The sequence below is a fragment of the Hyperolius riggenbachi genome, chromosome 3, assembly GCF_040937935.1.
Source record: "Hyperolius riggenbachi isolate aHypRig1 chromosome 3, aHypRig1.pri, whole genome shotgun sequence".
NCBI classification, from domain to species: domain Eukaryota; kingdom Metazoa; phylum Chordata; class Amphibia; order Anura; family Hyperoliidae; genus Hyperolius; species Hyperolius riggenbachi.
The window spans coordinates 150792779-150864867 of NC_090648.1; the positions used below are offsets into that span (position 1 = coordinate 150792779).

The window sequence follows — 72089 nt, forward strand, 5'->3', positions numbered from 1 at the left end:
CATCGGAAATTTTTTAAAAAATTCTCTCTCATTCTCTTCCTCCTCCTCGAGGGAGGAGGGTGTCATCTTCCAGAGAATTGTAGTTATTCAAAAGCCAGCTTACATACCTTGGCCAGGAATTGAACTCAGGCTTGGCTGGGAATTGAACCCAGGTCACATTGTGTAGTAAGTATCTGACTTACCCCCTAGACCGTCAACTATACTACATGCTAAAGCCAGCCTAGCATGTACCATTATGATTAATCCAATAGAAAAAGTAGCATGCTTAAAGCGGACCCAAACCAAACATTTTTTTTTAATTAAAAATATTTAGTTGCACCACTCTGACACATACAAAGATAAATAAACACTCCTTCAAACCTATGAGCATTTCAGTGCATGCTTTTCACCCTTCTCTTTTCATAACTAGGGTTTTACTGGGGGCAGCCATTAGCAATTCCTCCATTGCCAGAGACCACTTACTCCATCAGTTTGCCGGATTTTGTCCCAGCAATTTGTAGTGTGGTTGGTGGTATAGGGGGTAAGTCAGATACCTACTACACACTGAGACCTGGGTTCAATTCCCGGCCAAGGTATGTAAGCTGGCTTTTAAAAATAGTACAAATCCTTAAGCACGCTACTTTTTCTATTGGATTGATCATAATGGTACAAGCTAGGCTGGCTTTAGCATGTAGTATGGTTGGTGGTCTAGGGGGTAAGTCAGATACCTACTACACACTGTGACCTGGGTTCAATTCCCAGCCCAACCTGAGTTCAATTCCTGGCCAAGGTATGTAAGCTGGCTTTTGAAAAACTACAATTCTCTGGAAGATGACTCCCTCTGGGAGGAGGAGGAGAGAGATTTTTTTGTGTTTTCCGGAAAATTCCGTGGAAATCAAAACATTTCCGCGGAATTCCGTTTGAGAGGTTTAGCAATTCCGTTCCGACTGCCGGAATTGGAATTGACCTAATTCCGGCCGGAATCACGGAATTAACAATTCCGCGGAATCCAGCGAGCATCCCTATACATTACTAATGTTGTGTTGTTTGCACAATGCACACTATGTAGGTTGCGTAAAGCCTGGTAAACTAAACGCTCAGTGCACATTTATGGATCTTTAGTGAATACACCCCAATAACACTTTCAGCTTTTATTGTTACCTATGTCCCTGGTGGGAAAGTTTCCCTTTACTTCCTGTACTTTCACTGCTAACTGGAAGTAGGTGAATGGCAGTAACTGAAAATTACAACTTCTTCCCCACACTATTACACTAAGTGTTTAATTACTATCTGTGAAGTCATCATTTCCCCAAATAATACATATTGGATGTTTTGGCATTGTTGGCTTCACAATAATTATGCCACATGTAAATACTTTCCCCTTAAGCACCTGATATTATCCTGAGAATAAAAACATTAAGTGCTGCATTTAGAGAAGATCATTTGCAAGTTTCCATGCAGCAATTGGAGCACCAGGAGACACAAAATACAAAGGAGCAAATAAAAGGCAAGACATTTTCAGCTGGATGTGGTCAAAGCGATATTTCATTCAGAATAATATTCCTGCAGAATAATTTCCAACATTTTCAAGGAAGTAGGAAGAAGAGGAGAGGTCCGCGCTTGTCAGTAAAATGTAAATCCTTTATTATAGACGTATCCAAGAACAACCATGGCAAGCGTACAGAGCTGACATGTTTCGGACTATCAGTCCTTACTCATAGCTAACATGTTAGCTATGAGTAAGGACTGAAACTCCGAAACATGTCAGCTCTGTATGCTTGCCATGGTTGTTCTTTGATACGTACATAATAAAGGATTTACGTTTTACTGACAAGTGCAGACCTCTCCTCTTCTTCCTAGTACTTTGGATTTGCTGCCCAGGTCGAGCACTGCAGTAAAGTGTGGTGGAGTAGAGCGGTGTGCACCTTGTCCTGTATATTTTCAAGGAAGTAAAGGTTAAAAGCTGCATCTGCTGAGGATGATTCTGTTTTGTGTACGACAGCCCCCCCCCCCCCAACTTTCCTCCAATACGTTGGAGAGAGATTCAGCCTGCTGGACACTGTTGTTGTTCTGTTGGGCTACCTCTCCCTTTATAGTGACAGAAAGCTTTGCTAGCCTATAGGCTAGCTACATGTCTCTACAGCCTAGGCCACAAATTGTCACCTGAGGGATCGTGTCCCTATCCCTGCTGGGCAACAGTAATCTCAAGTGTGTACCCACCTAAAATCACTTACAAAAGTAAAGTATGTTGAATGCATCAACAAGAGTAGCACTAGAGGCACCAATCCACTTTGCTCAATCGTCACCAGCACACACAAAATAGTATAAGTACAAGGGGTTTCACAGCATTTCCGCTTCCTCAGAGACCGTAGTCACTGTGAAACGGCTGTTAGGCCGCCACCCTTATACTTATACTGTTATGTCTTTGCTGATTATGGTTGCTTAATAAACACTCCTGAGCAAAGTGGATTTGGTGCCTCGTCTGCTACTCTTATTGATGCATTGCACTGTTTGAATTATGGTTGCACATCACAGGAGGTGCAACTTTCGCTTGAGGTCCTGCAGCGCATTTAGGGCCGACTTTGGTTCTCTTCATTACCTGTAAGATTTGTTGGGGTTGATTAACAAACAGAAATGGTTAATTGTATGTGAATTGGACCAATCAAATGCAGTATCTGATGTTTCGGATTAATCAAATTCCAATCTGCATACATTTGCTTGTAATTATCATAAAGGTTGCAACAACTCAAAATTATTAGCATCTAATTGACCATTCCAATTACAAAACTTGTAAAACAAACAGACAAGCAGACCTGAAGAGTGCAGATGCCAAAGAGATGCTAATAATTACAGATGGCATGCAAATTGTATGCAGCTTGGGGCTGGGCCATTTAACATTGACAGGAAGTTCATTTGATTGGTCCAGATCCACACTTCATGCAATTTGCATGCAATTCAGAATTATTACCATCACATTGAGCCATCTCTGCTATACAGTATTGTTTGTTTTTTTTAACTTGCTAACCCTCTGCTGGTCCATATAAGAATAAATGGAAGATCACTGAAACATTCCTAAAGGAAATCGAGTAACTTATAGAGCGAGACATGGTCAGCGCAAGTTAATTTGTACATACTGTCCCCTTACTGTTTCTAAAAACTACAGTATTGTTCAAGTGTGCAGATGTGGAGAGATTCATTTCTATTACATTTACTAAGTTAAGGTAAACTGCATTCAAGTCGTGTTTTTTAAAAACCCCAAAGATTTAACAGAAGGCCCTGACACAACCGAGATCGTTTTGTGGATCGCTTTAGTTTTTAAAAAAAAAAAAAAACGTTTCCACTGACTTGCATTAACATAACGGTAAAAACCTGGCAACATTGCCGCGATCATGATTTTTTCAAGTTCGAAATTGCGGCTATTTTGCACTGATTTTTACCTTTATTCTAATGAAATACAATGGAAGTGTTTTTTAAAAAAAACAAAAACAACCTGCAAACTGCTCTCTGGTGTGTCAGGGCTCAAAATGGCCATTCCAACAGTTTATGTTATTTCATACACTGCAAATCAAACGTGCAAAATGGGAACCCTCCATACACTGTCATGTATAAGTGGCGGCGCAAGCACCATTTCGTGGCACCATTATTGTGGCATTGCTTTGTAATCGTTTATACATACACATACCTTTCATTACTTCTACTAACATTTCCACTTTGTTGGTTTAAAACTCCTGTAAACTATTTCAATGTAGTGTTTTTGGATAATTCAAGCACCGCATTGATTTTGAGAAGTAAACTGAAATACACAATTAGAATCACAGTGAAGTCCCTTTCACACTATAAAACGCACAGCCAGTGGCAGGAAGAACGTAATTGTGGATCCTGTGCGTTTGCACTTTGGTTTTTGGTGTGACTGCAATGTGAAATTTAATGGCGTACAACAACATTGCACCAAAAATGCCGTATGTAGCGTGTTTACTGATCGCAGCTAACAGGATCACCTTAATGGGAATGAAGCACTGCGGTCTATATTACTGCGCTGGTGTCTTTGCGATGGGCAAACTGCTTGCGTTTTGATAATCGGATGGAAACACATGTAGTATTAACCGGGGCCTGAGTGGTGGGCCTTATGCACATCTGTAAAGTACTCTCTCAGGTCAAGTATTATTTGGCAGCACTGAAATAAATGCCAAAGATAAAACTGTAAGGCTAAGTTCACTGTGGGTGTTGTATTATTTTCCCTGAAAAAGAGGGAACGTTACGGGAAAGTCACACTGCACATTATCAGATTGTGTTGCATACAGTGAAGCATACAGGCAAGGAAAAGTATTCTTCAGGGCATGCATTTTGCGGCAACGCACTGCATGCAGTGTGTTGGATTGCCGGATGCCATTATACTGCACTGGCCGCTCTGTGAACGTCACATAGGTGGTGTATTGCAGTGCGCTGTTCTGCAGTACAATGCAGCCATTACGTTGCACCACAACACACGACTGTGAACATAGCCTTAAAGTGTACCTGTGATGAAAGGCATCTCAGGTACCATACTTACCTGGGGCTTCCTTAAGCCTGCTTGAGGCCGTTCAGTCCCTCGCTGTGGCCCGGGGTGGCTCCTGTCCCCCGCAATACGACCCAAAAGCCTGGCCGAGTGGTGCTTTGTTGCGCATGTGTAGCCCAGCCAGGCACGCTCCTATGTCGCACTCCCGTCCCTGGGAGCAATTTGCACCCTGTGCAGTAGTACTGCGCAAGCTCAGAATGCTTCCAGCCATCGGAGCATGACGAGGAGCGCACCTGGCTGGGCTGCATAAGAGCGATGAAGCACAACTCTGCCAGGCTTTTGGGCCATATTGCGGGGACAGGAGCCACCCAAGGAGACAACGAGAGGCTCAGCGATCTCAAGGGTGCTTAAGGAAGCCCCAGGTAAGTATGGTACCTGAGATGGCTTTCACCTCAGGTTCACTTTAAGGTGACAACTAACAATACAATTTTCTAAATGATCATTCAGACACCACATTTATATTGCGTTTTTCTCCTGGTGGACTCAAAGCGCCAGAGCTGCAGCCACTAGGACGCATTATAGGCAGTAGCAGTGTAACTTGCCCAATGTCTCCTACTGAATAGGTGCTGGCTTAGTGAACAGGAGGAGCCAAGGTTCCAACCCTGGTCTCTTGTGTCAGAGGCAGAGCCCTTAACCAGTACACTTTATGAATGATTATTCATATAAATGATCGAAAACTAACGTTTGTAACTATTAACAGACAAAAATCCCCTAACCAATCCAACCATATTGATGAGATCGATCTGAAAATCAGATTCATTTCATGAATCTGATTGGGTTGGTTGGGAGATTTTTGTCCTTGTGGTCCCAAACGATCATTTTCAATCATTCATACGAATAATTGTTCATAAACTATAGTTCACCGAATTGTATCGGCAGTGGCCATCTTAAGACCGTCCCAATTATCTACAGGTGAAAAGGAATGATAATCTCCCTTTTAGGCATTATAAATACATTTTAGCTTAGCATGACAATGAATTACAGCTGTATGTCTTTGGACATTCTTGTAGTCACAGTGGCACCAAGAGGTAAAAAGAAAGCATTCCATTAAAATTCCCAAAACACATTTAGAAAAAAAACGATAAGTAGTTAGTAGAAAAAATATAATAGCAACCTGTTTGGATCTGTCTTTTGTGGAGTGCATTTCATTAGAAATCGGTTGCTATTAGTTACATACATGTAAATATTCACAGACAGATACCTCCATCACAGTTATATTTCACAGTTACTGAGACATTAATTAGAACAGCTAATAAGAGTTTATACATTTTCTAGTTTTGCACTGTTTCCCTAAAGCAGACGCTTCATGGTGTGAACATGAAACTATAGCAGAAGTGAAGGAATTAGGGGGAGTAGCAGCAGCTCTAGTATGGGGGATACAGCTTTGGGAACTCCCCTCTGATCCCAGCTCAAGCATACGAGTCTTTTGTCTTTTCACTATGCCAGAGCAAGCATCACTGTGGTTTGTTTATTAGCTTGAAGAAGCTTTCAGTCTCACAGGGTTCTCATGTTTGTGTTAGGAGATTTCATCCTAGAAGCTTTGGTCCACATTTCTGACAAGGACTCAAGAATTTTAGCTTTGCCATGCTTCACAAAGTCTTTGATATGAGGATTCACCATGTTATTGTATTTGGTTACATTCTCATTCTTGTAAGGTGAACAACGGCGTGCCTTCTCTTATGTTGTCGGGATGTGGATCTATCTGCACAGGAACATGAACATAAGACATTGTAGAAATTGTGCAACCTTAATCATAAGAGTCTGAACAAAAAGACCTGAAAATTGCTAATCACTGGTGGGGAGAAGAGACCAACTGTGACTATATTACAAATGGATAGATTGAGGGTAATCACCCAATAATATATTGTATAATATGTGTTTAAGGTTTTTCTAGAAAGTAACAGCTGTTTTCTTGTATTTTCCATGCAAGTTATTCTTACTGGATAATTTAACTTACATCTGTCAGGTTAACCTCTCCCTGCACCACTTGTCACATAACTGCAGATTAGCAGTAACTGTTTGTTCAGCAGCATTAAGATGAGTCAACGGATTGCGCTGCTTGGTAAGTCAAGCCAATCTAACTTACATTTATTTTTATTCTAAAAATGTATCAGAATTTACCACCATGGCTGATAGATAAAAAATGGAAAATGTGGGAAATATGATCGTTTTCACAGATTGAAAAAAAAATATTTTACATTAATTTTTTTTATACACTCAAATGTTACAATCAATCAGAAAAAAATGATTGTAATCCTTCAATTGAAAAGAAATTAAAAAAATGTATGGTGTGTGGCCACCAAGGTTCAAGGACACATTGGAGCTGATAAAAAAAAAAAAAAAGATTTACTTACCTGGGGCTTTCTTCAGTTCCTAGCAGCCGATATGTCACTCGCCGCAGTTCCACTTCCAGCTTCTGGCCCGGGGTTCCCTCTGGTGCAGATGCCAACCGCATCTATTGCGCAGTACACTCTAGACTATGTCAGCGCGTCCCAGAGGGGCTCTCGCGCAGGCGCAGTAGATGCCGACCTGGCGAGGTCGGCATCTGCACCGGAGGGGACCGGGAGCCACCGGAGCTGCGGCCAGGCCACAGGAAGGCTGCCAGGGGCTGGAGGAAGCCCTTGGTAAGTAAATCTCTCTTTTTTTAAAAAAATTAGCTCGGACCTTCCCTTTAAGCAGAAAGTTAAGGTTAGGCACTTGGAGGATACTTTCAGTAAAGTTTAGGTATAGTAACAGTAGAAAGAAGGAAGAGTTAGGGATACGCAATGGTAAGGGCAGAGGTTAGGATTACGGGATGTAGGGTTGTGGATGTTTAAGGTGTGCTGACAGAAACTATATTAAAGCAAATTACACCTAGCCCATATAGCCAGAACCTAATCTGCAAATTCTATATACAATTTACTGGTGTCCATCTGAAACACTTTCAGTTACTGTACATAGCAAGCACACTTCACTGTCAAAAGCCTTATACATTAAAGGTGCTTTTTTTTATTTAGAAATGGAAAGTTTTAGAAATTAACACATTTTGTTTCAGGATTTTTGTTAAATAGAAGAAGGAAAAGATACTGAAGAATGTTCAGTGTGCACAAGTAATTAATCAGTGGCCTACCTCAGAATATAGCGGCGGAGGCTGAAATCGAAACTCCTGGATGACATCAAATGGGGGGAAGTGTAGCCCTTCCGTTAGTTCTGTTTGCTCTGTGACTGAGGGGGCGCTCCATGAGAGATCCTCTTCTGACACAATATCTGCATAATTTGGTGGTGCTGCAGGGAATAGGATATATCATGTAAGAATGGCAATTTTACATGTAACGCAGGGACATCAATTATGAGATTTTTCATCTTTCCTTTTCCTTTTAAATTAGAAGAAACATGTACCTAAAGGGTAAGTAAATTATCATAAGAAAATATTGGCATCAATTAACGATACTACAACTTAAAATAGCCCTACTCTTACACAGAACCCTTCCCACCTCCGCTGCCTAACCCTAAACCCCCCCTTATTGACGCCTAACTCTAACCCCCTCATCTTGGTGCCTAACCCGAAAAAAAAAACCTTCTTGATGTCCAACCCTAAAACTCCCCTTCTTGACGCCTAACCCTAACCCCCCTTTCTTGACGCCTAACCCTAAAACCCCCCCTTCCTGATACCTAACTCTGAAACCCGCCTTTCTGATGCCTAACCCTAACCCGCCTTTCTTGACGCCTAACCCTTAAACCCCCCTTCCCGACGCCTAACTCTAAAACCCGCCTTCCTGTCACCTAACCCTAAAACCTCCCTTTTTGATGCCTAACCCTAAAACCCCCCTTCCTGATGCCTAACCCTAAAAACCCCCTTCCTTACGCCTAACCCTAAAACCCACCTTCCTGGCACCTAACCCTAAAACCTCCCTTTTTAAAGCCTAACCCTAAAACCCCCCTTCCTGATGCCTAACTCTAAAAACCCCCTTCCTTACGCCTAACCCTAAAACCCTCCTTCCTGACACCTAAACCTAAAACTTCCCTTTTTGACGCCTAACCCTAAAACCCCCCTTCCTCATGCCTAACCCTAATCCCCTCCTTCCTAACTTTATGTTCAAAACAATAAATTTTAAATCTATAATTTATATATAAAAAATCTATAATATAGATCTATAATATAAAAAATGTGTAATTTGTTAATGCAAAACATTAAAAATGTCAAAAACAAGAGCATTCTACTTTTTCCAAACGATAAAATATTTCAAAAACTATAACATTTTAATTTTCAAAAAGATAATTATCATGCATCCAAATGTATGCTTTGGGTACCTAATAGCTGATATTTGCATTAGCGCCTATGGGCGCCCAAATCCTCCATTAGCCCCTGGGAGTCCACATTTCCTACTTCCAGGAACGCATGCTAAAGCAGGAATAGTTGTGTGAACCTTTCCTAAAAGTGCAGGCAGGGAACCTTCTGTGAATTCGACTGGTACAGTAGAGAAGGCACCGAAAGTTGAGAAAAGTGAATGCTAGAAAGTGCAGCAAGGGCTAGCACCTGGCAGATATGATGAATCTGGGTTTTCTCCTTCAGAACCCCAGATTATCCCATACACCGCAGGTCAGCACCAAAGCTAGTGGGGAGGGTCATGGTATTGTGGTCCACATCGCGCTTCACATGACCACGATGCTAAGCTCGAAGGAGTAAGCATCGGAGTCGCGTGAAACGCAACGTGGACCACAACCCAGTGACCCTCTCCACTAGCTTTGGTGCTGACCTGCAGTGTACGGGATAATTTGGATTTATGAATGAGGAAACCCAGACTTGAATACCAACACAATGATGTGCATGGATGGTGACACGTGTGCACACATTTACTATGTACCTAATTAGACAAACAATGATTACATTTAGTCTTGGAATATGAAGAGTTGGGTGGAGACCTTCCCTTTCAGTCCCGGTCTGTGGAATATTAAATGTTTTCAGCAAGAGAACGTTGCATACAGTGAATAATAAATTTGTTCTATGTTTAGCTGTATATTCCCTTTTACCTATGAGTCATCTCATTCAGTGATTACTATATCATCTCTATATGACCTTCAGTACAACATGTACAAGGGTGACAGGAAGCAGTGCCTACCTTCTGGCTGTTCTGGCAGTGCCAAGGCAAGCCAGCTCATGTCCACTGTAAACTGGCTGGCCACGCTGGCATTTCTGTATGTAAAGCCATTAAATGGCACGGTGCCTATGACTAGAGGTAGCTCCACCACCAGCTTGTGCGCACCAGGAATGTGAATATACACCTGCAGCAGCAAAAACAGAAACATAATTAACAGCTTTCACTGAATTACTGCAATTAAACTTACAATAAAAAGTTAATATGTTGCCTGTCTTGCTGTTGGCAGTGAAACGATCTATCAAGTATACAGAGGAGAAGAAGAGGAAAAGAGAGGAAGTTACATACAACAGTTTATATCTAGAAATAAGCGGATCACAGACTAGTAAAAAATGTATTTAAGTGGGAGACAAATATTGTAGAATACATGTAGCCTGCTCATTCTGAGTTTCTGCCCGACAGGGTCCTATGCATAGCTCCAACCCCCCCCCCCTTCCCCGGCACGCCCCACACCCAGTGACGTACTCCCTATTGGACAAGAAGTATGTCACTGGGATTCCCGGGGGGCTCGATTTATTCCGTCCTTCCACCCGTGCCATGCCGCCAACCTTTTTAAATGGTATGCGTCGCCCAATGACTTGTACTACTTCTGCCGCTGTTGAAGTCCAGATTAGGCACTTCCAGCACAACATTGCCTTGCATTGCCGTTACCCTACGGTAAAATAGGGTAACACAACACAGGTTTACAATGTACGTGTAAAAGTATGCATAACCTCTGGACACCTAATAAAGTGTAAGTGTTTGGGTGCAACCGTAACTTTAATAGTTTGAATAGACCTCACTAGAGGGGCTAGTGAGATATATCAATACACTAGGCGAGCACTAGCGTACAAGCTCCAGCAGGCTGGAGAGTACAAAGGAAAAGGCTGAATCTCCCGAGGAGATGCAGGCAAGAGACAAATACTACAATGACAGATACCCTACAGAGCAGGTAAATAAGGCTGGATACAGCCTAGCAGAATTATAAGACCAGAGGAGCTGGCGTAGTCATACCTCACCAGTGGCGGGGGCCCACAGGTGAGTAGAATGGTCAGGCAGGCAAGGTTCGGCAACAGAGAGGTAAGTATCGGTACAAGATCGTGAGACAAGAGAGTAATCAGTAAGCAGGTAGAGGTTCAGCAACAGGTAGGCAGATAGGCGAAAGTACAGGATCAGAAGGCAGGATCAGGATCAGAGGTAATAGCTAAGAGTCATACACAGGAGATCAATACAGTAGTAATATCCTAGTCTGGGTGTGAAATCCGTGGCATCAACACCCGGGAACTAGTCTACAACAACATTAGCAAATCAGCAAAATCCTAGACTAGGTGTGAAATCCTTAGCATCAACACCAGGGAACTAGCCTAAGGTCTGCGCGCTAACACGCAAGTATTCACGACAACAGACAATCCTATACTGAAGCCCGGAGGCTTATGAAGCAGAGGAGACCCCACTGACACGCCCCTCCGAATCAACCAATCCTGGGCGCCGTGGGACTCCTCTGACGTCAGCCGACCAACAGGTCAGCTGACGGGCTTCCTCCCCGCATAAAGGTCCCGTCTGTGCGCGCGCCCACGCGCTACGGCGACCCCCTGCCCGGAAGAACGTTCCGTCCTCGGCGTCCTGGACGCCGAGGGTACGGATGGCCGCATGGAGGCAGCTGCGGCGGCAGTGCTGTTCGCCGCAGCTGCCTTGTTTCTCACAGCATGTCTCCCACATAGCAGTTCGGCAGTGTGCAACCCCAATAAACAGAATTCAGCAGTGTGTCCCCCAAAACTAAGTAGGTAGAACCTATAGGCACAGATGTTCTGGCACCTTACACTTCGCCCTCCATGAACCTACAAGCCCCCAACAAACTGCACTGCAAGTGTGCTGGCTGTCCCAGCTGTCACTGCTCCCTTACTTCCCTTTCCCTTCATAGGTAGCTACAGATGTTCCTTAGTATAAGGTAACCAGAAGTACCCTCAATGTTGAGTAGCAGTAGCTAGAGATGCCCCTGACTGAAGGAAGCTCTCGACAGTGGAATACACAGAGCAGGGTGAGTAAGCTCTCATTTACACTTTCATCAGGACTCTGCATAGAGAAGGAGGCGCTCGGGGAGGGAGGTGAGCCGACTTTCCATCATCAGGCGCCTGTAGGCACGTGCCTACAGTGCCTTATGGTAAATCCGGCCCTGAGGTAGAGTTTGGCTCCAGTCAACATAAACAGGCAGCCTTTCCACTCCAAAAACAAAATTATCCCCCCAGAAAAAAACAAACAAAAAGGCAGCATTTTCTCTGCACAAAAAGAACATAAATAGGCAGAAAAAAAGAGAAAAAAAGAGGTGCCCACAGCTGTGACTGCTACATACTTAGGCACTTTGCTATTGACCTGAGGAAGCGGGCCAGTACCCGTGAAATGCGTTGTCTTTTTTTGTGCATCATTAAAAACTTTTACTCATATGGTTTGTCTGTTTATGAAGGTAAGACCGAATTACTCCTATACCTTGATTTTAAGATAATTATATTCTGGGCGCTTCCAACAAGTTTTCTTATAAATAGGCAGAGTGTCTCTAAATCATAATTAAGCAGTGTTCTCCTCTAAAATCCCCACTTTAGTTGCACATATTGGATAAGTATATGAAAGATGAGAGAACTCACTGCTAAGAAATACTCCACGCGGATGATGTGACAGTCCAGGATGGTCGGTGTTACTGATGGAATTTTCAGCATTTTTCCATTCCAGGTTTCCGTGCTTCCAGAGGCAATATGGTTTCCGCGCACACTGGCCAGCATCTGCCTGTGCGTTTTCATTTTCCCATGGACTATGAAGCTTTGGGTTTGGTATATAGCAGCTTTGGGAACTATTAAGCGTGAAGAGCCATTTTCAATTTCTGCATAAATGGGAATAACTTCCCCTGAAAAGAAAACATAAAACCAACACAGTTTTAAACAGTTTTGACTGCTTAGTGCAAACATTTCAGTTTACTCATTTGTGTTGACCTTTCATTTTTAACGACATAACTGATGACAAGAGATGATGATTAAAGTGAAGTTGAAAATAAACTAATATGATAAACAATTATATTTATCCTTCTACTCCTAAAAATGACTTTAAGTAATCCAGAGTTTTCTTTAAATATATAATCATTTAGAAAGTAGGTTGAATGTTTTACAGTCTCTAATCAGTGGCAGCCTATTAAAGAGAATCTGTACTGTCCAATTTGTACAATAAAAAACGTACCAATCAAGTCACTGTGATCTCCTGGGTCCCTCTTTGCCGTTTCCGCCACTCCCCACCGCGATCCTGGCTTTTAAAGTGAATGTTTACCATATTTAAAAAGAAAAAGTCAGATACTCACCTAAGGAGAGGGAAGGCTCGGTCCTAATGAGCCTTCCCCCTCCTCTCCCGGTGCCCGGTCCCGCGCAGGATCCCCCGTGGCAGTATTCGACCAGTTCGGTCAAATACTGCCACTTCCGCATGCCTTCGGGAGCTTTCGGAAGCCTTCGGGAGCACTCGGGCTCCCGATGACGCGGCCGCTCCATACTACGCATGTGCGAGCGCCCTCTATGACGCACTCGCGCATACGTAGTATGGAGCGGCTCGTCTTCGGAAGCCCGAGTGCTCCCGAAGACCTCCGAAGTCCCTGCGGCGGCGGACGCGAACGGGGGAGCCAGCGCAGCACCGAGGGCACCGGGAGAGGAGAGGGAAGGCTCATTAGGACCGAGCCTTCCCTCTCCTTAGGTGAGTATCTGACTTTTTCTTTTTTTTACCGGTACCCATTGGCTTTAAATTGCCAGTTTTAGGCAGTGTTTACAAACAAAAAACATGGTCGCTAACCAGGAAGTGATGTATGTGCAAATATATAGGTATACACACACACAACCTAATATGTATGTATGTGTGTGTATATATACACATATACACACACACATATATATATATATATATATATATATATATATATATATATATATATATATATATATATATATATATATATATATATATATATATATACACATACACATAATTCCTCCCTGGGCCGACAAAGCGTGACAAGGAAAAGGAGATTAGCTATATTACAGAGACAGTGCAATTAGAAAAGGCTGCAGTAATCCAGTCCACATTAGAACAGGTATAGGAACTTATAGGATAGAAGAAATAAAGCTGAAAATGTTGTTACAGAGTCTTTTTAAGTATCCCAGAGTTAGAAAAAGGACAATAGTTCATGTATTTTATCTCTTTCTACTCTCAGAATTCTGCCAGGAAAACGTTTATGGCTGTAAATTTCTTATTAGTGATGTTTACTATATTCCCAACAAAGGCAAGACAGAAGCTGTCAATTCCATACCTAGAAACTCTTCCAGGCAGCAAAATAAAGCAGAAAACAGCCTTGTTATTAATATGTTTTGTACTGTACATACACATTTTTATCTCATCATGTCACAGATCGTCTTGGGTACATTTTAAAACCTAACTCCACCAGAAACTTTTTTTTAGGGGTTTGGATAAAGCAATAAATGGTCAGAAGTGCTGCCAAGTTTTTACAGATCTCTAGGTCAATATCGGGGAGCATTTCTCCCATTTCCTGGATCCTTCTACACTGCATGGTTCGATTTTAAAGTTGTATGCAGTTTGCCGATAGCAAAGCCACTGTGATTAACTTAGTAATCATGGTACCCTGTACAGAATGGTGTAATCCTTTTTTTGCACAATCGCAAATCTAGTTTACCTGGTTTTTCCGAATGGGTTAAATAAATGGGAGTGCATGGAAATTGCATGGCACACACAGTGCTATGTAATTTGCTATCCAATCTCCATTTGAAAAAATGCCAGCAAAGTGCACACTTGAAAATACATCAAAATCGCAATTGCAGCGCACAATGATTGTGATTGCAATTTCAGTATGGAAGGGCCCTAACAGACATTACAATGTACAAGAAGTGAGGTGAAATCTCCATAACAGCAACATGTGAATCCATCCCATGATGAGATAAATATAGGTGCATGTAGAACTAGACTAGTACTAAGAAATTGTCTGAAGACCCCTTCTGTTTTTCAGTACAGCAAGTTTTAAAAAAAACTAGCTTTGCAAATAAGCTTGTCAAATAGGTTGTCAAATTAAGTCTATTTCCTGAAAAGCAAATAGAAGCCAAAACAGCTAAGAAAGAGTGAGAGAAGGCTTCTGATAAAGTTTTAGTGCTGGAAAGTTCATAGTGTCATTGCTTCTATTTGTTTTTCCATACAGCAAAGTAGAGTTGTCATAGCTGCTGTTCAGAATGAAGTCTTAAAATTAGGTACTTCAATTAAACATAAAAATATGAGACTTAGTTTCATGTTTATTTTACTTTTCTTAAGACACATGCCGTTAATCATTTCATTATAGGTTTATTGTCATTTTAGGTATGCTTTAAAAAGCCAGAACTTCCTTCAAAACATTCAAGCAAGCCCCAAAAACGCATTTTCCCCCACCTACCACACTTTAACTCTCTCAATCATGCACCTTTTCCACAGCCCTACCTTATGTATCCCTCCCCATCCCTTCTCATGGTCTGACTCGGACTTGATTTGCTGGGTCTCTGTAAAATCACTTGATCATGCATCTTATACCCTGTTTGCATGTATAACCTTGTGCTATGTTGTATAACCATGTGCTACCTACCTTTGTCTGTCATCCCTTGTTTACATTGTATGTATTCCTATTTATTGTCCAGCGCTGCGTAATATATTGGCGTTTTATAAATACAGTAAATAAATAATAATAATAAGCCAGGACTGGATTAAGATGAAATGGGGCCTTAGGCTGTTTTAGTAAGATTTGGTGGGGGCTAACATCCACCCTGGCCCTAGACTCTTTCTATGCCCTAGTCAACTGCCTAGAATTGAAATGTGGATGATCCGGTTCTGCACTAAACCATGATCACAATGTGGGACTGTACAGTGGCTTGCAAAAGTATTCGGCCCCCCGTGAAGTTTTCCACATTTTGTTATGTTACTACCACAAACATGAATCAATTTTATTGGAATTTCACGTGAAAGACCAATACAAAGTGGTGTACATGTGAGAAGTGGAACGAAAATCATACATGATTCCAAACATTTTTTACAAATCAATAACTGCAAAGTGGGGTGTGCGTAATTCTTCAGCCCCCTGAGTCAATACTTTGTAGAACCACCTTTTTGCTGCAATTACAGCTGCCAGTCATTTAGGGTATGTCTCTACCGGCTTTGCACATCTAGAGACTGAAATCCTTGCCCATTTTTCTTTGTAAAACAGCTCCAACTCAGTCAGAGTAGATGGACAGCATTTGTGAACAGCGGTTTTCAGATCTTGCCACAGATTCTCGATTGGATTTAGATCTGGACTTTGACTGGGCCATTCTAACAAATGGATATGTTTTGTTTTAAACCATTCCATTGTTGCCCTGTCTTTATGTTTAGGGTCGTTGTCCTGCTGGAAGGTGAACCTCCACCCCAGTCTCAAGTCTTTTGCAGACTCCAAGAGGTTTTCTTCCAAGATTGCCCTGTATTTGGCTCCATCCATCTTCCCATCAACTCTGACCAGCTTCCCTGTCCCTGCTGAAGAGATGCACCCCCCGAGCATGATGCTGCCACCACCATATTTGACAGTGGGGATGGTGTGTTCAGAGTGATGTGCAGTGCAGTGTTAGTTTTCCACCACACATAGCGTTTTGCATTTTGGCCAAAAGGTTCCATTTTGGTCTCATCTGACCTGAGCACCTTCTTCCACATGTTTGCTGTGTCCCCCACATGGCTTGTGGCAAACTGCAAACGGGACTTCTTATGCTTGTCTGTTAACAAGGGCTTTCTTCTTGTCACTCTTCCATAAGAGCCAACTTTGCGCAGTGCACGACTAATAGTTGTCCTATGGAAAGATTCCCCCACCTGAGCTGTAGATCTCTGCAGTTCGTCCAGAGTAACCATGGGCCTCTTGACTGCATTTCTGATTAGCGCTCTCCTTGTTCGGCCTGTGAGTTTAGGTGGACGGCCTTGTCTTGGTAGGTGTACAGTTGTGCCATACTCCTTCCATTTCTGAATGATCGCTTGAACAGTGCTCTGTGGGATGTTCAAGGCTTTGGAAATCTTTTTGTAGCCTAAGCCTGCTTTAAATTTCTCAATAACTTTATCCCTGACCTGTCTAGTGTGTTCTTTGGACTTCATGGTGTTGTTGCTCCCAAGATTCTTATAGACAACCTCTGAGGCCGTCACAGAGCAGCTGTATTTGTACTGACATTAGATTTCACACAGGTGCACTCTATTTAGTCATTAGCACTCATCACGCAATGTCTACGGGAAACTGACTGCACTCAGACCAAAGGAGGCTGAATAATTACGCATGCCCCACTTTGCAGTTATTGATTTGTAAAAAATGTTTGGAATCATGTATGATTTTCCTTCCACTTCTCACATGTACACCACTTTCTATTGGTCTTTCACGTGAAATTCCAATAAAATTGATTCCTGTTTGTGGCAGTAATGTGATAAAATGTGGAAAACTTCAAGGGGCCGAATACTTTTGCAAGCCACTGTAATTGCTTAATTGCTAACTACCTGGCTGTGTGAAGCTGAACCCCACAGGATATCATTGTTTTATAAATATTGATCTATCATGAATTGTATTGACATGAAGTGCAATTGTTCTCAAGTGCTGAAGAAGTCATTTGTCAATGACATTTGGAAAGTTTCTAATAGTAACAAATGTATGCCTATTGAGCAGGGGTGCCCAGGGGTGTATACAGTAGAGGGATAGGGCAGATGACTGGAGGTAGATTAGAGCAGTTAAAGGGAGTCAGTGAGAGGAGAGGTGACAAGTGGGATGTCATTAGGGGAGGTGGAAGGATAGATTATTGGGTTAGAACTGACATGGAGGGGAGAATAGTGGAGGTGTGAATTGGCAGCAGGTTTGTGAGGTGTGCATGTTGGGGGAATGAGGGAACATGATTATTTTTATTATCTTATTAGAAATACGAGTATTGAAGAGAAACAGCGTTGGCACTAAATGCACTGTAGGACCTCAGATGACAGTTCCTACTCCTGTGGTGCACGCCTGTAATTCAAACAGTCCAATGCATCAAAAAAGAAAAGCAGATGGGGCACTTTCTCTAAAGACAGGTTTAGGTAATACAGTTTTAAAGTAGATTTACTTTATTAGAAAAAAAGTGAGAATGCAGCACATCATCCAATTTTCAGATAGAATAGTTGGCCGCAGTTTACCTTCCCTGCAGGACCTTTCCACTAAAGATGCAAAAAGAGAGCGGCCAAGAGTATCATAAAATGACATTAAAGCCACCAGCAAGCAAGAAAATACTCAGAACAATTCTGTACTTTATCGCCTACTTTTTGGTACTTTAATTGCAGAGTGCTGATAAATTATTTTAACTACTTTAGCCGTTTGGACGTTGCTCCTACATCCACCTATGCATCTTGGACGTGGGAGCTACATCCATGCAAAAAAAAGTGGCCGCATGCTCGTTCTCGCTAATTAGCCTGGAGATCAATAAATGGGAACACAGTTCCCATTCATTGATCTACGTCTGCGTGTCAATGATTGCGGCATCAATGAGATGCCTGCGGTCATTTGTAAACACTTACATACATTGCTTCCTGTTTTGCGTACTAAAAGAATACACAGGAAGCTAATGACTGAAATAGTAAAATTACACTTACATACATTTTTTTTTAATAAACAGACCTACACAGAATTTAAAATTAACTCCTTATTTCTCACACTCTTCCAAAAATACCCGAATAAAACTTTTGAGTTAAAAAAAAATACAATAAGATAAACCATAAATAGTTATCTTAGGGTCTGAACTTTTTAATATGCATGTCAAGAGGGTATATTACTATTATTGTTAAAATTATGGGCTTGTAAATAGTGATGAACGCAAAACTGAAAAAAATCACCTTCATTTCCAAATACAATATTGGCACCATACACTGTGATAGGGACATCATTTAAATGGTGTAATAACCAGGACAAATGGGCAAATAAAATACATGGGTTTGAATTGTGGTAGCATGTATTATTTTAAAACTATAGTGGCTAAAAACTGAGAAATAATGAATTTTTTCCATTATTTTCTTAATATTCCCGTTAAAATGAATTTCGAAAAAAAAAATTCTTAGCTAAATGTACCATACAAAGAAAGCCTAATTGGTGGTGGAAAAAACTAGAAATAGATCAATTTGTTGTGATAAGCAGTGATAAAGTTATTGGTGAGTGAATAGCAGGAGAGCTGAAATGATGAAAAAACACTGAAGGCTGAAGTGGTTAAATAGAGGGTGAAAAATTATCTCTTAAGAGAAAACTTAGGAAAAAAAGTGAATTGAATAAGGGTAGATTCACACTGGCTCTTTCTGGGAAACGGATCAGTAAAAACGGATCCGATTTCAGTTCGAATTGATCCGTTTCTGTTCCATTTCCATTCTGCTGGTCCAGTACAGTTTCCCCAATATACCCCAAAGACCTCCATCACCAAAGTAGATTTCTGCTGGCTAGAATGGTTCATTTTCTAGCCAGTTTGATTAAAGGATCCAATTCTCATTTTCCCCAATGCTGTGCTTCAGCATTCGCTTCCATACCACTGAGCTCATTGGTCCAGACGAATTGCTGCAACACCAAACTTGAGGTCCATTCAGTGGAGCGTGCACATGTATCCATAGGTTAACATTGGATCCGTTTGCATTACGTTCGTTACGATCTGTGAATGGACCATTTTTTACTGTCAAATGCCAATGTGAACCAGGCCTTATTTTTCAATAAAAAACAGATTCTGAAAGGGATGTTATAATTTGTTTTTGAGTTGTAGCAATTGTTATTACATGATAAATGTCCATTTCACATCAATTTAACCTACCATTACAGTATCCTTTTCTTCCAATCTTGGCACTTAAAGATATTGGTCCAGAAGTGAAGAACCAGCAGCCAACGGTTAGTTCTTTGGATCTTTCTACAGGAGTCTGCAAAAGGGAAGCAGTCCAGTTTTCAGAGCGTGCTGTAAGACTACAGCTATCCAGACAACAGAGAGAAGCATAGCACTGGAAGCAAACATGCATTAAAGGTAATATGGTGTGTTAAAAGGTGTAATTACCAGATAACAAGGAGGGCAGTAAGATATGAGCGTGTCAGACTCATAGTATAAAGGGCTCAGAAATGAACATCAGGGTCACATGGTGACATTTTGCACTGTTTATACAACACTGAACAGCTGTACTGGAAATGGTAATGTGGTTGTCAACCAGATAACAATATGCTCACAAACAGGATTCTCTATGAACTCTACTATTAGAGGTCAGTATTATTCATGTATTCTTCTAAGAGAATCTCCAAGCATTTTAAACCCTCTCCCAGACTAACAACAGACTCACACAGACTGGGGTTGATTCCTAAAACTTTTCTCACAAATTATCACTGCTTGGCCCCATTCATAAACTTTTCTCTCAGGAGTTAATTTTTCAACTTGGATGCAAAACAACTTTTTAGCACCCTAAAACTGAAAAAGTATTAAAAAGTAGGTAAACATGTAATATCAAATTTATTTTGCGTATTTCCTTACATGGAGTTTAACCACTTCAGCCTACAGCTTCGAAAATCTTATGCATCCGAGCAATGTTCACCTCCCATTCATTCGCTAATAACTTTATCGCTACTTATCAAAATTAATTGATCTATATCTCGTTTTTTCCGCCACTAATTAGGCTTTCTTTGGGTAGTACATTTTGCTAAGAGCCACTTTACTGTAAATGCATTTTAACAGGAAGATTAAGATAGAAATGGAAAAAAATCATTATTTCTCAGTTTTTGGCCATTATAGTTTAAAATTAATACATGCTACAGTAATTAAAACCCATGCATTTTATGTGCCCATTTGTCCCGCTTATTACACCGCTTAAATTACGTCCCTATCACAATTTATGGCACCGATATTTTATTTAGAAATAAAGGTGCATTTTTTCAATTTGCGTCCATCACTATTTACAAGCTTATAATTTTAAAAAGTTTAATAAGATACTCTCTTGACATGTATGTTTAAAAAGTTCAGACCCTTAGGTAACTATTTATGTAGCTTTTTTTTTTTTTAATTGTAATTTTTTTTATTTTTTTTTTTTAATACAAAAATGTATTTGGGTAATTTTAGTTTGGGAGGTAAATAGCTAATTTTAGATGTAATATAATGTATTTTTTTATTCAATACAGGTATGTGGGTGCAGTTTACTATTTGGCCACAAGATGGCCACATTCAAAAAATTACTGGATGCGAACGATGTCGCATCTAAGAACTAAAATGAAGAGAAGAAGTTTCCTGGGGGCAGAAATACGACGCTCTCTGATGAGAAAGCGTCGGTATTTCTGCCGGGGACTTAGATCGGTGAATGGGAATTATATTCCCATTCACTGATCGGGGGGGCAGCGGGAGGAACCCGATCGCGCGCACTACACGGCTGCAGCACCACTGCCTATCTGGACGGATATATGAGTCCAGATATGGCGAAGTGGTTAAAGCACACCTGTACTGATTACGCAAATGGTGCCATTTAAAGAACACCTGTCAATCAAAATAAAGTGTTTAAAGTAGAATTGCATGCAAAACTTTTCTTTAATTTTGGACAGAGTACTGGTGAATTAGAACCTGTGCTGGGATTGTATTGCTGCCTTTATTGATGTCACATGCTGGAAAGCAAAGTGTGCAGTACCTACAATCTATCGTCTGTGTACAACATGCCATCGGCTTGGCGATATTTGATCACAACAACAGTTCTGCTATGTCAGACACTATTCAATGTCTTGTTATTATAATTGGGTGCTGTATTTCGTAATTGGATGGCAGTCTACAGCAGCACAAGACCTCCAACAGGTGGGCTGCACGTTTATTACAAATATGTCTTCACAAGCCAAGTCAGACAGTATAAGGATGAAAAAAATGAAGGGTTGTCACAAGAGATGATATTCTCTAAATAATCCGAGACGTGGAAATGGCCACTTGGAGCAGCTGGAGAGAAAATGTGAGAAATGGACAAAAAGACAGATAAAAAATAAGACCAGTACATCTGCATTCTATACAGATGATGAGAAACAACTTGAACAATACAAAAACATGGAGAACGGATAGTGGGGTTTCAATGGCTACTCCTTAATTGGTCAGTTAGTGGTAGATCAGTCATACGATCAGAGTCATCTAGATGTCGATTGTTTACCTGTGCTGCCAGGCAGCGCCCGGTAATTATCGTTTTTTGCTGTTTTTATCCTTTTTGTTTTTTTCTGCAGAGGCGATGTTTAGGGTTAGGTGTCAGGAAGGGTATTTGTGCAAGGAGGGCGGTAAGGGTTAGATGTAGGGAAGGGTGTGTGTGCGGGGGATGGGATATTTAAGGTTAGACATCAGAAAAGGGGTTTGTGCAGGGGGGCGGTTAGGCACCACCAGGAGCGTTCTTAGGGTTTGGCACCACCGGAGGGGTGTGTGTTAGGCATCAGTAGTGGAGGGTTCTGTATGTGAGTAGAGTTACGTTTAGCATTAGTAAAATATTAGTAACAATTACCGGTATTTTACTAAGGAAAGTTAACACTTTAAAGAGAGTCTGAAGAAAAATGTGTTTTCTTTTTTAAAGCCTCAATCTTAATAATCATGTACTCACATTAGCCTCTGCAGTTTTCCTGCCTTAAAACGAGACCCACTGTCTAGAAAAGCAGCTTTTTTTTTATCTCTACGGCAAAATTAGTCACAGAATCTGCTTACAGTAGGATCACCGTAGCTCTGCCTCTCTCAGTGTCGATACCTTCCCCTCTCAGCCCATTTCCGCCCCCTTTTAATTTATGCCGCCCCTCCAATACAGTGTCAGCCTCACAGCACATGCAAGTCTCACAGCAGTGTGAGTACATTGCTGCACATGCATCCATCCCTCACAAGCACATTGAGGAAATAGCAGGGTGGCGCAATAGACATCCGGCTTGCGCGGCCGTGCACGGGAGTGCGCGCATGGCCACACAGAGGGAGATGCCGTGACCTGGAAACACGTCTGAGGTCGCAGCTATCTTTAGCAGGGAACAACCAGTTCTTCTAAATGCAATAGCGGATGAAGGAGAGCCAGCAGAGAAGCGGTAATGGGCTCATTTGATTTGCATTGAATCTCTCTGATTTATGTATTTAAAAAAAATAATTTTCACTTCAGATTCTCCTTAAATAATATAGTATCGGTAAATTTACAGACATTCTACTATCTGCACTGTTCCTGTGCCAAATTTTCCAAGGCACCTGGAAAATTGTATGCAGTACAAAGCTATGACAAGCAACGATCCTGAGCTGCCGTACCCACAGCCTCCCTGGGCCAATCACAGAAAAGATTGGAACTAATTCTTTAGCAATCCCCTCCTCCCTAGCGCCCCACTAACGAGTTTCTGCTTACTTCAGCAGTATTACAAATTCCTTCATGTTACCAGTAAAGCATGGCTGATTTTGAATTGGAAACAGAGAGGCTTCCACCCTTCCCTTACCGCTTGAAACCACCAAGTTAAGATTTGGAAACGATTACAATTCCGCAGTGCATGTCTGTAAAAGATTATTTTGAACCTACAAGTTCTGGACTTTGTGAAGTTCCTCGAGTATCCTCTGTGCACTTCCTCATTCTAAAAACACCCCACAAATTTTTATGTCAAATTGGTCTTGTTTAAAATCAACTTCAATTGCCAGAGTATTTTCCTGTGATGATATCATTCATATTTAAATACCGCACCATTAGGGCTCCTGTATAGCTGTCATGAAAGTGCAAGGTATAATTGTATATTATTTTGATAAAATGGGTGCAGATAAAAGAATAAAGCTCATTAGCTCCACATCTCAGCACTGTGTTGTTACTCATGCTCTGATCCTCCCTGCCATACTATGTATTTGCAGTCATTATGGAGTTCAATGCTTTAATGTGATCCAATTTGCCATTAGGGCATGATAGCTGAAAGGATTCCGGCGGCAGCTGCATACACTTACTTAGTGGTAGAAAATGGCATGAAAAATGGAAGGATACGCGACATATAATGGTCTGCGTTAGATAGCAGACCTGCAATGATTAATAATAAGTCTCCCATAATTATGTCTTCTGCAGCTGTCATTATTCACGTTTAGGACAGAGAGCCTCACAAATGCAGCCTTGGCGATAATTGGAACTGCGTGATGTAGAGCTAATAAAACAAATTGGAACACCTGCATACATTAGGAGTGCAGATACTAACTGCAGGCGCAGAGAACTACTTGTTATTGGAAAGTAAACAGAAAAGTAAATGGAGTTATTCCAAGAGGTGTCAGGTTTTCAGGAAAAAAAAAAAAGAAAAAAACTTCTTTCTGGTCATTAGAAGGCTTCTTACCAGTAAAGATGGCGAATTGACATCAACGCGACTGGTGACTCGGAGCTCCCGGCGCACGCTGAGATCAGGCACTGAAGGTCTTTCCAAAACGGTTAAGATTTGGTACTGAACTTTACCGTACCTTCCTGTAAAAGTTGTAACCAAAGGGCTGAAAATAGCAAAAAAAGAAATTGCCATTAGTGATAACATACAGCAATACAGCACACCTGTTATGCTTCTCATTATCACTATATACTGTACAAAAAAAGCAGAGGAGGATAAATGAATGTAGGATGCAGCAGCCAGTAGGTGTAATTTAGTGGACAGCAGGGATCTGACCACACAGGGTGCATGAGCTGCCACTGATTACACTATAAAGTCTCAAGAAAAAGCAGACGTACGGCTTAACTTTCTGCGATGGAAAATGAACAGGCCTCTGTCATCATTAAAACTTCACACAAACACCTGCTATGATACGTTGTGTTTCAGCATCATCTTGGAACAAGGTGTTATTATTAAACGTAACCCAATCCTCTGAAGTGACCTAATCCTAAACATTTAACCCTTCAGCTGCCAAAGTAAAACTTTATTTGGCCGCAGGGTTGAATATTTCATAGTTTCCTGTCTGGGCGGCTGTATCGGCTTCTTCTTCCTCCACCGTGGCGGCGATGTAATCCCAACATGCACCAGCAGCTTTTAAACTAAAAATTTAGTTTGAGGCTGCTAATGGGTCCTACCCAAACACTAACATTATCTCCTAACCTAATCCTAACACTAATCTCTCGCAAGTATTATCCCCATTATCATTTATCTTTTTATTTACTGTATATACTCGAGTATAAGTCTATAAATTTAGGTCTGATTCACTTCATAAAAGTATAGGGGTCGAATTATACACGAGTCACGGGCAACACTGAGCACATTGAGTAATGTGTGTACTAATAGTGACATTCCCATGAAACAATATACCTAGTGGTAAGTGACACTTTGAGGAAAGGAAATGCCAAGAAAACACAGGTCTGAAAGTCCTGGCCACAACAATTAACAAGGAAAGGGACAGGGAGGAAATACTACACTGCGTAAAAGGGAGTGAATAATTTCTGCAGTTGGGGGCCTGGAGGAGGTATTGGCTGCATTGAAGGGACAGGAGGGGTTAATGGCTGCAATACTGTATGCAGTGCAGTCATTAAACCCTCCTGAGTCCTAAGTGCAGTCATTAACTTTGCTGGGTAGACTTATACTTGAGTCAATAAAAAGTTACAGCTTATACACGAGGTCAATTTGTATTCGAGTATATATGGTATATAGCACAAACATCTTCCATAGCACTGTACATAGCACAAAAACATACATTAATGGGGAGCACAGATACATGAGCAGATCAACACAATGTACAATCAGTACAACCAGTGACATGAGTTCACATACATACAATTAATGTATAGTTTGAAAACATCACTAATGCGGGTACATATTCATTGGATAAAATGCACAGAAACAGGAAACACAAGGAGGAGGTCCCTGCCCTTGCGAGCTAACACTCTAGAGCAGGGGTGTCAAACTCAAATACAAAGTGGGCCGATATTGAACACTGGGACCAAATCGAGGGCCAACCTCAACGTCTGGAGGCCACCTCCTTCCCTTATAAAGTTCTCTGGTGTCTAATGCCCATTTTCCCTCCACTATACAGTTCCCTGGTGTCTAGTAGTCCTCTCTTCCCTATACAGTTCCCTGGTGTATAGTGGACCTCACCCTCCCCTTATACAGTTCCCTTGTGTTTAGTGCTTTCTCCCTACCTACCAAATATGGCTTCCCTCGTGTTCTATGGTTTCACTTCCAATATAGCTTACCTAGAGTGGGCCAAACATAATACAAAGTGGGTAAACCACTTGGGGGCCAAATTTAATGACTGAGGGCCAGATTTGTCCCGCGGGCCAGAGTTTAACATATATGATCTAGAGGGTAGTGGGCTTGATACACTGGGGGAATGGACAATGGGGTTAGCAGATGAGTAGGATTCAAATTCTAGCTATAGCAAATTATAAGCTTCACTGAATAGATTTGTCGTGAAGGTACATTTGAAAATTTCCAGGCTTGGAGCATGATGGACAGGTTGTGGGAAAGCGTTCCAAAGGAGAGGTGACACTCATGAAAAGTCCTGCAGCACATTCAGATGCAACTGTATTTACAGATTTTTCTTTTTAAATGGGGATGTTGATTGCCCTTAAATGAGCCTATATACTTTCTAACTTCCTCTGCATTAACAGATCATTCAGCCTGTATAAACCTCCTCCAGACTGAAGATATTCAACAATTCATTCTCTGATTGTTGGTACTGATGAATCAATGGACTTAATTTTCCTGTTTCCATAGCTGACCCTGGCTTCATCAACTTCATCTTGTCATCTGTCTTTACGTACTGTGGCCTGGACCTTGACTAAACCTTGTCTTTGACCTGCCTAGATCATGGCCAGAACATTGACTACCTCTGGTCTGCTGATTGCCTTCACCGCTACTGATTACACCTCATTTCTGCCACCTGTCTCAACCAATCCCTTTACCTCAACTGTCTTGTCTACTGTTTGTCCCAACCATCACCCAGACACTATATACGGGTCTATCTATGGGCTATATGGGCTCTCTCCTCCCCCTTCTGCAGAAGACTGCAGTGGGGAAGTTTAATATTTACCTGCTCCAGTGGTACATCAGGTCTCTTCTTTTCTACCTAACAGCCACACTCTCTATGCTGCATAGCATACCTCTGGCTGCGAATGCATGTCACGTGTTTGGGAGCTGGAGGTATACAAGAATAAAGTGTGCAGCTGCTGGGAAGAACAGAAGAGATCCGATGCATTGCTGGAGCAGGAAATGTTACACTGTAATGCTGCACTACTCTGCAATGTGGGGAAAGGGTTTGGGGAAGGACAGATGTGTACATGTGGGTGTTTTCACCAGCCACATGGGGGGATGAGGGGGTGCTACATGCTAATTTCACTGGGGGTTCAGTGAGTTGTTGCTACACCCTGGCTCAAACTGCCAATGTTTGAACCAGAAATACTGTCACCGGTGTGTTCATTTGGATAGGAAGGCAGTGTGTGGTCATTCCTATACTGCTTGTAATGATGCACAGATGCATGCTGCTCTTGGGGGCCACATAAGATGGTGAGGAGGGCCGGATTCGCCCCGCAGGCCATGAGCATGACGCCTATGGTCTAGTGTCTACAGAGAGGTTTGTGGTGGAGCCTGTTATGCTACCAGTATGGCTTTTGGAAGAAAACTAGAAAGCCAGTAGTTGACGTATGCACACTTTTGCATGTATACGTTAAAGTATGCTCAAAACGGGTGCAAAATTTTGCTTCCATGTGTGAATCATTGGCTGAGTGTGCATTAGCTGTAACACACTAATAACTTGTATAACTCAACCCCGTCACAGTATGTACAACAGAGGAGAGAATGTGTACATGTTGGGCTTTGAGGTAAAAGTATTCATGTACAAACAGAGTGCATGACATAAACATATATAGTTACAGAGTAAACTCGACTCACCCAGCAGGGAGCTGGAAAGTAAATTGAAGCTTGTGTTTCCCAGCAGGAAATATATGCATTTCACCTACAGCAAAAACAAAGAACAATGATTATGATTTGTTTTACTTCTGTTCAGCATTCCTAGCTGTAACATCCTTAGCGATACACAAATCCTACAGGTGCTAACAAAGAGGGCAAATGCGGTTTTCTGAAAAACAAGCACTTTACTACAGGAAGTCTATGGCTCCTTATTGCTGCATCCCAGATATTATACATGGCATTGTATAGGGCAGTACAAAATATTAGCTCTTATTTATATCAACAGCCTATAAACTCCCCCTTGCATCATGCCTGGCTGGCAAACAGGGAGTTATTATTACAGTACTGTTTGTACACAACTGTGGAGCACACAGTTCGCTTCATTTGAGGAAGTATAGAGTTAGAGAGTTAATGGTGCAAGAATGGATGGCCAGTATCCTAGAAGATAGGATGGAGAAATTTCACAAGGTATGGGATCCTCAGCGATTATTTGTTGGTCTTTCATAGTGTGACACGAGAGGCTGATATACCTGTAAACCCTGGTGGTGCTTAGACGTTACCCTAATCTTTGCTTTCCTCTCTTCCTCTTTTCTTTCTCTCGGCTGCTTCACTCTTTCCTTCGGCAGCTTTCTACTTTTTTTCTGGCCTTTTTGGCCAATTGTTGCTGTATACAGTTAGGACCCAGCACTTGGTACTATAGAGCCTTACAGAACTTCTAACTGTTTTTGTGAATAAAACACTTAGGGCCATATGCAATTCTCTTTTTCATCTGAGTTTTCTCCTAGGAGATAATTTTTCATCTTCAATTTAAAATAACTTTCCAGCACTTCTCAACTTAAAAAGTACCAAACAGTAGGTGAGAAAGTACTATTAAAATTATTTTGAGTATTTTCTTGCTTGCTGGTGGCTTAAAAGAAATTTTATTGGCAAGTTTAAAATTATCACCTAGGAGAAAACTCAGGTGAAAAAGTGAATTGCATACGGCCCTTAAAGTGAGAATAATGAGGTCCTTTGTGTACATGTATGTTCCTAAAGTCCATGTGTTCACCTCTGTGATATACATACCTCCCCACTTGTTGAGATAAGAAAGAAAGACACTTAAGCCACGCCGCTGCCACACCCCTAGTCGCGCACCCATCACACCCCCAGTCACGCATCCCCTTTCATGAGAAAAATATGTTGTTTTTTAATTCAAACCACACTGGTCCTTTCTATCTTGGTTCATTTTTGTCATCAATTTAACGGAAGGGAATAACGTTTAGAGTCAATTAAACACATTTTTCAGTAGAAAAATACACATATTTATATAGATCCATACATCAGTCCTGGAAGAGGGACAAATGAGGAAGAAAGAGGGACAGTGGGACATGGCTTTCAAAGAGGGACTGTCCCTCCAAAAGAGGGACAGTTGGGAGATATGGATACACAGTGTCCCTGCGAACAGTTGTTCTTGATTATTGTTGAAAACCTTAAATAAACATTTTGAAACAGAAGTTTGATGCATTTGATTAACATGTTATCAAAGCCCATCTTCTTTGGCACAGCCGAGTCTGGGTAACTGCATTCTATGCTATGGAACATTTTGGCTGTATCTAAGGAAAGTACAGCATGGATCCTAGTACTGTCTGATTGTACTTGGATATTTAAAAAGCCTCTCCTGATGTTGATTGCAGTGGATTTAGTGGGAATGACTCTCGACTGGTCAGAGTGAAGCAAGCTCGTGATTACCTTAGTCAGTCTGGTGGCCAAAATTATAACCAACAGTTTAGTGTCAGATGGAAAAAGTAAAAGGGGCAGAACAGCTGAGTAACCCACATCTACAGTTAACAAGAAATCCCTGTTCATAAAAACTTCACAAATAGCAGAAGCATTGCCTTATTTACAAGATAACACAGCCTGTTCTCTATCTCTCAGCCATGTGTACGCTTGTACTGTACGTCATTGTTTACTGAGGGAAAGCAGCATTACATAACTGTTGATTAGTGTTTATCTGCAATGCAGACCTTCAGGTTTGGTGGAACTGTTATGCCATCTTATGCACATGTCCTGGTCTGACTGACAGGTATCGCACCACCTTAGGCCAAACACCTCTCATCACCTGCATGTGTAATTCATTGCAAAATACTACTGTGGATAGATATCAGCAGTAATGACATGTTGTTTGTACTCAATGGCTGTGCTGTAACTTCCAACAATATCACTAAGGCTTGTGAGGAATCTGTGCTGTGCTGAGCTGGTCATACTCAAGCTGATTGTGTGATTGAGGTTTCCTTCTCAAGATCAACAAACTATGACAACAACTATTCTTATTATTTACTTATATAGCACCAACATCTTCTGTAGCACTTTGAAGGCTTAATGTATAACTGTGTCAAAATAAATACATTATATTACAGAGTGGACAAGGGCTGAAACCTGTGTCAATCCTCCTTTGACCCCTGAGTGATATTTTCTCAATCAGGGCAATAAATTCTTCACAGCTATTTAAAGGACAACTGAATTAAAAAGAATATGGAGGCTGCCCTATTTATTCCCTTTTAAACAATACCCGTTGCCTGTTAATCTATTTGGCTGCAGTAGTATCTGAATAACACCAGAACAAGCATGTGGCTAATAATGTCAGAAACATCTTATCTGCGTGCTTGTTCACTATCTATGACTAAAAGTATTATAGACATAGGATCAGCAGGACAGCCAGGCAACTAGTATTGCGTAAAAGGAAACAAATATGGCAGCCTCCATATCCCTCTCACGTCAGTTGTCCTTTATGCCCCTTTCCACATTACTGTAGGAAGTATTAATACAGTACTTGCCATTCTGTTCTTAGTGATGCTGTCACAGTAAGTTTAGAAAAACCTTCCCAAATTGAACTTGGCACAAATAAACATACGGCAGATGATCTATCCAAAATTCAAATAGAAAAATTTGGCAGTGACAGATCTTCAGAACCTTATCAAATTACCAGGGGCGTAACAATAGCCATAGCAGCAATAGCATAGCCATAGGGGGCCCAATGGGTACTTAATGTAATGTCCCGGCGCTGGCCACGCTTGGGGGAGGGGGGGGACGCCTGCACCTCCCAGCCTCCCCCTCCTGTGATACAATGACAGCAGCCATGTTGTTTGTAAACATTACACAGAGGCAGGCTTATCTGTATCTTGAGCAAAAAAACCTCATCCCCCTCCTCCTCCCTCTTCCCCTCTGCCTCTGAAATCTGGCTAGTAATACCTCCCCCTCCTCCTGCCCAGACTGAGCTCCCATGAGCCCTTGCTACTGTCTGAAAGTGCCTTGGCTCTCTGAAAACCTGTGGGCGTGGCTTGTTTAGCTTATAGGGAATTAGGCCTCTTGCACACTGCAAGCGATTCCGATTCAGATTCCGCTTTTTAAATCAGTTTTACACATCTGATTCCGATTTGCAGTTTGCTCCCTGCACACTGCAAATTGAAATCTGAATCTGATGTAAAAACCGATTAAAAAGCGGAATCTGAATCGGAATCGCTTGCAGTGTGCAAGAGGCCTTTGAGTATTAAAACAAGAACAAAGTATTTGGCTTGAGGAATGCCCTATAAACAATAGGAAAGGAACACAATTATGCAATGAGTAAAAGTTCATCTTGGATCCACTTTAATGTATTTGCCATGACCTTTTTTGTGTTTCTCCACCCTCTGACTTTGTCTCAGTGCCCATGGACTATGTGCAGTTTTGATTGCATGATAATATAAATTGCTCAATTAACTCTTATCCATAGGGTAGGGGCAGGTGGCATTGCTCAAGAGTGCCTAAATCTGAGGGTCAATGAAAGTTTTGTTATGGGGCCCCATGATCTCTTGCTACGCCAATGCAAATTACCCAATAGTTAGTAATGTGACTTTTGCAAAATAAACTTGAAAATTCTGCTGATGGCTGGCTGACTCCCCCTCTGTCCTGGAACAATGTCTGGGGGCTCTTTCACACTAGGAGCTGATCCGTGTGTTCTGACACAACGCACCTAGGATGCGGTAAGCGGGGTAACATGAAAGTCTGACTTTCACATTAGACAAAGCGCAGAAGACCCAGACTGGACGCCACTGAGCTGTTACCGGGGCTGATTGCGGGAGGACGGAGTGGGACTCAGACGAGCTTATGAGGCTGGAGGAAGCCCCTGCCCCGGGGTAAGTATGAAATCTTTATTTAATGTCATCTCTGGTTCTCTGTAAAGATACAGAATATAATATTTATAAAATAAATAAATGGCATAATGTTGATCAATGGATTTCATAAATGCCATATAGAACCCAAAGGTATTTTTCAGCTATTAAAGTAAACAAATGGATACTTTTGTAATATGTTTTGCTTTTATATGTAAAAACCTAGATTTTGAATAGGTCTTTAAAAAAAACAACAACAAAAAAAAAAACTGGTTAAGCCTTATGGAAGTTGTTTTATTGGCATAATGTGACCAGATCTGGCACACCCAAAGATGTCAGCAGCTCTGAATATAGAGCATAGGCATCACAAATTGTTACATGTAGGTAAAGTACAGCCACAGTGTGTACTGTACTAGTCACAGAAGGGACAGGTATGTCCGAGACAAGAACAGCTGTAAGGCATACAGTAACATTGTATTCCCATAAGGTAAGAAAATACAGAAGTACAAAATGATGATCTCAGAATTTGTACTTTGGACACGAGGACTGAGTTCCTGTTAGCAACTTTGCAGCACAGTAGAGTATGACTAATGTATGACGCTGCTAATAGGCATGCACTGATGGCAAATCACATTGTATTTACTTATTGAATATCACATGACAGGATGTACACATCTGACTGCATGTGGGGATATTCACTGTCTCCTGCCTACTTTTCAAATCTGCCTTAAATGGATCAAATCATAAATAGTACCAAATACCTCTTACCAATGAATATATTAAAGTGTACCAGAGTTCTAAAATTAAAAAGATTTATACCTACATGGGGCTTCCTCCAGCCCCATCTGCTCTGATCGCTCCCACGCCGCCGTCCTTTGCTGCTTACAGCTCCAGTCCCGGGTCCCCGCACTCCCGTCAGTCGGAGCCAGTCTGGCGTAAGAGAAGTGCGCCCTCTACGTATCTCTCCAGCAGCTGCTGGAGAGATATGCAAAGAGCGCACTTCTGCGTAGCTGGCCGCGACTGACGTCAGTGACGGCACCTGGTTCCCGAAGCTGTGGTCAGTGGAGGACGGCAGCGTGGGAGCGATCGGAGCAGATGGGGCTGGAGGAAGCCCCAGGGATGTATAATTTTTTTTTAATTCTAGAGCTTTGAGTCCCTTTAAAGTGGATCCGAGATGAACTATAACTCATTGCATAATTGTTACATAGTTACATAGTTATTTTGATTGAAAAAAAGACATACGTCCATCGAGTTCAACCAGCAGTTGAACGTGCTTAAAAAAGGCACACCGCAACGCACTGAAATGCTTACTATAGCACAACACAAACAAATGAGCACAACACAAACAAATGTGTTCCTTTCCTATTGTTTATAGGGCATTCCTCAAGCCAAATACTTTTTTGTTTTTGTTTTAATACTCTTATTCCCTATAACCTAAACAAGCCTCGCCCACAGGTTTTCAGAGAGCCAAGGCATTTTCAGACAGTAGCAAGGGCTCATGGGAGCTCAGTCTGGGCAGGAGGAGAGGAAGGTATTAATAGCCAGAGATTTCAGAGGCAGAAGGGAGGAGGGAGGAGGAGGGGGGGATTAGGTTTTTTTCACAGGCAGAGTGCTCAAGATACAGATAAGCTTGCCTGTGTGTAATGTTTACAAACAACATGGCTGCGGTCACTGTATCACAGACATCATATTCTATTGAAGCGGTTTGCAGCTAGATTTGTTGTATAAACTATCTAAACTTTAGATAAGATATATAGACAAGTTAGTTTTTCGTCTCGGATCCGCTTTAAAAAGGTAGATAAATGTAAGTTTCATTTGAGAGTAACAACACTATAAAATAGGGTTAAAGGAAAAAACTTTATAAAAAGGATGGCTACTAAAAATAGTAAAACAAGTCATAAAAAGTCTTTATATTTTGTACTAACAGCAGGGTTGGACTTTTTAGAGAGTGAAGTTCAGTGAGCTTTCTAGAGAGTGAAGCGGTCTCGCTACAGCCCACGGTATGCACAGCTGACAATATGTCAGGCTGTGCAATATTTACCTTTCCCTGTTCCAGCAGGGGTACTGTTCCGGCGGAAAAAAGCAGCAATAGCCGATCTCTGTCGGGTCCGCTCTACTACGCAGGAGAATTGTGCCTGCGCAGTAGAGTGGACCCGATTGGGATCGGCTATTTCTGCCTATTTCCGAGCCGAGAGCCACTACTGCGCCTGGGCTGGAGCCTGGAAAGTAAATATTTACATGCCCACTGTTCAGTGGGCTGCAGCGAGACCACTGTGGGACGGAGGAGGATGGGGGGAGCCTCGATAGGATCCCGAGGCTCCCCCCACCTGAGGTGAGTACCCTCCAGGAGAATTTTTTACCGTTACAGATCCTCTTTCAAGAGATTGCAGTACTGGATCACCCAACATGTCTCCTGAGCGTGCAAGTGGTCCATGTGGTTGCAAAGAATGGGACATGACTGAATAGCAACTGAACAACAAAAACAGTAAAACACAGGACCTGAGCATGTGAATCCACTAAAAATGACAAAAAAGATCTGGTTACCGGGGATGAAGAAAAGGCAGACAGCACATGACGCAAGTAACATAGCATTCGGTACACATTGCATGCATTGCTTTTATAACGAATATTGAACTGCTGTTATACTAACAACAAGTGCATTGTGTACACCAGGTTAATTGTGCAAATACTAGCAAAGTTTCCATGCACTATCTGCACACGATTTTACAGTTTTCTAGTGAAATATTCTCATACATAAAAATGGAACTTGTTGGTATAGATTTACAGTATACCACAGTGACACATGAGCCATAGTGGCTTAAAATAGATAGCACTCAAAAACAGACAGGGTCAGTGTAAACAGCCTATGCCTTCACCCTGTGGTTACTACTCTTGAAGTGGTCTGAAAGTCAGCATTTCTACTTTGCTCTAAAATATTCCTCACAGCTTGAAAGCTACTATCCCAGGCATTTTTTTTAGCAGAACATCACTGAAATGGTTAAACAAAGCACTTTGTCCTGCTATTCAGCTTAAAATCTGCATCCAAACTAGTGATAACAGTATTTGTTTACATTCCAATGTTGTTACAATGCGTGTAAACACAGTGTAACAAGTGAAAAGGAGCTCTCTGTGAATCTCTCTGTGCTTCACACACACACAGCTCATAATAGCTCATTAGAAGATGTATTAAAGGTAGAACAAAAGTAAACAAACATTCTACCAGCCATGTAAACAAGCCAATGTGCCTGATGAAAAGACTGCCTTACATCCTGGCAGGCATCGGGGAGACAGCTCATAAGCAGTAATCTCCAGTGAAAACACAGACAGCAATAAAAACGTTACAAACATTCAGTCTCCTCAAGGCCGGAAACACTTTTTGTACCCCTAGGGCCAAGCATGTTGTGACTCTCCTTTCCTGTGCAGCAGCACCCCTCCCATTTCATGTACAGCCACCTCTTATATGTGTATCCACCATGTACAGCCGCACCTTTGTTTCATGAAGCTCCCTTGAGCAGCAGTTTCCCTTTTTTTATGCATTGCCCATTTTCAGCCTCCCCTTCATATGAGCCACTCCTCTTTGGGTTGCAGCCGCCCAAGGCCCGGGCCTTTGTGGCCTTCCCAGAAATCCAGCCGTGAGTCCCCTACTCTTGGCATACAAAGCAAATAAAGTCTAGCAAGGATTTCATTTTAATAAGCAAAGTGCAGATTCACTGGATTAATCCAGTAAACAGGTGATAAATGTTAATATTTTCAGAAAGACTTTGAATATGCTATTGTTGAGTGTTCTATCCATGGTTTTGACATGTAGTGAACACTAATATTATTACTGATGTATTTGATAGGTAATAGCACATCAGACCCCTGCTAATACAGAGGCTATATTTAGGTGTAGCATATGCTGTTCCAGCAGGCAGCATGCTGTCCTGTGGCCTCTCTGCCAGAGCTGTGTATCAGGGGAGAATGTACTGCTGCTCACTTGTCACAAGCTCATGCAGTGTATATATGAGCTTCCTGCAGACGTATATTACTTGTTTACTGAGAGAGAAATCCATGTCTACACTGCATGCTGCGTTCAATGTACATTTAAGAGCACCTGCTGCGTTCAGCCTGTTTAAGAACCTATTCACACAGCACGTTGCCCCAACAGTAACATAACCTCCTGCTGTGCCAAATTGCCACTAACAGCCCATCTTTTTGTGTTTTGTCTCAGCGTTCACCTGGCGTTCGCCCAGCATTACAATCACCAAAATGCAGACGTCTTGCAGAGGGTTTTAAAGCTATCATACGAACATTGAAAAACAAATATGAGCGTTTAGGAAGCGTTTTCACCTAGGAGAAGCTGGCTGCAATGGCTTGCCCAAGTTGCCCTGTTTGAAAACCGCAACGCCTGACAAACGCTGCTTACCCAACAGATTCTGAACTGGAAAATGACTTGGAAAAGTACGTTCAAACATCTTCGTGTTTTATAAATAAGGAGTTTATGCTCATGGTTTAATAAAAGGACAACACATGCTTAAAGGACAATTGAAGTGAGAAGAATATGGAGGCTGCCATATTTATTTCCTTGAAAAATATGTGAAAAGTACTCCTTGCCAGGTGTATCCCCTCTCAGCAGTGATAATCAGATTAGCATTACGTTTATTCTTACAGATCGAGGAATACCGTGCAGCTTTACATGCAGAGCACCAAATAATTATCTCATTAGTAGGGATGCTTGTTCGTAAATTGCATTTCTGTATCGGAATTCAGAAATCGGTAATACAAGTGCGGTAGGTGGATTTTCACAGAAATCGCAGACATTTTTGCACAATTTTCCACCTACTTTAACATTGATTTTCTCAAAAACTACAAGGTCTTTTTGAAAGATTTTTTTTCACTTGTTTCCACTCTTCTGCTTAACATACCCTGAAAATTTGGTGTTTCTAGCACCTATGGGGGCTTTGCTATTAACCTCTAAAGTCGTCTGCCATTGATAGTAATGTAAAATGCGAAAAATCCGCATTACCGATATGCGGTATGCTGCCGACTTTAGAGGTTAATAGCAAAGCCCCTATAGGTTCTAGAAACACCAGATTTTCAGGGTATGTTAAAGTGAACCTCCGGAATAAAAATCTACTCAGCAAAACTGAAAAGGCTTGGTGTTTCTTTAACAGTTTCACAGCATCAGAACTTTGTTTTTCTTACTAAAGCATCATTTTAGCTGCATTTTTAGCAAATCTCCACCCATCAAAGAATGCTGTGCAGAGCATGATGGGATTTCCTATGTTGTTATTTACGTTGCCTAGAAACTGGGAGAGGTGCCCAGGACACAGGACAGTTGGAACTGTGTCTCATGCTCCCTGTCACCTCCTTTCAACCAAAAAGATGGCTGCCATCATGAAATCAAACATTTGTCTGTTCTTTTAAAACAGGGTGGGTAAGAGATTATATTACCTATCTATTTTAATTAGCATATCTAATGTAACTTAATGACAGTATGTTTGTTTAGGTTGGAGTTCCTCTTTAAGCAGAAGAGTGGAAACAAAAGGAAAAACGTTTTTCAAATAGACCTTGTAGTTTTTGAGAAAAGCAATGTTAAATTTGGCGGAAATTACCACAAAAATCCACATCGGAATGTGGAAATCTGTAGCGGAAAGTGGAATCAGTAGCGTTAGTGGTAATCGGCAATGGCGGAATGCAGATTTTCAGCGGAAGAGGAAATTGGCAATTCCGACCATCCCTATTCATTAGAAAATGTGTGTCTGCTCCAGTATATAACCCAAGTTTGGACTTTTGGTGTATTTGAACATTACGTAGTTATACACACAACGCTTACGTTACTTGCGTAACATGTTATGTAAATAGCAGTAACTGGTAAAAATCTGTCACAGCCTAATTGTGCCAAGCGTGTGCAAGAGGGATAGCATAAGTAGAACCTAGAACTTCTGTCAATATTCTATTGCAGACTCTGCTGTAAGAGAGATTTCCATTACTTGGGGACACAGGGGCATTACAATAGCCATTGTTGCGGGAGGCCCCCACTCTTGTGTAAATGCAGAGCAGCAGCGGAGCCACACATTACTGGCTTCTGGTGGTTGGAACAGCTCCTCCACACTTCTTGTACAGGCACCATGTGGCTCCCATCCCGGTATGTCACATGACATGCAGGAGAGAGTCTCATGGTGCTGTACGGTGCTTGTACAGTGAAGAGGAGTGCGGAGGAGGTGCCACACCTGTTACAGATTTAACAGCATTATTACCTTAAACTGCAGTATAGTAAAACAACCAAAAGATGTCACTGTGGGTAAAATGTGATGCTGATCTGTATGGGATAGTTATTTCCTATATTCTCACTCTATGATCTTCTCTGTTCTAAGTAAGCTACATTTCCCGATTGAAGTGTATGATTTAGGTCTGCATGCTTTTCTTCAGTAAAGAGTTCTTACTTGTTGTACTGGGTGCCTATCTGCGTGTACAGACCACTCTGTGCCATCAACACCACCAGAAGCTGGTAATGTACGGCTCCACTGTCACTCTGCATTTACACAAGAGTGTGATGGAGGTTAATACTGACATGGGGGAAGGTTTGGGGGCCCAGCCGACAAATCGCTTCAGGTGGGCCTGGCTCTATGTAGTTACGCCCCTGTGGGGACAGAAACTGAAGCAAATTCTAAAATCTTTGTATGATAACGCAATCCACAGGGACAAATGATCATCAGGTCTCATTCTGATGAAGAGTGCCAGGCTTTCAGCAGTGCCCTGCATATTGTTTCCCATACCGCCCAACCTTTTGAGATGAGAAAGATGAACACTTTAAGACATGCCACTGCCAAACCCCTAATCATGCTTCCGCCACACCCCTAGCCATGTATACCACTTAAAGGACATCTGAGGTGAAAATAAAACTGATGAGAAAAACAATTGTATCTAACCTCCTTCTCCTAAAAATGACTTTTTTAGATATCCCACAGTTTTATTTTATATTTAAATCTAGTTTTTAAGTTTTCATATCTATGAATGATTGACCCTATTTATCTCTTTTCTGCTCTCAGAAGCCATTTACTGACAGAAAAGTGTTTTATGACTGTAATTACTTATCAGTGAGTGTGATGCTACAGTCTGGCCCAGTCCGACGCGGACAAAAACTGTCACTTCCATACCTGTTGTTTAACTCTTTCAGGCAGAGAAAGAAAAAAAGAGGAACACGGCATAGTTATTTGTGTGCTTGGCACTGTACATATACATGTCTATCTCATCATGTCACATGTCACCTCGCTTGTCTCTTAATATTCTGGCCCTTTCTATCAGCATTCGTTTTCCTTTATATTAGCATTTGAAATTAAGAAATATATCAATTTTAAGGATTGAAATAAAGTTTGGAGTCAATTAAACACATTTTTCAACAGAAAAGTACATACCGGTATATTTATACAGATCTTGAAATAGGGACAAATAAAGAAGAAAGAGGGACAGATGGTTTTGGTTTCTAAAGAGGGACCGTCCCTCTGAAAAAGGGACAGTTGGGAGCTATGGTGTCCATATTCTGGTGCCCAGAGTGTGATGTCATCAGGGCAATTCAGACTATTACTGGACTCACAGGGGAAAGGGGGGGGGTCAGAGCATGGTCATTCTGCAGTAAGATGCCTAGGAAGCAGCTTTACTGGTAATCTCATGTTTTTCACTTTATGTGAGTCAAGGTGCTGACTAGTTTTGAAATAATCATTTTAGTTATCTGTCAGGGTGCAGAAGGTCACCAAATTAAAGTTGAATTATGTTGAGCATCTGTGTCTGCTGTCACCTGCTTGCTCAGCAGAATGCTGCCTGTGGTCACCACACCATGTGCTCTCATGTGCTCATGCAGAATTTGAAGTCCGTGGGAAACCCCTTCTATAATTCTACAGTAGCTATTTAAGAGACAGAAAATTCCACGTAATGACTGGGAGTGGTCAATGAGATGGAAATAATTCAGGATCAAATGCAGGATTAGGCAATTCTGTATGTAAATGAATGCACTTTGAACTGGACCAAATTGCTCCAAATGGGAATTCAATTGGTCCATTTTCAGTCTATATACATTTGTAGCAAAAATTAAAGCTCCCTCCATCGATAGCCGGAGTTACTCCCACACCAACATACATGCTGGAGGTGCTGCTATAATCGCTAATTGCATAGCAGCCTATGGTGAGCCCAGGGCCGGTTTAAGCAACAATGGGGCCCCAGGGCAAAATAAACCTGGGGGGCCCCCCCAACATATACCCCAGAACAAAAATCGGCATTAGGGGACCTTTTTTGCAGCTGGTATAGTCAGGGTGTGAAGTCCTAATCAGGGGGGACCCCACATAATTTTTTTTTTAAAATTCTCACACTCTAAACATAAAAAAAAATTGGGAAAATAGGAAAAAATGCCAGGGATCTTCATACAGCCATATTGCGGCTGTATAGCGATCCCTGGCCAAAGCGCTGCGGCTGCGTATAGACCCCCTGGAAACCCAGTCAGGAAATTTATTGCGCTATTTTTTGTTTGATGCATGTAAAATTACTACTAATTAAAATTAAACTACTAGGTTTGCTACTAAAAGTGACATTTACCGCATTTAAAACTATACTTTTTTCCTTCTAAACTTTAAAATCGATTTTTTCAAAAACTATAAGGTCTTTTTGAAAAATTGTTTTTTTCCTCTTATTCCTAATGATCTCCTTAACATATCCTGCAAATTTAGGGTTTCTATCATTTAAGGTGGATTTGCTATTAACCATTAAAGTCGGCAGGCTTTTAAATGTGTTTTTTTTTCCTTTGAAAGTTTAAAATCGATTTTCTCAAAAACTATAAGGCCGATTTGAAATTTTTTTTCCTCTTGTAGCCACTGGGGGCCCCTACAAGCTCTGGGGCCCTGGGGCAGCTGCCTCCTTTGCCTTAATGGTAGCGCCGGCCCTGGGTGAGCCCCAATACACCCGGTGCACCTCGTGCTCATTTTAACTGTTTCAGAGCTGCTCTACTATAGTCTGTATTGCACACTACTCGACTGTGACTTGTGCTGAGGGGCAGATTTAATAAATATCCTGTATTTTTGCATCATATCAGAATTCATCCCCCATCAATACTGAGTAGAAAGAATAAATATACTGTATATACCACAGTACAACTATCCAATATTTATGCATGGGGGCCACTTCTCAGGACAGTGCATGTTCATATGGGCAAGATTTATACTTGTTATTTTTCTAGGTTAACTATGTTATGCAAAGCCATGTGCAACATCCCTCTTATGGAGAGCAGTTCTGTTCATCCATCTGTAGCCACATGTGTACCTAAGCCACTTCTCTTCCATACTCAGCCTTCTCCTGCCAGCAGTTCCCCTCTTTCATGTGCAGCCCCATGTGCAGAGTCCCTCCTCTTCAATATGCAGTCTGCCATGGCCAGCAGTTCCCCTGTTTCATGTGCAGCCCCATGTGTAGAGTCCCTCTTCTTCAATATGCAGTCTGCCATGGCCAGCAGTTCCCCTCTTTCATGTGCAAAGTCTCTCCTCTTCCATAGGCAGCCTGCCACAGCAAGCAGTTCCCCTCTTTCATGTGCAGCCCCATGTGCAGAGTCCCTCCTCTTCAATATGCAGTCTGCCATGGCCAGCAGTTCCCCTCTTTCATGTGCAGCCCCACGTGCAAAGTCTCTCCTCTTCCATAGGCAGCCTGCCACAGCCAGCAGTTCCCCTCATTCATGTGCAGCCCCATGTGCAGAGTCCCTCCTCTTCCATGTGCAGCCTGCCACAGCCAGCAGTTCCCTTCTTTCATGTGCAGCCCCATGTGCAGAGTCCCTCCTCTTCCATGTGCAGCCTGCCACAGCCAGCAGTTCCCTTCTTTCATGTGCAGCCCCATGTGCAAAGTCTCTCCCCTTCCATAGGCAGCCTGCCACAGCCAGCAGTTCCCTTCTTTCATGTGCAGCCCCATGTGCAAAGTCTCTTCCCTTCCATAGGCAGCCTACCATGGATAGCAGTTCTGCTCTCTACTTCTATATGCAGCTTCCCATGAACAGCAGTTATTTTCCTTGTGCATTCCCTTGTGCAGAAGCTCCTCATTATCTATAAGTGGCCTCACATGGACAGCTTACATCTTTCCATGTGTGGCAACTCCTTCTTCCATTTTCAGCAGATTTGCAGACTTCCTCTTCCATTTGCCGCCGCTCCTCCTATTCAGCAGGCCCTTTTTCATGTGTATCCTTCCATCTTTAGCACTTTGCTACCCATGTGACTACATACATCTGGGTGTAATGGTGAAGGCTTATTTTGTACACCTGCATGATACTAGCAAGCTATTTTTGAACTGTTTTTGTACTTTCATGTAGAATCTGTACACCTACAACTATTCAAAAACTCCACATTTACCATTGTTGTATTATAAGAGTCTGACAAAAACTTGCTTTCATATTACATCAAACAAAGTGACCAATCTCCTTATGTTGGGCATCTGGATAAATCTTCACTGACAAGGCCATACCAATAAGATTCCCCACACTCTGACAGACATTCTCGTACACGCAGCAGACCGACAACCTGCCACACAAGCAGGATTGTGTGTGCCAACTGAAAAATACACCTCTGTGTGAAAGCTGTGTGCATATGAGCACCTCTTTGTATGGTCTTCTAAAGAATTGATTAAAGGGAACCTGAGGTGAGAGTGATATGGAGGATGCCATTTTCCTTTTCTTTTAACAAATACCAGTTGCCTCGCAGGCCTCCTGACAGGGCTGCCATCAGAAATTTTGGGGCCCCTCGCACATCATCAAGCCTGGGCCCCCCTCCTCCCTAGACCCACCCACTGGTTGCTGTGCCTGCCCACTAGCCACCCCACACCCGCGTCTGTGTGCGAAGTGCGCTGCGGCAAAAAATGTGCATGGATCCGACACTGAAGAAAGCGGCATGCACAGCGTTATGCGGCAAAAAGTGGGCGTGACCATGGCATGTTGTGGGTGGAGCCAAATACTAGCAAAATACAGGTAGTCCCCGGTTAACAAATGAGATAGGAACTTGTAGGCCTGTTCTTATCCTTAATCCGTTCTCTTTTGTCCCCCTCTTTTCTTCCTGTGCCTCTTTTGCCCCCTCTGTCTCACCTCAGTTTGTGCCTCTTTTGTGTCCCTCCGTGTCACCTCATGTTCCCATCTCATCTCTTTTCTCCCTGTGCCTCTTTTGTCCGCCTCTGTTCCCCCTGTGCCTCTTTTATCCTCCTGTGTTACCTCTTGTCCCCCTGCCCTAGTCAGGTATAGCTGCCCCCAGTAAAGGTATCCAGGAAGGATTCCCCCCAGTATAGGTAGCCTGGTGTTGCTGGTGCCCCAGTATAGGTAGCCTGGTATAGCTGGTGCCCCAGTATAGGCCAGCAAGATACAGGTGTCCCAGTATAGGTATTCAACTATAGTTGGTGCCCCGAAATAGGTAGCCTGGTATAGTTGCCCCCAGTATAGGTAGCCTGGTATGGGTGGTTCCCAGTGTAGGTAGCAAGGCATAGGTGGTTCCAGCCCCAGTATAGAAAGCCAGGTATTAGTGGTAGGCCAGTATAGGTAGCCTGTAGCCAGATAGAGGTGTTGCCCAAGTATAGAAAGTCCGCTGTAGCGAGCTCACTCATCTGCTCCCCACGTTCAAGCACTGATGTCACGCTTCTCTCAGTGCTGGAACGCGGTGTGCTGGTTAGTGAGCCACAGGCCCACAGCCAGCACATGCGGCCCTTCCAGCACTTTGGGAGCGGGGCCCAGGGCCCCCAGAAGCCCTGGGTCCCTCACTGCAGTGTCAGTTGTACCCCCCTGATGGCTGCCCTGCCTCCTGATCCTGTGTCTCTAATACTTTTAGCCATAGACCCTGAACAAGTATAAGCAGATCAGGTACTCTGACTTGGCTGACTCTGGTTTTACTGGGTTAGCCATATACTTGTTCCAGAGTTTTGACTCAGACACTACTTATGCCAGAAGATCAACAGGGCTGCCAGGCAACTGGCATTGTTTACAAAGAAAATAAATATGGTAGCCTCCATATCCCTCTCACCTCGGGTTCCATTTAAAGTGGTGACATAAGCAAGGGACAGGGAGGCCCACTTTTTTCACGCGCTAGTTGCTGATACAGTATTTTGTCATCTTATCTACAAAACAAGTTATCTCCTTGGAGAAAACTCATGAGAAAATGTATCTGAACCAGGCATATGCCAAATGATACAATCTTGATTGTACAATCTTACCCCATCTATGCAGTAAAATGGTAAATTCAGTGAATTCTTTGAAGGGATACTTCAGGTAGTCCCCATCTTACAGAGAATTGGTAAGATTGTACAGTCAGAAGTGTAGTATTAATGGACACCTGAAGTATTTTGGAAAGCTTTCGTAACAAACAAATATTTAGTTAGACAGTAAAATGTTTTGCCTACAACAACAACTTGTTTTCCCTTGTTGACATTGTCCACCTTGAAATCAGACAGATGTCTATGTGATACCATCAGGTAAACACTTTTCAAAACAAAATGTTGCTAAGGATGTGAGAAATCTTTGTCAAAGACGTGAACACAAACACTTCCACCATAGTTCATTTTTGACAGTTGAACCTAGGTGGCTCAGAAGGTTCCATAATATTTAGAGGTCAAACTAATCAAAGCAAAACAATGAATTGTTTAAAGCAATTAATGTCATTCTTTCACAAATTAGCTAATATAGAATCAGAAAAAGAAACATTTCATGGTCAAATTGATTGCTAAAACAACACAAGCACTTTCCTTTAGTCTTGCCCATGCGAACAACAAATTATTTATTTTAAATTTTGCAACAGTGTTGCAATTGAACAAGCAGGTTTTGTATTCACTTTCCTAGAGAATTACCCTTAATATGAATTGTGATCATTTGCTCTTGGCAATATTGCTACTTTTCGGTTTTGGTGCTAGTCTGGTTTAGGAGACCCAGCAGGAAACCTCATAGGGAATAGTTGTCCAACCTCAACACACTCTACAACACAAAACCTTGCGATTGGCCTAATAGTGTGGACTTAGTTTACTGTAACCTAAACCTAGCAGTTCTAGAGGGAGCTGTCCACCTAATCCTGTTAGTGGAATTTCCCTATGAAGTTTCCTGCTGGGTCCCCTAACTACACTAGCATAGAGGTTTTTATAAATTGCTACTATTGTGATTCAACATGCAGAGCAAAAGTAAAACATCTATTTTAGCTCCAAAGAAATTTGCTTACATGAATACAGCTTACTGCATTCAAAGCGGTTGTGCTCACCTGCCGATTTGGCAACTAGAGTTATTTCCTCATTAAGGTACTTCACACATTCTCCAGGAGATGATGTACTTTGGTTCCCTTCTCCTCCTCTCCATGGAGTAAACGATGCTATCGCTCCACCATGTGCGTGCAGGTGAAGGCCTACGACTTCAGTATCTTCCAGTAACTCTAGAATCACTTGCCCGGAGACAAATTCACCAGCACAGTATCCATTTTTTCTCTCATTTTCAAGAACAATACTCATTAAAAGTCCTACAACCATTTTTTCCCACAGGGCCTACAGTTATAGGCTGTATTAAGACACAAAATGGCTCACAGACATGATAACTCACATAAGCCCTCCATACAAAACAAAAAGTGATGGATGGATGGACTACTGGTAAATATAAAAACAGGTTCCTAAATTAAAGAAAAAAATATGTAAGGTTCTAAGGTGGCAAAAACCCTTGAGATAGGCCTATGCCAATTTGAGTGCTGCTCCACCTTAACAGCAAAAACCTGTTGATTGTAGAGCTGATAGGATGGTCTTCAGGATTTTGATGTGAGGAAGAGTTGGCTGCTAGGGAAAAATCACTGCTGTCTGGCATCGAAACACTGCGTTGTAAGTACACAGCAGAGATCTAACTGGACCTTAGCGTACAGTCTGTTACCACACTGGAATGCCTGGTTTTGGAAGGTATGTAGTCATGAGGTTAAATGCTCAAAAGAACATATGATACAGAGACATGTCTCTACACCAAGGCTAATCTGGAGCACTTCCTAGTGTGTGAGAGTTGAAGCTCTGTTTGTACTGAAGACGGCAACTTCTCAAGTTTCTTTTTTCTGCAAGATGTGATTGATTCCAATATTTAGTGATGCTTCTCCAGCCAGTCCACTGCTGTTTTGTGCCCTTTTGTGAGCCTGCTGAGTACAGGGTGTATTGAATAGCTCTCACAGCCCAAAACACTTCCCTGTCATATCCAGCCCTTCCCAATTCCTTACTCCTAGCCAATAGAGAACCAAGGAGTCTTTCACCAGTCACAGAGCCATGCACAGCCTCTCTCAGCTCAGCTGAGCAAGTGAAGAGAAGGCGGATTGGCTGCTGCTTGTAGTTTGTTATTGTGAAATGTCTGCATGCTGCAGGCGTGCTGAGAGCGTGTATGAATCATGATCCACACAGGAAAAACAGAGAGAGAGGAAATGAGGGGAATTACCATGATACTGATTACATTACTTATAGACAGTACATGGCGTATTCCATAGAAAACCTAAAAAGATCCTTCTCTTACCAACTGTATTCTTTTTTAATTGTATGCTGGACACACATATTTTACATTAAATTCTATGGTTGTAATGTGGTAGTTATTAAAGAGAATATATATTTATATATAATGTCAAAAAGCTATAGAAAATGCAAGAGACATGTGACACGGTACAGTAAACATAGTAGAATGCACGTGTTGTGCTGCAGCCTGTCATATTCTGCTGCCCATTCACACTACAGAAAAAAACACAGCATTTACTTGAGTGCAGGAAATGAAAAATCAGTGAACCCATCCTATGTTATTAATGGGATGCGGTCACACTGTTCATTAGAGAATGAACCCAATACATGCTCTATGTTATTACTCCGATCCGATAATAATACGAACATTTGTATAGTGCTTTTCTCCTAGCAGACTCAAAGCGCTCAAGAGCTGCAGCCACTGAGACACGGGCCGGATTTGTACCTTTTACTGCCCAAGGCCCACTGTCACCAGCTGCTCCCCCCCCCTTACAACATCTCAACAGCCCCAAACTTACACTTTCTGTCAAGCAAAAAGTCTTAATGTGAACCTGACACAAAGTGCAAAAAATACCTTAATAAATCTTCTCGGTGCCCCACTGTTTCTGCCCTGGGACCCCCTGAATATATTCAGACCCCTCACTGCTGCCTGGAACCCTCATCTACCCTGTGGCTGCAGCACTCCCACCTGTGTGCAACCATACTGGATCTGTGTGAGTATAGTCCGGACATGCCCAGGAGCTCGAAGCCGTTTGTGCATGTCTGCTTCCTCTGTGCACAAGTGACTTTGTGCTAATGGAAATGTGAGGACCATACTCATACGAGCCCTGTACAGTTGCACTTGTACATGAGAGAAATGCCATGAAAAAAATAGGGTCCCGGGAAGCAATGGGGGGCTGAATATGTTCATGACCCCCAGTATAGGTAGCCAGATTCTGTCCACCCCCTTAGTATAGGTAATAGAGTTGGGCCGAACGGTTCGCCGGCGAACGTGGTTCGCGCGAACTTAGGTGGTTCGCGTGCGGGTGTCGCACGCGAACGTTTTGCGGCAAAAGTTCGCAAAAAATCGGTTCGCCCCATAATGCACCTGAGGGTCAACTTTGACCCTCTACATCACAGTCAGCAGGCCCAGTGTAGCCAATTAGGCTACACTAGCCCCTGGAGCCCCACCCCCCCTTATATAAGGCAGGCAGCGGCGGCCGTTATGGCCACTCGTGTGCCTGCATTAGTGAGAGTAGGGCGAGCTGCTGCAGTCTCTCATAGGGAAAGATTAGTTAGGCTTAACTTCTTCCTGGCTGCATACCTGTTCTGTTCAGTGAGCCCTCAGCCCACTGCATACCTGTACTGTGATCCTGCCACTGCATACCTGTTCAGTGATCCTGCCACTGCATACCTGTACTGTGATCCTGCCACTGCATACCTGTTCAGTGATCCTGCCAGTGCATACCTGTTCATTGATCCTGCCACTGCATACCTGTTCAGTGATCCTGCCACTGCGTACCTGTTCAGTGATCCTGCCACTGCATACCTGTTCAGTGATCCTGCCAGTGCATACCTGTTCATTGATCCTGCCACTGCATACCTGTTCAGTGATCCTGCCAGTGCATACCTGTTCATTGATCCTGCCACTGCATACCTGTTCATTGATCCTGCCACTGCATACCTGTTCATTGATCCTGCCACTGCATACCTGTTCAGTGATCCTGCCAGTGCATACCTGTTCATTGATCCTGCCACTGCATACCTGTTCAGTGATCCTGCCACTGCGTACCTGTTCAGTGATCCTGCCACTGCATACCTGTTCATTGATCCTGCCACTGCATACCTGTTCAGTGAACCCGCCACTGCATACCTGTTCTGTTCAGTGAACAGTTTGGTGTGTCAGTGTGAAGCAGTACCTTAATTACACTACCTGATTGATGTATACACATGCAAGATGTTTTAAAGCACTTTAGGCCTGTCATTTAGCATTCAATGTGATTTCTGCCCTTAAAACGCTGCTTTGCGTCAAATCCAGATTTTTCCCGGGGACTTTTGGCATCTATCCCACTCCGCCATGCCCCCCTCCAGGTGTTAGACCCCTTGAAACATCTTTTCCATCACTTTTGTGGCCAGCATAATTTTTTTTTTTTTTCAAAGTTCGCATCCCCATTGAAGTCTATTGCGGTTCGCGAACTTTAACGCGAACCGAACCTTCCGCGAAAGTTCGCGAACCTAAAATCGGAGGTTCGGCCCAACTCTAATAGGTAAACAGGTGTGTCCCTCCCCTTAGTAAAGGTAGTCAGATGCTGACCCCTGTCACCCCTCCTTTTTAGTAAAGGTAGTCAGATTCTGTCACCCCTTGCCCTCCCCCCCCCCCCCCCCCAGTATAGGTAGCTTGATGCTGTCCCTTCCCCTTTACAACAGGTAATCAGATGCTGCCCCCCAGTGTAGGTAGCCAGATGTGGTCCCCCCTTTAGAGTACTATATGTAGTCAGATGCTGTCCCCCCTTTACATTAGTATAATGTATGTAGTCAGATGCTTTCTCCCATTTTACCCCACCTCCCCCTCAGAATAGGTAGCCAGATGGCATGCCTCCACCTCCCTTTGTTATAGGTAGTCAGATTCTGTCACCCTTTGCCCCCCCCCCCCATATAGGTAGCCTGATGCTGTCCCCTCCCCATTAGTAGAGGTAGTCAGATGCTGACCGCCCCCCCCCCATTAGTAGAGGTAGTCAGATGCTGACCCCCCCCCCACCCTCCTCAGTATAGGTAGCCAGTAGCTATGCCCCCCTTTAGTATAGGTAGTCAGATTCTATCATCCCTTACTCCTCCAAGTCTAGGTAGTCAGATGCTGCATTTTTCTCCAGGGAGGTTTAAAGCACTTGAGCAATAGCCAGGGGCATTTCTAGCCTTTTTGTCACTCCAGGCAAGAAGTCCTGCGTCAACCCCCCCCCCCCCCCCCCCCCCCCCAAAAAAAAAAAAAAATCAAAAAACTAAAAAAAGAAAACATACACTAATATATAATGCATGTGCCGTACAGGGTGCATGCATAATACAGGGAGTCCCTGAGGTTCGAGCAACCCCACTGATCCTTTTCATTGCACTTCCTCTTCCTGCACCTACCCCAGCTTAGTGTGTAAAATGCAGATTATAGCATAGACGAAGCTGTACTCTCCACTTCTGAGCTGGGATCCTGTGCTGTGCTTCCGCCTGTCTGCTCACCACTTGCCCTAGTGCCCAGCATTTCCTACTATATGTAGTGTGATTACACACTTTATGCAGAGAGCCAGCACTAGAGGGAGCAGAAAATAGACAGAATGGTCTCATAGGCACAGCACTGGACTCCAGAGGGAAGGTTAGAGCACAGCTTCTGATGTGATAAACTCTGCCTTTACACACTGGACTGGGGGAGAGCAGGAGAGGGACATAAACAGATAGTGGGACAAGGGGTTAGAGGGAGGCACACAGAGCCAGATCATCCACAAGGCAACTTAGGCAGGTGCCTAGGCCTTGGAGAGTGTCTAGGGGCCTGGTTTATGCTAACTCCCAACAAATCTTACCAAAAAAGCTAGGTGGGCTCAAAGGGTGGGCTCACCTAGGGCACCATTTCACCTTAATCCATCTCTGGATGCACAGGGGGGCATAGGTGGCACAAGGGACTAGGGGTGGCACAAGGAGGCACAAAGGAAGACAGCAGGAGGTACAAGGGGACAGAGGGACACATGGGGGTGGGGGGACAGAGGTGGCACGTGGCACAGGGGGAACGAAGGAGGCACAAGGGGACAGAAGAAGGTACAAACACCCCTGCGGTGTGGCCTCATTTGGGAGGTGTGACCTCATGCTGGGGGTGGGGATTATTTCAGAGGATGGGGCTTAATCAGGGGCATGTAGCTCCCCAGGACCAATGGCACTCCAGGCAGTGGCCTGGAATGCCTATGCCTAAAAATGCCCCTGGCTGCAGCCACTATGGTGTGCTCAGCAGGCAGTACCTGTAGCAGTGTTAGGGAGTCTAGCCCAAGGACTGGCTTACTGAACAGGAAGAGCCGAGATTTGAACCCAAGTCTCCTGTGTCAGAAGCAGAGCCCTTAACCAGTACATTACTGGCTGGATAGCCACTACAAAAATTTGGTAAAATTATACAAACAAGATTGTATCAACAATGAGTATCCAAGACTGCCTGAATACAGATAATAGAGGGAAGCCTTTGGATAGTCCAGAGGCTTCCTGTGTAGAGATGGCCCGAACGGTTCACCGGCGAATGGTTCAAGGCGAACTTCTGGGGGTTCGCGATCGCGGAGAACTGCAAACTTTACTGGAAGTTCGGGTTCGCCCCCATAGTGCACCATTAGGGTCAACTTTGACCCTCTACATCACAGTCAGCAGGCACATTGTAGCCAATCAGGCTACACTCCCTCCTGGAGCCACTCCCCCCTTATAAAAGGCAGGCATCGCCGGCCATTTTACTCACTCGTGTGCCTGCAGTAAATAGAGAAGGGACAGCTGCTGCAGACTCTCATAAGGAAAGATTAGTTAGGCTCTTGAAGGCTTCTTAGCTTGCTCCTTGCTGATTTTTATTGCTAAAGTAGCACCCCACAACAGCTCTTTTGAGAGCTAATCTTGTTCTTGTGATCTATTTTTTTCTGTGTGTCCCACTAACACTTGTGTTGCATAGACAGCCTTGATAATTCATACTGTGTGTGCCACTGCCAGGCTCAGCACATGCAGTGACTACCTGTGTATGTGACAGGTGCACATTACCCATCACTGCATATACCTACCTGTTGTTCACTGTGCACCCACCCACCTACGTGAACGCACGCAGTGTCACTGTGCCTGTCCTCTACCTGTCTGTGTGTGACAGGTGCACATTGTACTACCCTTTACTTACTGCATATACCTACCTACCTGTTGTTCACAGTGCACCCACCTACCTACGTGAGCTGAGCGCTGAGCGCACGTAGTGTCACTGTGCCTGTCCGCTACCTGTCTGTGTGTGACAGGTGCACATTGTAATATCCACTACTGCATATACCTACCTGTTGTAGCATATTTGGGGGGGCTATATAATAAATGTGATTACTATCATACAGACAGTCTTTCGTGTCTGCTTTATGGAGGTAAGTCCACCGCTTCCTCCAAGCAAATTTTAAAGGTTTTATCCACTTTTACCCTGCTGGCGCCTCTGTTCTCCTTTTGCTGTACAGTGTCCACCCCTGGTGGAGGGGTGATCTACCCTTTTCTGATCTACAGAGAGCAGCTTCTTAATCCTGAGTGAGGACAGGTCTAATCTCCTCACTTGCCTATACATTGGTTGCCTTTGTGGTAATCCACGTTTGTGAGTATACTCTTCTCACTAATTATCTTTACTATATTTATGCTGAACATAATACACTATATTGGGCTCTCGGTTTCTCTAACTTTACCTGTTGTGTTCAGTGCACCACCTACCTGGGTGAGTGATATACCACTCCGTGCATACCTGTTAACTGCACCTGTGTGTCTGCACATTGTATTAGTCAAGTCAGTGTCTACCTTTCACTTCATCTCCCACAATATGGACAAAACAAAAGGCAGAGGCAGGCCACCTGGCAGGTCTGTTCGAGGTCGTGATTTCGTGCGGCCCTCGACCAAAGTAAGTGTTCAGAAGAAGGCACTTGCCATCAACCCCCAATATTGTCAGGACGTAGTTGACTATTTAACACAGAACACCACATCTTTCTCAGCTTCTGCAGGGAAGCGTGACATATCTTTCTCCTCCTGCTCTGATTCTAGCACCCCACTTAACACTCAGTCGGCCGCCACCACCAAAGTGCCATCACCCCAGGGCTCAGCGGTGTGGACATTTTTGTGTGTGTCTGGCTCAGATGAGATCAATGCCATCTGTACTCTCTGCCACTGAAAATTGAGCCGTGGAAAGACCAAGACCCACGTAGGGAAAATTACCTTACGAAGGCACATGATTACAAAGCACAAACTGCAATGGGATGACCACCTGAGGAAAAGCAGCACACAAAAGCAAAGCCACACACCGCAGTGCAAGATACCAGGCCGCAATTTTTTCTCAAAAAAGGCGATACCTAATCTGTCCCGTGATGTTGAAAGGCAAGTGGTGACCTCTCTGGCACACAGCGTTTGGTCAAGGGTCCATCTGACCACAGATACCTGGTCTGCAAAGCATGCTCAGGCCTGCCCGAAGACTAAGTCAGTCCCCACACAGCATCTCTGCCCGCAGGCCGGTTGACTGCCTTCTCCGCCACCACCAACAGGGTCTAGGACTCCAGGCGGATTCCTGAATTTTTAAGCTATACTAATTTTTCTGGTGCGTGTACATGCCTGCCTAATTTTTCTGGCTGCACTGCAGCTGCAACAACAAAACAAAAGGCATGTACATGTGCCCATTCCCCTTCATGATCATTACCTTGCGGCGGTGAAGAGACTTGCATATCACAATGAAGCAATGACCGCCGGCTATATGAGGGTCTCGGGGGTGGCACACCAAAGATGTTGCTCAGGCCATGGTGTGCACCAGTCCAGCACAGCCGTCACTACGCAAACAGCTGTTTGCGGTGCGTTACACAGTGAGTTTGGTGTGTCAGTGTGAAGCAGTACTCTAATTACACTCCCTGATTGATGTATATGTTACGGCCCGAACCCGAACTTTGGCCACTTCGCGTTGTGGCTGGCCATTCGGGTTTTGGGCCGGTCAATGTGCGAAGTGGCCGCGGCGCTGCGGCCAATGTCCGAAATGAGCCGAATCCTGGGGGCTCCGATCATTTTCTCCGGCGCAGGCTCCGCCCCCTGCCTCCCTGCTATCGGCTTCTGACAGCCGGGGGACACATGCGTCCCCCCCAGAGTCGTTCGTGGCTGCAGGAAGACAGAGGCAGGAAAGCAGGAATTTGTTCGTCCATGCAGAGTGGGTGCTGACAGAAGCAATGTCTGCAGCACTCCCCGCTCTGCTTTCCAGCAGCCACAAATGACTCAGGGGAGGGGGGGACTTCGCACATTGACTGGCCAGAACCCGAAGTGGCTAGTAGCCACAACGCGAAGTGGCCAAACTTCGGGTTCTGGACGTAACATATACACATGCAAGGTGTTTTAAAGCACTTTAGGCCTGCAATTTAGCATTCAATGTGATTTCTGCCCTTAAAATGCTGCTTTGCGTCCAATACAGATTTTTCCCGGGGACTTTTGGCGTGTATCTAACTTTGCCATGCCCCCCTCCAGGTGTTAGACCCCTTGAAACATCTTTTCCATCACTTTTGTGGCCAGCATAATTTTTTTTTTTTTTCAAAGTTCGCATCCCCATTGAAGTCTATTGCGGTTCGCGAACTTTAACGCGAACCGAACCTTCCGCGAAAGTTCGCGAACCTAAAATCGGAGGTTCGGCCCAACTCTAATAGGTAAACAGGTGTGTCCCTCCCCTTAGTAAAGGTAGTCAGATGCTGACCCCTGTCACCCCTCCTTTTTAGTAAAGGTAGTCAGATTCTGTCACCCCTTGCCCCCCCCCCCCCCCCCCCCCAGTATAGGTAGCTTGATGCTGTCCCTTCCCCTTTACAACAGGTAATCAGATGCTGCCCCCCAGTGTAGGTAGCCAGATGTGGTCCCCCCTTTAGAGTACTATATGTAGTCAGATGCTGTCCCCCCTTTACATTAGTATAATGTATGTAGTCAGATGCTTTCTCCCATTTTACCCCACCTCCCCCTCAGAATAGGTAGCCAGATGGCATGCCTCCACCTCCCTTTGTTATAGGTAGTCAGATTCTGTCACCCTTTGCCCCCCCCCCCCCATATAGGTAGCCTGATGCTGTCCCCTCCCCATTAGTAGAGGTAGTCAGATGCTGACCGCCCCCCCCCCATTAGTAGAGGTAGTCAGATGCTGACCCCCCCCCCCCCACCCTCCTCAGTATAGGTAGCCAGTAGCTATGCCCCCCTTTAGTATAGGTAGTCAGATTCTATCATCCCTTACTCCTCCAAGTCTAGGTAGTCAGATGCTGCATTTTTCTCCAGGGAGGTTTAAAGCACTTGAGCAATAGCCAGGGGCATTTCTAGCCTTTTTGTCACTCCAGGCAAGAAGTCCTGCGTCAACCCCCCCCCCCCCCCCAAAAAAAAAAAAAAAATCAAAAAACTAAAAAAAGAAAACATACACTAATATATAATGCATGTGCCGTACAGGGTGCATGCATAATACAGGGAGTCCCTGAGGTTCGAGCAACCCACTGATCCTTTTCATTGCACTTCCTCTTCCTGCACTACCCCAGCTTAGTGTGTAAATGCAGATTATAGCATAGACGAAGCTGTACTCTCACTTCTGAGCTGGGATCCTGTGCTGTGCTTCCGCCTGTCTGCTCACCACTTGCCCTAGTGCCCAGCATTTCCTACTATATGTAGTGTGATTACACACTTTATGCAGAGAGCCAGCACTAGAGGGAGCAGAAAATAGACAGAATGGTCTCATAGGCACAGCACTGGACTCCAGAGGGAAGGTTAGAGCACAGCTTCTGATGTGATAAACTCTGCCTTTACACACTGGACTGGGGGAGAGCAGGAGAGGGACATAAACAGATAGTGGGACAAGGGGTTAGAGGGAGGCACACAGAGCCAGATCATCCACAAGGCAACTTAGGCAGGTGCCTAGGCCTTGGAGAGTGTCTAGGGGCCTGGTTTATGCTAACTCCCAACAAATCTTACCAAAAAAGCTAGGTGGGCTCAAAGGGTGGGCTCACCTAGGGCACCATTTCACCTTAATCCATCTCTGGATGCACAGGGGGGCATAGGTGGCACAAGGGACTAGGGGTGGCACAAGGAGGCACAAAGGAAGACAGCAGGAGGTACAAGGGGACAGAGGGACACATGGGGGTGGGGGTGGGGGGACAGAGGTGGCACGTGGCACAGGGGGAACGAAGGAGGCACAAGGGGACAGAAGAAGGTACAAACACCCCTGCGGTGTGGCCTCATTTGGGAGGTGTGACCTCATGCTGGGGGTGGGGATTATTTCAGAGGATGGGGCTTAATCAGGGGCATGTAGCTCCCCAGGACCAATGGCACTCCAGGCAGTGGCCTGGAATGCCTATGCCTAAAAATGCCCCTGGCTGCAGCCACTATGGTGTGCTCAGCAGGCAGTACCTGTAGCAGTGTTAGGGAGTCTAGCCCAAGGACTGGCTTACTGAACAGGAAGAGCCGAGATTTGAACCCAAGTCTCCTGTGTCAGAAGCAGAGCCCTTAACCAGTACATTACTGGCTGGATAGCCACTACAAAAATTTGGTAAAATTATACAAACAAGATTGTATCAACAATGGGTATCCAAGACTGCCTGAATACAGATAATAGAGGGAAGCCTTTGGATAGTCCAGAGGCTTCCTGTGTAGAGATGGCCCGAACGGTTCACCGGCGAATGGTTCAAGGCGAACTTCTGGGGGTTCGCGATCGCGGAGAACTGCAAACTTTACTGGAAGTTCGGGTTCGCCCCCATAGTGCACCATTAGGGTCAACTTTGACCCTCTACATCACAGTCAGCAGGCACATTGTAGCCAATCAGGCTACACTCCCTCCTGGAGCCACTCCCCCCTTATAAAAGGCAGGCATCGCCGGCCATTTTACTCACTCGTGTGCCTGCAGTAAATAGAGAAGGGACAGCTGCTGCAGACTCTCATAAGGAAAGATTAGTTAGGCTCTTGAAGGCTTCTTAGCTTGCTCCTTGCTGATTTTTATTGCTAAAGTAGCACCCCACAACAGCTCTTTTGAGAGCTAATCTTGTTCTTGTGATCTATTTTTTTCTGTGTGTCCCACTAACACTTGTGTTGCATAGACAGCCTTGATAATTCATACTGTGTGTGCCACTGCCAGGCTCAGCACATGCAGTGACTACCTGTGTATGTGACAGGTGCACATTACCCATCACTGCATATACCTACCTGTTGTTCACTGTGCACCCACCCACCTACGTGAACGCACGCAGTGTCACTGTGCCTGTCCGCTACCTGTCTGTGTGTGACAGGTGCACATTGTACTACCCTTTACTTACTGCATATACCTACCTACCTGTTGTTCACAGTGCACCCACCTACCTACGTGAGCTGAGCGCTGAGCGCACGTAGTGTCACTGTGCCTGTCCGCTACCTGTCTGTGTGTGACAGGTGCACATTGTAATACCCACTACTGCATATACCTACCTGTTGTAGCATATTTGGGGGGGCTATATAATAAATGTGATTACTATCATACAGACAGTCTTTCGTGTCTGCTTTATGGAGGTAAGTCCACCGCTTCCTCCAAGCAAATTTTAAAGGTTTTATCCACTTTTACCCTGCTGGCGCCTCTGTTCTCCTTTTGCTGTACAGTGTCCACCCCTGGTGGAGGGGTGATCTACCCCTTTTCTGATCTACAGAGAGCAGCTTCTTAATCCTGAGTGAGGACAGGTCTAATCTCCTCACTTGCCTATACATTGGTTGCCTTTGTGGTAATCCACGTTTGTGAGTATACTCTTCTCACTAATTATCTTTACTATATTTATGCTGAACATAATACACTATATTGGGCTCTCGGTTTCTCTAACTTTACCTGTTGTGTTCAGTGCACCACCTACCTGGGTGAGTGATATACCACTCCGTGCATACCTGTTAACTGCACCTGTGTGTCTGCACATTGTATTAGTCAAGTCAGTGTCTACCTTTCACTTCATCTCCCACAATATGGACAAAACAAAAGGCAGAGGCAGGCCACCTGGCAGGTCTGTTCGAGGTCGTGATTTCGTGCGGCCCTCGACCAAAGTAAGTGTTCAGAAGAAGGCACTTGCCATCAACCCCCAATATTGTCAGGACGTAGTTGACTATTTAACACAGAACACCACATCTTTCTCAGCTTCTGCAGGGAAGCGTGACATATCTTTCTCCTCCTGCTCTGATTCTAGCACCCCACTTAACACTCAGTCGGCCGCCACCACCAAAGTGCCATCACCCCAGGGCTCAGCGGTGTGGACATTTTTGTGTGTGTCTGGCTCAGATGAGATCAATGCCATCTGTACTCTCTGCCACTGAAAATTGAGCCGTGGAAAGACCAAGACCCACGTAGGGAAAATTACCTTACGAAGGCACATGATTACAAAGCACAAACTGCAATGGGATGACCACCTGAGGAAAAGCAGCACACAAAAGCAAAGCCACACACCGCAGTGCAAGATACCAGGCCGCAATTTTTTCTCAAAAAAGGCGATACCTAATCTGTCCCGTGATGTTGAAAGGCAAGTGGTGACCTCTCTGGCACACAGCGTTTGGTCAAGGGTCCATCTGACCACAGATACCTGGTCTGCAAAGCACGCTCAGGCCTGCCCGAAGACTAAGTCAGTCCCCACACAGCATCTCTGCCCGCAGGCCGGTTGACTGCCTTCTCCGCCACCACCAACAGGGTCTAGGACTCCAGGCGGATTCCTGAATTTTTAAGCTATACTAATTTTTCTGGTGCGTGTACATGCCTGCCTAATTTTTCTGGCTGCACTGCAGCTGCAACAACAAAACAAAAGGCATGTACATGTGCCCATTCCCCTTCATGATCATTACCTTGCGGCGGTGAAGAGACTTGCATATCACAATGAAGCAATGACCGCCGGCTATATGAGGGTCTCGGGGGTGGCACACCAAAGATGTTGCTCAGGCCATGGTGTGCACCAGTCCAGCACAGCCGTCACTACGCAAACAGCTGTTTGCGGTGCGTTACACAGTGAGTTTGGTGTGTCAGTGTGAAGCAGTACTCTAATTACACTCCCTGATTGATGTATATGTTACGGCCCGAACCCGAACTTTGGCCACTTCGCGTTGTGGCTGGCCATTCGGGTTTTGGCCGGTCAATGTGCGAAGTGGCCGCGGCGCTGCGGCCAATGTCCGAAATGAGCCGAATCCTGGGGGCTCCGATCATTTTCTCCGGCGCAGGCTCCGCCCCCTGCCTCCCTGCTATCGGCTTCTGACAGCCGGGGGACACATGCGTCCCCCCCAGAGTCGTTCGTGGCTGCAGGAAGACAGAGGCAGGAAAGCAGGAATTTGTTCGTCCATGCAGAGTGGGTGCTGACAGAAGCAATGTCTGCAGCACTCCCCGCTCTGCTTTCCAGCAGCCACAAATGACTCAGGGGAGGGGGGGACTTCGCACATTGACTGGCCAGAACCCGAAGTGGCTAGTAGCCACAACGCGAAGTGGCCAAACTTCGGGTTCTGGACGTAACATATACACATGCAAGGTGTTTTAAAGCACTTTAGGCCTGCAATTTAGCATTCAATGTGATTTCTGCCCTTAAAATGCTGCTTTGCGTCCAATACAGATTTTTCCCGGGGACTTTTGGCGTGTATCTAACTTTGCCATGCCCCCCTCCAGGTGTTAGACCCCTTGAAACATCTTTTCCATCACTTTTGTGGCCAGCATACATTTTTCTAGTTTTCAAAGTTCGCCTCCCCATTAAAGTCATTTGCGGTTCGCGAAAGTTTGTGCGAGCGAACCCGGTTCACGAACCAAAAATCTGAGGTTTGGGCCATCTCTATTCCTGTGTCCTCCTTGCCCCCACCATTGCCCTACACAGACCCTCGAAACATATCTGACAAGGGCTTGTTGGATATGTTATCATGGCCGGTCTCCTCTTCATGCACCAGTGCGGCCGTAATTCTCCTGTGTGAGTATGGCCACGGCTGTGCAGTGAGCCGAAGATGCTCATCCATGAGTTTCATTATCATTTATTTACCCATAACCTACTGCTACTATAAGTGTGGACTGCTGGGGTCTTATTATCTCTCATCTATGCAGGCTGCTGGGGTGTCCCTATCTCCAGTTAGTGTAGAATTCTGGGGTTGTCACTCTCTCATTATTGTGGACTGCCATATTGTACAACAGTCCTGATTTGCATGCGTGCCCAACTTCAGCCCTAAGTCGCCAATTAACTGGGAGAATGGGAGAGGAGCCAGGAGGATGCCTGGGGACCTCGTGGGCTACCGGGGGCTGGAGGGAGCCCCAGATAAGTCCCGATTTTCATTTTGGCCTGAAATCAGGGTCCCTTTAAGCAGGTGACTAACGCTGTCCCTCTTGAGAGGTAGGGACTGCTGAGGGTCTGACTTCGCTTGTTGTTGTAAACAGCAGGAAGTATCTTTATTCACTTCACCAGCAACAGCTATTTTGGGTGTGTTAAGAAAAAGCAGCTCTGAGGCTGCTGGAATGTACAGAGCTGTTTTGCCTACTTCAGCACAATGCGTAACCGGCTTTGGTGGGCTGATGTCTCTGCTTAACATTACACCCAGACAGATGAGTTACTAAGATATTACTTTTCCCTTGACTTACAACTGAATGTCATTTTTGACATCTCCAGAGAGCATAAGAGGACATTCCCAATCTAAGGGACCCTCTCTCCAGCCCTGGGGGATCACCCAGGGGGTAGTCTTTACATATAGCCTGCACAGAGCTAACAGGGGGCACATGCCTATAATAAAAGTCAGCATAGCAGTACATTCCAGTGGAAAACAGCTAAGGCCTGGGACTTGCAATTTTAAAATGCTCTCAAAGACCAATTTTGCCACTTAAAAGCAAAGTGATTCCAGGGAAAGCAATTTTGGGCCTTGATTTCCCTCATGATATCTCTCAGAAAATGCTTTGGCATCGACGTCATTCAGTTTCAGCATCAAACTGCTTTTGGAATCCCCAGTGAATACCCAGAAAGCATAAATTGTTGGTGAAAGCGCTGTAGTGGGTCCCAGGCCTTATGGATGTCATCCGCAGTATTGTGGGCTGACATGTAGTACTGGCTACTGGGCCCAAATCGACTTTTCTGGAACTAATCAGTTGACTGAAAGGGCAAAAGTAATCACGCTAGCCAGGACATTACAGGGGGTTTGTGTGTTTTGTGCAGCGGCGTAACTACAGAGGAGCAGCCCCTCTGATCCCAGGAAGGCCCAGAGCTGTAATGGGGCCCCAAATACTACGTCACTCCCTCTGATAAAGGGGTCCATCCTTCAGATCAGGTGTGTTTGTGGCCACACTTGTTATTGTTGTGAAGGTTACGATGCCCGCACTTGTTGTATGTCTCTAGCATGGGTCCCAAACTGTGAGGGTCATCAAGGGTAGGCGAGGGAAAGGGAGTGGCCATGGGGGGGGGGGGGGGGTATCAATGTTTTCCTGGCGGGCCTATGATTTTTGGTTACGCCCCTGGTTCCCTGTTTGTGTTTGTGTGGGATTACTGGCTGGTGTCCTCGCACAACTCAAAAAACATATTGGCAGGTTTACTGACGTCTTTCCAAACTGGCTCTAGAATGTGATAAGGACATTAGGCTGTGAATTTCACTAGGGACAGTCGATTAGAATTTTTCATTGTTCTCCATAAAGTTCTGCAGATACAAAGCGTTTTCAAATGTGTACTACTACTATTGCTACTACTACTACTACTACCACTACTACTGCTACGATTTCTAGTATTGCTACTACTACTACTACTACTACTACTACTACTAATAATAATAATAATCTCTGTAATAAAATAGTAATCTCTGTCACTCAGGTTCTGCGAGTTGTTCAGGTTTTATGAGCAGCAATAATGCAATAGTGACTGAACTTATCCTTGCAAAACTTGGGTGTGCAATTAGCTATAAATCTGTTGCTCATTATTATATTATTTATACCACAACAAATATGCTGTTTGAGTTCATCTTGGCCTAACTCACTCTTGACCTGCCAATAGTAAATCCAAAGCTCCCAGCTGTTTGTTTTTGAGGACGACCCTTCTTTGGGAATCAAATCCCTCTGTCCCTCTTTCTTCCTTATTTGTCCTTTTTTGTCCTGTTTTCTGGACTGATGTGCGGTTTGGTGTAAATATATGTTTTTCTTGATTAAAATAATGTATTTATGTGGCTCTAAAATGTATTACCATCTATTTAATTGTTCCATTGCTTATTGTCAAATGTTAATACAAAGAAAAAGTAGTAATGATAGGAAAGCAAAGGACAAGTGTGTTGTAAATGACAAAACTAGGCCTTTTGCATGACTGGAAGAATGGCAGTGGTGTGACTTAAAAATTGCCTCTGTGTCAGGGGGTGTAATGGAGGCATGACTGGAGAAATGTCAGGGGCTTGCCTTAAAGATGGTCTTCATGACAAAGGGTGTGGTGGGGGCACAAATGGAGGAATGGCAGGGGCGTATCTTAAATGCATGACTAAAGGGGCCCATACACCTAACGATTTTCCCGCCAATATACAGCAGATTCGATCACTGTGATCGAATCTGCTGTGAAATCGTTGCACAAACGCTGACAAAACGATCCATTTCGGTCAGAAATCAATCGTTCCCATCGATTCCCGTCGATCCATCCGTGCGGAAGATTTTGCTCGATCGCCGGCAGGTCGGGAGTGCGTCGATAGCCGCGTTCGAATGTCCCGACGACCGACGCTAGCAGCCAGCAATACATTACCTGCACTGGCCAGCGAGTGTCCCCTGGACTCCGCTGTCCCTTCTCCGTGCTCGGCTCCTCCAGCTTCACTGAACTTCCTGTCCCTGCAGGAAGTTTAAACAGTAGAGCGCCCTCTACTGTTTAAACTTCCCCGGCAGAAAGTTCAGTGAAGCTGGAGGAGCCGAGCACGGAGAAGAGACAGCGGAGACCAGGGGACACGCGTCGGCCGGAGCAGGTAATGTATGTGGGGGAAGGGGGCGGCAGCAGCTTCACAGATTGTGATCGGTTACATGCTGAAATCGATTCACAATCTGCTTGCAGTAAAGGCAGCCATACGATCCCTCTCTGATCAGATTCGATCTGAGAGGGATCTATTTGTTGGTCAGATCTAATGGCAAATCGACCAGTGTATGGCTACGGGTGGTGTGGGAGCATAACTGGAGGAATGGCAGGGGCGTGTCTTAAATGCATAACTAATGGTGGTGTGGAAGCATAACTGGACGAATGGTAGCAGCATGACTTAAATGCATGACTAAAGGTGTGATGGGGGCATAACGGCAAGAATGACAGGGCTGTCTCTTAAATATGTCCCTCTTTCTTATTGCCAAATGTTGGAAGGTATGAGTACATCATTGGTTTCTAGTGATTACCATTCTTGCCTCAAAATAAGTTTAACTTTATTACAGTTCACATATGTTGGGGGTAATAGAAATCAGGTATACAGAAATCAATTCGGTGAACCTAACCGGACTTAACACATAAGCCTGCTGGTGTGCTTTGGACTTTCTTTTTGTAAATACAAGCAGAGCAGGGACAAGGTCCTCCAGCACCCAAGGCTGAGACACCAAGTGCGCTGAGACACCAAAGTGCAATTATTCAGGTTGGAGTGAGTTTTGAGATGTCTCCCAGTTCATCACTACTGACTATGCAAATCATCCATTGTTGTCCTTGTAAGCTAAACACACCTCCAGATCTGCTGGAATGCAATGATGCTTCAGCTTGTTAAATATACAGAGCCACAATAATCCAACATGCATACAGACTGTTTTGGATTCGTTGATCCTCATCAGTGCATAGCATGGATTAATGTGGCTGAATGGGGTAGGACTTGAAGTACCCAGAGTTATAGACTACCCAGGCTCATGGGGAACCAGTACTCCTAGGAGTGTGTAAGGGGCTACGATGGGCCAAAAAGCCCTCTTACTAAAATGCTATAAATCTGTTGTCCATTATTAGGCCTCTTGCACACTACATGCGATTCTGATTTTTTAACTGATCTTGGATTCCGATTAAAAAACATACTGCATGCTGCTAAGATTTTTAATCAGAATCCAAAATCGAACGTATACAAAATCGGAATCGCTTGTAGTGTGCAAGAGGCCTTATATTGTTTATACCACACCAAATGTGCTGTTTGATTTCAGCCTGGCCTAACTCACTCCACAGCTACAGCTGAAAGTCAGTCTTGACCTGCCAAAACAGCTCCCAACTGTTCGTTTTGGAGGACGACCGTTCTTTGAAAATCAAATCCCTCTGTCCCTCTTTCGTCCCCTTTTCTGGACTGATGTTCGGTTTGGTGTAAATACAGTATATGTTTTTCTTGATTAAAATAATGTTTTATGTGGCTCTAAAATGTATTAAAGAGAACCCAAGGTGGGGATCTGACAATGCTATCCGCATACAGAGGCTGGGTCTGCCTATACAGCCCAGCCTCTGTTGCTATCCAGATCCCTCCTAAGCCCCCCATGCTCTCTGCTAACCCCCATAAATCACAGCCGTGCGGTGCGGGCTGTGTTTACCTCTGTAGTGTCAGTCTCACCGCTCCCCCCGCCTCCTGCATAACTCCGGCCCCCGCCCGCGTCCCTTCTCTCCAATCAGCGGGGAGGGAAGGGACACAGGCGGGTACCGGAGCTATGCAGGAGGCGGGGGGAGTGCCGAAACTGACACTACAGAGGTAAACACAGCCTGCTGCAACACGCTGCATGTCGACAGCGCGGCTGTGATTTATGGGGGTTAGCAGAGCACAGGGGGGCTTAGGGGGGATCTGGATAGCAACAGAGGCTGGGCAGTATAGGCAGACCCAGCCTCTGTATGCGGATAGCATTGTCAGAACCCCATCTCGGGTTCTCTTTAACTAATAACATCTATTTAATTGTTACATTGCTTATTGACAAATGTTAATAATAAGAAAGACAATGGCTATCATTCATAAAAGTGTGTTCGGTAAAAAAAATTCATGCGGGAAAATACCGCATTCGGTATTTTAGACTTCTGTTTGCTCATTCATAAAAATGTTTACGGTTGCGATAGCAGTGCGGTGATCTCCCAAACTAGGCTGGCGGTAGGTTTGCGTAACATGAGAAGCTGCCTGAGTTGATACATTTTCTCCGTGCAGAGACAGCCTTACTATAAAAGAGGCAGTCCCAGCTTCCCTTTAGATGTGCATTTTTTTAAAATTGCCTCTGCCCTGAACCTGCGCTGAATCTGTCAATTAGTCTTTCTAAACAATCTATTTAATTGCCACAGCTTAGAAGAACTTCAAGAAATGTTACACATGCTTTCTGATGTGAAATACCGTATTTTTCGCCGTATAAGACGCTCCGGAATATAAGACGCACCCAGGTTTTGAGGGCAAAAACCAGGGAAAAAAAAGAATTCATAGTAAACCTGGTGCGTCTATATTCCAGGAGCGTCTTGTAGGTGTTCTACCCTAATTAATGTCCTCAGGAGTCCCCCATGTGCCCTCAGTGTCCCCATGTGCCCTCAGTGCCCCCCCCCCCCTTAGGTGTCACGTATGTGTCCTCAGTGTCTCCCATGTGCCCTTAGGTGTCCTCAGGTGTCCCCCGTGTGCCCTTGGGTGATCCCAGTGTGGACCATATGAGCCCTTAGGTATTCCCAGTGTGGCCCCCAGGTGTATAATATGTGCCCTCAGTGTCCCCCATATGCCCTTAGGTGTCCTCAGTGTAGTCCTCAGGTGTCCCCATGTGCCCTTAGGTGGTCCCAGTGTCCCCCATGAGCCCTTAGGTGTTCCCAGTGTTGCAATAGGTGTCCCCATGTGCTCTCAGCTGCCCCCATGTCCTGGATCTTGCAGAATGGTGTTATGTACTGACTGCGAGTGACGTCAGAATAGGAAACTCCCCTGGTAATACAGCAGTGTCACGTAGGATCCCCTCTTAGTTTGTGCACCAGCAGGCAGGGAAGCCCAGCCTCGAACTCATATTCTAGCCCTTCAGTCTTCCCAGAGAAATGGTGCAGCAATCTTGAGCTCAAAACTTCCTCTCTGCTCTAAAAGAGCAACAGCATAATGACCCCAGCTCCCTGTGTGGTCCGCTCCCCGTTCCCCGTGTAAATAGTCTGGCGGGCGGCATGTATGTATAGAGTGGCCCCCGAGATTACTGCCTGGCTCCCCGTGCATCAGCTTGCCCAATCTCCTCTCCCCGCATCTGTGCGCTCATCCCCCGCTGATGTGTCCGACTCTCACCCCCCGCCTGATGTGTCCGCTCACCCCCCGCGCTGATGTCCGCTCACCCCCACTGCCGCTGATGTCCGCTCACCCCCGCTGATGTGTCTGCTCCCCGCCGGGTGTCAGGCTCAGCATAGCGGCAGTCTTACTCACTTTAGCCGCTCTCCGGGAATGCAGACCTGGTCTCCTCTCGTCACCCCTCTAGTGATGGCTTCATCAATGACGCGTATCATAGAAGCCATCACTAGAGGGGCGGCGAGAGAGGAGACCAGGTCTGCATTCCCGGAGAGCGGCTAAAGTGAGTAAGACTGCCGCTATGCTGAGCCTGACACCCGGCGGGGAGCAGACACATCAGCGGGGGTGAGCGGACGGCAGCGGGGGTGAGCGGACATCAGCGCGGGAGGTGAGAGGACACATCGGGCGGGGGATGAGCGGACGGCAGCGGGGGATGAGCGGACATCAGCGGCAGCGAGGGGTGAGCGGACACATCGGGCGGTGGGGGGGGGGAGTGAGCGGACATCAGCGGCAGCGGGGGTGAGTGCAAACACATCAGCGGGGGTGATCTGGGGGCCACTCTATACATACATACATGCCGCCTGCCAGACTATTTACACGGGGAAGGGGGAGCGGACCACACAGGGAGCCAGTGCAGGGAATCCCCGACGTGGCGGTGGTTCGTATCTGCAGGCGTTCGTAAGTCGGGGATTCCCTGCATTTGCCGTATAAGACGCAGGGACTTTTTCTCCCCATTCTGGGGGGAGAAAAAGTGCGTCTTATACGACGGAAAATACGGTATATCTGAAAACAGGTATTCAAGAGGTTAAAAAACACAACCTGGGTATTCTGGGATGCCTTTTTTTGTTCTGCTCTCACTACTGCTGCCTGGGAGGTCTGTCTCCATTAACTTAGCTGTTATCCCCATGCTTATTGCCTCTTCCAAGGGAGCGGTATTCTCTGTCCTGACACAGCCTGCTCTAATCTTTATGAATTGACATTTAGTGACAATGTGGGTACAATTATCAAACTGTGTATTAATCAAACAAAAATGGGTGTGTCACTATTTACCAATTATAATATCTCCAGCACAGAGCTCTTGGTATTCCTGTCATATGCCTTTAGAAGCCAAAATGGAGCCTTTTGAGACAGTGCCGTATATGTAAATATGGGGCAGTTATGGCGAAGATAACTTATAACCTTTGCCAATACTGACTACTAACAGAACAATTACACAATATATATACATTTCAGATGAAAGTGCAACAAATACATCATGCTGAAAAAAATAACACCCATCCACCCAAATGCTGTTCAATAACAGTGATATATATATATATATATATATATATATATATATATATATATATATATATATATATATATACAGGGGCATAACAAGGAATCGCCGGGCCCCCCTGAAGAAATTCTGAGTGGGCCCCATTTTTGGGGGCTGGAGGGGTCGCAGCATGAGGGGAGAGCTTGGTAGCATGTCGGTGGGGAGGGGAAACGGTCTCCCTCACCTCGGGCTCTCCCCTCAGCATTGAATAGTGCGTATGCAGGCGGTGGGCAGCGGCAGATACATACCTTCCTTGCGCTCCCCGGATGTTCCTCTTTCTAGCTTCTGAAGCGACTTCCTGCATAAACAAGAAGTAGCGTCAGACACTAGAGGGAGAACCATCCTCGCTGGAACGCAAGGAAGGTATGTGTCTGCCGCTGCCCGCCGCCTGCATATGCACTATTCAATGCTGGAGGGGAGCACAGAGGGGAGAGCCCAAGGTGAGGGAGGGGGGGATCGTCCCCCCCTCCCCACCGACGTGCTACCAAGCTCTCCCCTCATGCTGCGACCCCTCCAGCCACCAAAAACGGCCCTGAGTGGGCCCAGGCCCCCCACGAGAGCAGGGGCTGCATCCCCTATTGTTACGCCTATATATATATATATATATATATATATATATATATATATATATATATATATATATATATCAGCATTCAGGTTTGCATCATTACCCCATGTGCAAAAAAAACCCAAATACAACCATACATAAGCAGGACCCCAGGAGCCCGTAAAGGCTGTTTTTTCTTCCTCTGACCATTATACACGCCTCTCTCATCCTCTCGTCCCCTCTGTTCGGAAGTGTGATCCTCAAGTGGCGTGAAACGTTGGTTATGTGGTCTTTTTTACCCACAATACTATATATTGCGGCATTTTATTTGGTAACATAAACGGTGTTAAACACAGCTCACGAAATTTTACCGAATGCTGCACTGATGTGGAAAAATCCTAATGCATTCCAAAAAAACCTGGTAAACTTCGAATGGGGATTTTTAAAAAGGGATTTTGATTATCGAATCCCTGTTGATGAATTGAAGCCTCTGTTCTTTGTTTTTCCACAACTGGTCTGCACTGTCTGAATTTCTGCTTGTAGATGCAATGTAGAAATACACGCTGATGGTGATATGGAGAGAGAGTTCAAACACTAGCTGAAAAATATGTCTTAGCCTATTGTACATAATCATTGACACATCTCATTATTTGAACCGCTACAGAGATTGTGTCTATTTATTACAGTTCTGTGTTTTTAGTGTGGTGATGTCAGTTCATAAAACATTTGGTTTGATTTTATCGAAGTGCCCTGATTAGAAGAGTTTCAGGTACAATTCCTGTCAATGTGGAAATATGCCTCGTAGTGAGATCTGCAGATCCACCCTTAGCGTGACATGCAGAGGTCACCCTACAGCGGCAGGACACTGCTGCAACCCCACACTGCACAACATACTGTCAGTCCTTTATAGTAAGTGTGGGGAACTGCACAATATTTTCATGCTGAGAGCAGAGCTTTACACAACACAGAACTAACAACATGGAGAGCGGTTTGTGTTTTAACATATGTTTTTGCTATTTAAATCTAATGGATGAGTCAAATTATTGTAAACATGTAACCAATACTGTGAGATGATATGCTGTATATCAGGGGTGCCCATTACGTCGATCTTGATATACCGGTAGATCATGAAAAACTGCTGCGTAGATTGCGGCCGGCGGCCGCGTTCTGTCAAATTTTGCTGCTCGGCTGCCCTATGCAGAGCAACACACAGCACGGCTGAAGGGGAGAGACGAGGAATGGTTCTGCCATAACGCGGCCTGATGCGCGCCATTCAAGCAGTGTCAAGGCTCAGGACGGTACTAGGCACAACGCTTCTGCTCACACTCACACACATCTGTCCACTTGCTCGCCCTGCTCGCACGCTCGCCCACCTACACCGCACCCGCCGGACTGCCCACCCAAACGCTCGCTCGTCCGCCCGCCATGAAGAAGGAGGAGCCTCGGCTGAGGGAGGGAAGAATGGGACAAGCCGAAGACACCACCACTGGAGCTGGAGGTAACTGATCACTATACTGGGGGCACCCGGGCACCTATACCTGGCTACCTACATGGGGTTGGAGGGGTGTCGCAGCACCCTAGGCAATAAAGTACAGGAGACAAAAACGGGAGCCCAAATAGTGTAGTATATAGATAGGAAAAGCGTGAAGAAAGGAAATTCGAAATACTACTCACAAAAGCGTGTTGCAAGGGGGGAACCAACCGCAGGAAGCAGGTGGAGACAATGAACCCGACTCCACTCGGGCTGGTCCGGCTAGACCTAGATGTGGTCGCTTTCCTTATGAAAAGTGACAGTTGACCTCTGTGGTAAGGACCACAAGTGTTCTGTCTCAACGCCTACAAAAGGGGAGGTTGGGGGGTAAGTTAAGCACTGCTAAAGGGAAAGAGGTGCCCTGGTATGTATAAAATGGATTAAAAGCAGTTTAAAAAAAAAAGAAAAAAAAAAAGGTATTTTCGTTATTGAGGTAAGCCACCTCACCTTTTTCGATTTTACACTGGTTTTAATCCATTTTATACATACCAGGGCGCCTCTTTCCCTTTAACTGTACCTATATAGGTACAGTGACCAGATTTTTATGGGTTCAGCCTGGGACGGGGGTGGGGGGGTTGACGAGGGGGTGTGTGTGTTTGCTGAAAATGGGCGTGGCCATTACATTGTACAGGCGGAGCTAACATAGTGATGTAACAGCGAGGCATAAGAAAGCAGTGTTTCTGCCATGATGTGGTGAAACGAGGATTCGCATCATGGGTGTACAGAAACTGTGTGATGCTATTTATTAGTATACCGTAACCCCAAAGCAGCAAATATAGCCAACTATGACCATTAAATAATAAATGCAGCAACAGTTACCCCAGACACCAGAAAATAAACGCAATGTGGGCAGCATTTCACCAGAAAATAAACGCAATGTGGGTGTTAGGCTTGGTGGGCTTATTCTCCACAGTCAGCATGCAACACATAAGCTGACGTGAAGGAGGTACACACACCAGCACAAGGAATCAGGATATCCCCAGTTTAGTGGAGGAGAGGACTGACTCCAATAGGAGACTGTGGCGCACAGAGCCGGTGCAGATCCGAACAGCCACAAACAATACTTTCGTGATAACGTCTCAGCGCAAAGTAGCGCTGAGCGCATAAACCAGGACTGAGGAGATCAGGGCAGGTAGACAGAATGAACGCTTGCTTAACTAGCCACTACTTAGTGACAGCAAGCGTCCACAACAAGACAGACTGGAATGAGGCAGCCATTGCGTTTGCAGCGATGGCGTGCCTCACAAAGACAGGACAGGATAGTCAGGAAATAGCAGGATCAAGATAGATGAACGTAACACAGACAAATATACAATAAGTATGTTTTCCTAGCGTATTACAATTACAGCTATCAATGAAACTATTTGCAACGTCTGACTAACATATGTATATATCGGCAATGAACCGATATATGACATAAGCAGGAACACTGACTAGGACTGGAGCAATACAGGGAACAGGACTCAGAAGGATTCGCTATCTCTTCGCAGAGATAAACGCAATCCACAAACAGAACAAGGAGCAGGATACTAACTCAGCACGGGTGATCACGATACGCGCAAACTACCAAAACGTGCTGGAAGGCTGACTAACTGAACACAGGATATAAACAGTTCGTGTACGTATATATCAGCGACACTGATGTATCAACGTAACACGAATACAAGGAAAATAACAAAACATGCAAGTATGCATATATATTGGAGATGAACCAATATATGACACAAGACAAGCAGAGTAACAACTTCTAGAACAAGAGCAGAACTAGGAGGACTCGCTGACCCCTTCGCAGGAGTCAGCGCAGTCCACACGGACTAGGAACGAGGTGGGGCACGAGCAGAGTAACAGACAGAATCTGAGACTATGGTAGCCCATGGAGCATTGCAGGAAGCAGTTCTTTATACTGAGGTCATCCAATGGGAGCAGACATGCAGATTCCCACACAAGTGAATGGTAATTAATCACAGGCTGACAGCAGGAAAAGGCAGACAATGATATGCAGCCTGCAGGAAAGGGATTGCCACTCCATTGCAGCAGACAATGTTTGTTTTCACAAAAGCATATTAGACTGTCATTAACTTCAGAGCGGCTGCAGATGGAATCAGCAACCAGTTTAAGTGCAAACCAAACTATGCAAGCAAATGCATGTAATGACATCAGAACTGCTTGGGTTGCAATACCACTGCAGCCAGCAGTAAACGCTGCAGAAGCGATCGTAATAGTACCCCCCCCCCCCTTAAACGCGGCCTCCGGACGCCTATAAAAACTGACATATTTCTCCTGAACCACCCAAACCAAAAAATCAGAAGTGGAAAATCCAGCAAACTGATCTGACTGATAATTCATGTAGGGTCGGAACAGCCCGACAAAACCAAATTCCCGAATCAGTCTCACCAAAACTAGACCAATTGGAACCAGAACCTACCGAACCATGCCCGTCAGTACTACAAGCCTCAGTGTGATACTCATCAGAACCACGACTTCCAGAAAAAAAACCCCAGAAACTCTCTGAGCGATACCCACCGCCTTCCAGGGACTGTCCAAAAACGCCAAAGCCTTTGCAATGCCCACCGGAACTGTCCTTACCAACACTGTTGAACCAGTCCAAGGTACCAGGACAAGTTTCCTCAGAGATCTCCCAGAACACTTGGAAGCTCCAAAGAGATCCCCACAGGTCAGAACGCCCCTTAGGCTCACATGGAGAACTATCAAGAACCCCCATGGAACCCAGGGCAATTCCAGAGTCAGGGTTACAAGGACAAACATCAAGATCAGGGCTTTTAGGGACCAGAACCATCTCTGGGCATGCAGGCCAACCGGCAATATCAGAACATGTCTCCACTAGGGAAGCATGTGAGCACGCTAACACAGACACACTTGGGCATTCTGGCACACGAAGCACATCTGGGCACACTGGCACAAGAGAGACTTCTGGGCACGTCAAGGAACTGCGAACCTCAAAGTCAGTCAAGATAGGACCGAAACCAGGACTGGGCAAAAAAAAATCATCATGACTAGACTTCACAGTTACTGGATTCTCACTAAAAAAATGCAGGATCAGACTTAGATGTCTCTGATTCCAGCAAGGTTATTAACAAATCATGTTCAGGGGCATTTACAAGACAGGACAAATCTTCTGATGTATGCACCGAACTAGACAGGGTTCCCATAACTTCTTCTGGACTAGACAGAGACTCATCAAAAAAAAAACAGAATTTTCCAGGATACAGGGCTGGGTTTCAGAAACACTCATTAACCCGGACTGAAATTCTGAGATTTCTATTATTTTTCCAGCAAGTCAGAATTATCCATGTTACAGGGCAATACTTCTGAAACATTCAGAGGACAGGGCTGAAGTTCCCTGACTACTGTGATATCAGAGAGCGACGCAACATCTTTAGCTAAATCAGACTGTGTACAGGGCAAGGTATCAAAAATGCTTGCTGACAAATACAATGTTTCAATAGCTTCTGCTTCACTGGGCAGAGATTCATCAAGTTTTACTAGAGCAGACTGTAGTTCCAAAACAGCTGCTAAACAAGTGAATACTACTGCAACACCCACTGAAGTAAGCAGTGCCTCAGACTCCTCTACTAGAGGATCTGAAGAATCCAAAGTACTGGGTGAAGCATAAGACTCTGCGACCACAGCTTCACTGGACAGGATCA

The 72089-nt window shown here is 44.4% G+C and overlaps 1 protein-coding gene across 1 annotated transcript; it reads right to left on the bottom strand.

Moving 5' to 3' along the window:
- Nucleotides 1–4759: 4759 nt before the first annotated feature.
- On the bottom strand, nucleotides 4760–45840 carry ARRDC4 (arrestin domain containing 4). Its single transcript, XM_068272458.1, has 8 exons — nucleotides 44898–45840; nucleotides 27530–27593; nucleotides 24005–24152; nucleotides 19512–19614; nucleotides 12288–12544; nucleotides 9634–9796; nucleotides 7644–7798; nucleotides 4760–6236 (listed from the first exon to the last, which is right to left on the bottom strand). The coding sequence occupies exons 1-8, from the start codon at nucleotides 45157–45159 to the stop codon at nucleotides 6177–6179; spliced, it is 1212 nt and encodes a 403-aa protein (XP_068128559.1). The 5' UTR covers nucleotides 45160–45840; the 3' UTR covers nucleotides 4760–6176.
- Nucleotides 45841–72089: the final 26249 nt, after the last annotated feature.

What these genes read in the sequence shown, in the direction of transcription:
- ARRDC4 (XM_068272458.1), bottom strand. Translation starts at nt 45,159, where the DNA reads ATGGTTGTAGGACTTTTAATGAGTATTGTTCTTGAAAATGAGAGAAAA. An exon ending in ACTTTCCAGCTCCCTGCTGG is followed by an intron (nt 24,153 to 27,529) that starts GTGAGTCGAGTT and finishes TGCTATTTTCAG; the next exon opens with CCCTTTGGTTACAACTTTTA. An exon ending in TCAATTCGCCATCTTTACTG is followed by an intron (nt 19,615 to 24,004) that starts GTAAGAAGCCTT and finishes TCCCTTTTGCAG; the next exon opens with ACTCCTGTAGAAAGATCCAA.